The 72,089-nt window shown below is 42.0% G+C and overlaps 1 long non-coding RNA gene across 1 annotated transcript; it reads left to right on the top strand.

The window, feature by feature from the left end:
* The first annotated feature begins 19,257 nt into the window (after positions 1-19,257).
* LOC147354936 (uncharacterized) lies at positions 19,258-66,144 on the top strand. Its single transcript, XR_015144107.1, has 3 exons — positions 19,258-19,459; positions 48,815-48,959; positions 65,849-66,144. It is a non-coding gene; the product is annotated as an uncharacterized LOC147354936 (long non-coding RNA).
* Positions 66,145-72,089: the final 5,945 nt, after the last annotated feature.

Genomic DNA, 72,089 nt, shown 5'->3' with positions numbered 1-72,089 from the left:
AATGTAGGAGAGTTCCCTTTTCTTCATATCCTCATATCCAGCATTTACTGTTTGTAGAATTTTTAATGATGGCCATTCTGTCTGGTGTTAGGTGATATGTCATCATAGTTTTGACTTTCATTTTTCTGATATTCAGTGATGTTGAGCATATTTTCATGTATTTGTTGGCCATGTGTATGTCTTCTTTGGAGAAGTGTCTATTTAGGTCTTCCATCCATTTTTGATTAGGTTGTTTGTTTTTTTGGATATTGAGTTACATGAGCTGTTTGTTATTTTGGAGAATAATGCCTTGTCAGTTGGTTCATTTGCAAATATTGTCTCTCATTTTGAAAGTTTTCTTTTTGTCTGATTTATGGTTTTCTTTGCTGTGTAAAAGCTTTTAAGTTTCATTAGGTCCCATTTGCTTATTTTTGTTTATATTATTATAGCTCTAGGAAGTGGGTCAAAAAAGATCTTTCTGTGTCAAAGAGTGTTCTGCCTAATGTTTTCCTCTAAGAGTTTTACAGTGTCTGGCCTTACATTTAGCTCTTTAATCCATTTTGAGTTTATTTTTGTGCATGGTGTTAGGGAGTGTTCTAATTTCATTCTTTTACATATAGCTGTCCAGTTTTCCTTGCACCCCTCATTGAAGAGAGGGTGTCTTTTCTCCATTGAATATTCTTGCCTCCTTTGTCATAGATTAGCTGACCATGGGTGCATGTGTTTATCTCTGGGCTTTCTACCCTATTCCGTTGACCTATATTTCTGTTTATGTGCCAGTACTGTGCTGTCTTGCTTACTGTAGCTTTGTAGTATAGTCTGAAGCCAAGGAGCCTGATTCCTTCAGCTCCATTTCTCAATATTGCTTTGTGTTTTGGTTTCCATACAAATTGTAAATTATTTTGTTTTAATTCTGTGGAAAATGTCATTGGTAATTTAGTAAGGATTGCATTGAATCTGCAGCTTTAGTCATTTTCACAACATTGATTCTTCCAAATTCAAGAACATGGGATGTCTCCACATCAGTTTGTGTCATCTTTGATTTCTTTCATCAAAGAAATTTGGCTTCTTTTTTCCATTGGGACATGCAGACTCTTCACTGCAGTGTGCATGCTTTCTCTGGTTGCAGTGCACAGGCTTAGTTATGCCACAGCATGTGGGATCTCAGTTCCCTGAACAGCAATTAAACCTATGTCCCCTGCATTGAAAGGTGGATTCCTTACCACTGGACCACCAAGGGAATCTATTAGTATCTTATGGTTTTCTGAGGACAGATATTTTGCCTTCTTAGGTAGGTATATTCCTAAGTATTTTAATCTTTTTGTTGTGTTGATAAACAGGATTGTTTCCTTAATTTCTCTTTCTGATTTTTTGTTTTTGGTATATAGGAATGCGAGGGATTACTGTGTATTAATTTTGTAACCTGTAAATTTACCAAATTCATTGACGGGCTCTAGTAGTTTTCTGGTAGTATCTTTAGGATTTTCTATGTATAGTGTCATGCCATCTGCAAACAGTGACAGTTTTACTTCTTTTCCAATTTGGATTCCTTTTATTTATTTATTTTCTCTGATTGTCATGGCTAGGATTTCCAAAACAGTGTTGAATTATAGTGGTGGGAGTGGACATCCTTGTCTTGTTCCTGATCTTAGAGGAAATGCTTTCAGTTTCCACCATTGAGAATGATATTTGCTGTCAGTTTGTCATTTATCACCTTTGTTATGCTGAGGTATGTTCTGTCTATGCCCGTTTTCTGGAGAGGCTTTTTAAAAAATTGTAAATGGGTTTTGAATTTTAGGGTTGTCATTAAAAATTACCACATAGGTGGATTCAGTTCAATTCAGTTCAGTTCAGTTGCTTAGTCATGTCCGACTCTTTGTGACGCCATGAACTGCAGCACACCAGACCTCCCTGTCCATCACCAACTCCCAGAGTTCACTCAAACTCATGTCCATCGAGTTGGTGAGGCCATCCAGCCATCTCATCCTCTGTCGTCCCCTTCTCCTCCTGCCCCCAATCCCTTCCAGCATCAGGGTCTTTTTCAATGAGTCAACTCTTTGCACCAGGTGGCCAAAGTATTGGAGTTTCAGCCTCAGCATCAGTCCTTCCAAAGAACACCAAGGACTGATCTCCTTTAGAATGGACTGGTTGGATCTCCTTGCAGTCCAAGGGACTCTTAAGAGTTCTCCAAGACCACAGTTCAAAAGCATCAATTCTTCAGTGCTCAGCTTTCTTCACAGTCCAACTCTCACATCCATACATGACCAGTGGAAAAACCATAGCCTTGACTAGATGGACCTTTGTTGGCAAAGTAATGTCTCTGCTTTTGAATATGCTATCTAAGTTGGTCATAACTTTCCTTCCAAGGAGTAAGCATCTTTTAATTTCATGGCTGCAGTCACCATCTGCAGTGATTTTGGAGCCCCCACAAATAAAGTCTGACACTGTTTCCACTGTTTCCCCATCTATTTGCCATGAAGTGATGGGACCAGATACCATGATCTTAGTCTTCTGAATGTCGCGCTTTAAGCCAGCTTTTTCACTCTCCACTTTCACTTTCATCAAGAGGCTTTTTTGTTCCTCTTCACTTTCTGCCATAGGTGGGTTATTGCTGCTAAATCGCTTCAGTTGTGTCCAACTCTGTGCGACCCCATAGATGGCAGCCCACCAGGCTCCCCCGTCCCTGGGATTCTCCAGGCAAGAACACTGGAGTGGGTTGCCATTTCCTTCTCCAATGCATGAAAGTGAAAAGTGAAAGTGAAGTCGCTCAGTCGTGTCCAACTCTTAGCGACCTCATGTACAGCAGCCTACCAGGCTCCTCCGCCCATGGGATTTTCCAGGCAAGAGTACTGGAGTGGGGTGCCATTGCCCTCCGATAGGTGGATTAGAGCACATCAAATTTATTCTTTCACAGTTCTGGAGGCCAGAAATGGAAAGTTGAGGTGTCAGCAGGGTCATGGGACCTCTGAAGTCTCCAGGGAGGAATCCTATGTCTCTTCTAGCTTCTGCAGGCTTCAGTAGTTCTCAGCAGTCTTTAACTTGCTGCTGCATCACTCCAACCTCCGCCTCTGTCGCCGTGTGGCCTGCTCCCACGTATCTCTCTGTCTCCATGTGTCTTCCCTTTTCTTATAAGGACACCAGTAATCTTGGATTCAGGGACCACCCTGCTCCAGTAGGACCTTATCTTAACTAATTATATCCGTGAAGACCCTGTTTCCAAATAAGTTTACATTCTGAGGTTCCAGGTGGACATACATTTTTAAGGGACACTGTTCAACCTAGTACAACCTTGAACTCCAATTTTGTCCCTCTAGCCTTGTGAGAGTTCTAAAAGTGTGGCTGAAGTTCTCATTTTTTTGGCCATCACTTCAGAATAAGCAAGTGCCTTGAGGACAAATGTGGCACCAGAAGTCTGCTTTATCTTCTGTGTTTCCTTTCTTAAGGTTTTTGTTTTCTGTAGTTGTTTTAGTTATGTATTTTTGATAAGGGAAAGTTGATCTGATACAGGTTTGTTTATCATGGCCCAAAATGAATGTATGTTCTAATATTTTGATACAAATGTTTTCCCATGATTTCCATTGCTCTTTATGCCATTTAAAGCATTTGATTTGTTTGGTATTTTCCCACTTATCTTGAAGAACTTTCTTTAGGATTCCTTGCAGTATGAGTTTTCTAGTGATAAATCTCTTAGTTTTTTCTTAAATTGAAAATATCATCATTTTTATTTGTTATTGAAGGATATTTTTGCTGGCTATGGAATTCTGGATTGATTTTTTTTTCCTATCATCACTTTAAAAATGTTATTTTACTCTCTTTTGACTTTCATAGTTTCTAATGAGAAGTCAGTCAACAACTGAATTGTTGTTCTCCTGTATAAAATATATCATTTTCTTTTTCTGCTTTCTAAATTGCTCGTTATACTTGGCTTCTGATTCTGACTCTGGCTCCTGACTTCTGAGTCTGACTCTAATGTTTGGCTATCCTTGATGTTCGTAGAGTAGGCTGAATCTGTAAATTTATGTACTTCATCATATTTGGAAAATGTTTGGTTATCACTTCTTCAAATAGTTCTTGCCTATCTTTTTTCTCTCCTCTTTCTGGGACTCTGATTACAATCATATTCTACCACTTGGCATTCTCTAACAGATCTCTGAGACTCTATTCCTTTTTCTTCATTTTCCCCCTTCATCTCTGTGTCTGAACTAGGTTAGGAATTCAAGAAATACTTGAGAAATGATTTTCACTGCAAATGGGAAATAGAATGTGCACCAGTGAAATGAATAGATATATATGTGTAGTAACAAGGAAAAAGATACATAGCCATATGTGGAGCAGGTGGGTCTTCCCAATGTACCTACTGAATGAATGTCCTGATGTCCCAGAGAGAATATTTATTGTAGTTGACAAAAACAAAAAACATGCAACTAACAGCATGTTAAGCAGTTTCATAAAATATAGTGTGTGAGCCATAGTTCAGTGTTGTGTGAGGGTGTAAATGAAGACTTTTTCCATCATCACAGAAATGAAGGGGAAAATTCTGATTTCCATCTTGTGGAGACACCTAGTGGAACAGCATCTGTTTGTGAGTTCTTTCCACCACCTCCCCTATCTATGTAAATTATGTACTTTTCCATGGGGGAAGATTTCAGACAGTACTTTGTTTATTTGGTGAAAACTACAATGAGGAGTGAGAGACAGGGAGAAATCTGGAGATAATGCATTTTTACAGAGCTCACAGAAAAACCAAAGGGAAGTAAATTAGGAGGTTCCTGTCTTGCTACTCAGAACAGAAAGGTGAAAATAATTTTGAAAGATGACAACATTTCAGTGGAAGTCAATGATTTTGTTATCTCAGGATTTTATATATGTGTAATTGCATAATTAGAAAATATGCAATTGGCATTTCTCTATTTTATGTTTTAAAAGTAATCCTTGTAGCTTTTCTGTTAAAATTTTTTTTATAAATCATGCTTTATTATTATGACTCTGTTAATATGTATTTGGTTAAAGGAAGGAAATCAATGCTTTAAAATATTTGAAGGCAATGCTTAAATAACTGTGATAATATTAACATACATTTACCCACACAAGATTAGCAAGATGCACTTGAATATACAAGAAGATTGACCTGAAGGGGAAAATATTGTTAAAAATGTTTGAACCTTTTTTGGGTAAAAATATTAATTTTGAATTTAGTAGAGTGGCTTTGTTATAGAATATAAACAAAATAAATCTATTCTCTACCTCCAATCCATTAATGCTCAATTTAAATTTAAGAATTTCAAGATAATTGAAATTCAGGAACAGTTTTTCTCAAATCAAGCCAACCATCAAACTCCTTTGAAAAATACATTTTCCTCTTTGTTTTGAGAATAATCATTGATCTTTTGTTGGTTGTTTTACTTGTGGGCAAAGGAAAGCATGTAAGGGGCAGGGAATCCCATAGAATAATGAATTTCACTGACTTTAAAACCTTCAAGTGGGGTCTTAGAGCTCTGGAGATGGTGCTCAGCTATGAAGAGTGGCTCTTATTCCCCTTCCTTGGAGTACTGACTGCTCAAGGGGAACGTGACCGGAAGTGGAGCCAAAAGGAGAGGAATGGCGGGCCTTTGAGATCTTACGGAGAGTGTCTCTGACAAATTTAGTTCTTCCTGCTTCTTGTCATTGGCCTGAAGTAGGGAGAAGTGTGGGGGTGGGTAGTACTAGGGCTGGGGATTTGATGCAGACACAGAGGATGAAGCTCTTGCTTCATGGTAGTTCCTGCTTCTTGGTGGTTCTTGTCCAGTCCCCTGGGTGTGTTGCTAAAACTTCAGGGAAGGAAGGAAGTGTTCAGATGTCAAGGTCTCTTAGCAGTGTAAATCCTTGGCTGACTCAGGGGCAAGCAGCCCTCTTCTCTGTGTTCCAGTTCTCTTGCTTTTATCTGTTTCAACCTCCTTTTAACGTTTCATTTCTTAACTCCCAGTCCTTAGGTCCTTTCTTTCTTGCTCAATCTCTGGAATTTCAGGAAAGAATTGAACATGATGAATTTGCAGTTCTTGATTAGGGGGAGTTGGTAGATCTATTTTAAGACTTACCTCACCGTGGAGTGAAAGTCCTTGTTTGTCAATCCAGGTAGGAAGAATTTGGGATGGGGAAGAAAGGCTCATTTCTTTAGAGGAAGGTTGACCTTAGACCAAGGATGTAGTCTAAAGAGTTTATGTGGGAGTTGTAAATCCCTAAAAAGGAATCTTCTTAGGTGCTGAAATTCCAGCTGAAGTGCTGGATGAGCTGAGTTGGTGATTAACTAGAATCTTCCTGTGCAGAACAGAAAACCTCAGCATAGTATTTCCTGATTACCAGTTTCTCTGGCATACTCTGCTAATACATTAGACACTTCTTGCTCAGAAGCTGTATCAACATTTTGCTTAGGAAATGCAATCTCTTTATGCCATTTCCAAGGAATGCTCTTTGATTGAGGCTGACTCACCATCCCCAAAAGTTCTAACTGGATAATGGGCTATCAATTCTAATTTGATCAGTCTTGGAAATGTTCTTTTGGATCTTTGTACTAGTTTGTTAGTCCTCCTCCAACTGTCTGCTGGAATGGATATCTCAGTTTACTCTCAAATATGGACATTCATTCATTCATGCATGCATTCAATATTTGTTGAGTGCTAACTTGTCACTGTGCTAAAGTCTGAAGGTCTTAAGTAAAACCCAAGAATTTCACATTGCTGATCTTAGGTATCATCTAGACAAAAGCAAAAAAATCATGATATAATACTCCATAATGCATGAAAACGGAGAAGGCAATGGCACCCTACTCCAGTACTCTTGCCTGGAAAATCCCATGGACGGAGGAGCCTGGTGGGCTGAAGTCCATGGGGTCGCTAAGAGTCGGACATGACTGAGCGACTTCATTTTCACTTTTCACTTTTATGCATTGGAGAAGGAAATGGCAACCCACTCCAGTGTTCTTGCCTGGAGAATCCCAGGGACAGAGGAGCCTAGTGGGCTGCCATCTATGGGGCCTCACCGAGTCGGACACGACTGAAGCGACTTAGCAGCAGCAGCAGAATGCATGAAAAATGGCTTCCCTGCTCAAGAGAAGTAAGAAGCCAAGAAAGACCGCATGCCAGTTTCACAAGACTCAGAGGCTTTATAGCCTCCAAGCGCTGTGGAGATTCTGTTATTGTTTAATGCTTACCACTGTTTGTGTTACAGTTAACAAGGTCAGCCTTGCTGGGAAATAAACAAGCAGCCCAGGTGATCTCAGGAGCCAAGTAAAGTGTGTTTTCCTGCCTCTCTCCGCTGACCTCACCCTTGCTTACTAATGGCTAGGATTCTGCTAACAGAAACTGAGATCATTACATGTTTAGGGATGTTTAAAAATTCAAATTACTCCATTCTTTTTATAGCTAAAAAGAATGTTAATAATCAATAGGTTTCCCTTTTTGGAGAAGAGAGAAAAGATGGGTTAGAGTGCACTGGTAATTTGAGTGAAGGGTTTCTACTTATAAAAGAAAAAAAAATTGATGCAGCCATCGTTTTGTTCAAGAGCTATCAGTCTGTTAAGAAGAACTGAAGTAAAACTTAGTACAGCTAAATGCAGATTTTTTACACACTTAAAATCCCCAGAGAGTTGTTCATTAGTGTTGTGAGTTAATCTTTACACTGAACAGCAAGGGAAACCTTCAGAAAATATAAACAACCTGCTTAACACACATACAGTTTTGTATATTGAAAATATGCATCTGCAGTGGAAGTTTTTATTGTGTTTTAATGCTAAGAGTTTGGAGAAGGAAATGGCAACCCACTCCAGTGTTCTTGCCAGGAGAATCCCAGGGACGGGGGAGCCTGGTGGGCTGCCGTCTATGGGGTCGCACAGAGTCGGACACGACTGAAGGACTTAGCAGCAGCAGCAGCAGCAGCAGCAGAGTCAGGCATGACTGAGCGACTTCACTTTCACTTTTCACTTTCATGCATTGGAGAAGGAAATGGCAACCCACTCCACTGTTCTTGCCTGGAGAATCCCAGGGACAGCAGAGCCTGGTCGGCTGCTGTCTATGGGGTCGGACAGAGTCGGACACGACTGAAGTGACTTAGCAGCAATGCTCTTCTATATTACCTTTTTAAGAACAAGTGGAAGATAGTTTTATTTTCCCTCATTGTTTGTGAAACACAAGCTTTCTCCCTATAGCTCACCTATTTCCAAAAACTGTGTGCATACTTTCACGTGCATGCACACACCCCCCCACCACACACACACATAGAGTGAAAAGCAGTAATTAAGAATTTCTGAACATCTTTCTTTAGACTGTTTTCTTTCAAAATAATGAAATGTATTACATGTCCTTTTTAATGAAGAGAAACATTCTAAAAGAGATAATGTCTGTTGGAAATATAATCTAAATAGAAAACTTGTGTAGACATAAGAAGCAAGGGAGAAAATATAGGGACAGGAAGTATGGCAAGATGTTAATGCTAAAAGCAGTTTTAAAAGCATCATGCATGATAGAAAGTGCATAGATGAAATCTTTGGGGAGGAAATAAATAAACCCCCAACTTTAATCTTTTATGAAGACTGACAAGCAGTGTTGATTTGCTCTAGGCATAATTAATCTTGTAATATATTCTCACTGAGTTTTTACGTCTTCAAAGAAGAAAAAGGCCATATGCTCTCACTATCTTACTTTCTTTCAGGAACAGTAATTCTTACTTAAAGAACTAAAATCATTACTCCCATACAAAGGAGTAAGAGCCACTTCTTATTTCTCTTTCACATTAATACCTAAAGGAAGCTTTGTGTTTTTAGCTGATGAAATGTAGTTTTCCAAGTAATCAATTTCAGCCAGTCCTTTTGGTAAGAGAACTCTGGTTTGGTATAGGGAAGAGAAAACCAATTTGTGGATAGGATTGTTTACCTAGCAAGGTAGAGGTTTTGTGAAGATCAATTTATTGAAAAATTATAAGGCACAGAAAGTGCAAGGTGAAGCGACGCTGTCTAAGTCAGTTGTCACAGCTACAGGGAAATCTAGTACTGCACACTCTCGTGAGCTGTGGGGCTAGTGCCGTGCCTGGGTGTCTGAGTTCTGGCTGATGTAACAAGATGTCATAGACTGGGTGGCTTAAGCAACAGGCATTTATTTCTCTCAGTTTTGAAGCTTGGAAGTCTGAGATCAGAGTGCCAGCATGTTTGGGTTCTGGTGAGTGCCCTTTTCCTGGCTATGTTCTCACATGGCCTTCTCTCTCCCACTCTCTGGGTCTCTCTGAGTGTAAGGAGATCTCATGTCTCTTCCTCTTCTTCTAAGAGCAGAGATACCATCATGATGGGCCCACCCACATGACCTCATCTAACCCTAGTGAAAGTGTTGGTCACTCAGTCCTGTCTGACTCTTTGTGACCCCATGGACTGTGTCCCACCAGGGTCCTCTGTCCACGGACCTCTCCAGGCAGGAATACTGGAGTGGATTGCCATTCCCTTCTCCAGGGGATCTTCCCGACCCAGGGATCGAACCCTGGTCTCCTACACTGCAGGTGGATTCTTTACCATCTGAGCCACTGGGGAAGCCCCATCTAACCCTAATTACCTCCCAAAAGCCTCACCTCCAAATACCACCACACTGTGGGGCAGAGCTTCAGCATATGGATTTCCTGGAGATAGTCCATAGATGTGAGTAGTCCCCAGTAATGAGTAAATCAGGCAGCCACTGGTGTAGTGTAATTTCAGAAGGGCCACAAGTTCTGCCCGCTTCCTCAACAACAGAACCACTGCTTTTGACTGAGATACTGGCCCCAGAAAGCTTCTGCTGAAAAGCCTTCCCTACCAAGTTGAGGTAACAGTTTATCAGGTTAACCAACTGTCACCTACAAGAAAGTGAAGCTGCGAGGGAAGAAAACCCAGGACAGACTGGTTGTGAAGACGTGAGGGAGGATGGAAAGTTCTCGACTGGGGTCACTGCGGGCAGGGACACAGTGGAAGGCCGGGTAGTCGGGGAACGGCCCCAGGCACTGTGTTACTGGTGGAGAGCGGAAGGCAGGGCGAGGGCGTAGGGAAAGCCAGGGGCACGCTAGACACACACACGGCCAGTGACATGGTGCGGCTGCAGCTTCCCCTATGGCCTGACCTCAGCTCACTTATCTCCAAGCGAATCCGTTCTCCTCACAATTGCACCTTTGTTTCCTGCCCAGCACACAAACGTCACGACCCGTGTCTGAGAATGTTGGGAATTTTATTAGGTCCATAAAGTTTTAGCTGTGGTCTAGTCCACCAAGGCCAAAATAAATAAATAGATAGAGTGTAAGGGTAACAGTTTTTTTTTTTTTTTTTTAAACCTGGCTTAAAGAAAGAAAAACTACTGAAGCTCTAAAATAACTTTGCCACAGTGGCTTTAGAGGAAATTTTTTTCTTACCAGCCAAGGATTCTGTAAAGCACAGGCTGCAGGAAAAATGCAGCCAACAAATGCTTTGCAGATTTCTTTGAAAATATTTGGTTCTGTGGTGTTAGGTTAAGAGTCTAAAATGATTGACAACTGATTGGCCCCATGCATGAAACTAACTGGGTGAAAAAAGCCAAATGTCTAGGCTTTTAAGAGTTGGGCTTTGTGGGCAATATTAATGATAGAATTAATTACTATTTATAATAGGAAAAACTTCCTAGTGATCTCTTCTCTTCTCTGTTTTCCTCAGGTTCAAGATCTATGTCATTCAAATTCTCCAGCTAGTATCTTTAGTGTGTCATGAAAATAATATTTGTTATTATTACTGTTAGATATAATGTTTTGAGTGCTTCCTATGTATAGGCATAGTTCTCAGAATTTGAAATACATCAACTAATTTAACTCTCACTATATGAAGTAGCTAGTGGATACTGAACTACCTTCTAAAGACAAGAAAACTGAGACATAGAAGGGAAGTAATTCGTCTTAAATTGCATATCTTGTAAGCTGAGAACACGGGATGTATAAAGTATATACCTAGTTCTCAGCTCTCAAGGTCATGGAAAACTTACTGAATTCCTAGCTACTCTCTTGCGCAGTGTGTCTTTCACCATCTTCATTGCTGTCAAGAACATTGGGAGGTACAATAGTGTACTAAGGAAGCAATTAATTAATAGTGGAAAAACCATAATGTTGTATGGAAACATCAAGAGTCAGGACAACAGAATATGATGTTCACATTTGAAATTCATATATATATACTACTGTATAACACTTTTGCAATATATGCGTGTTCGTAAGGGACGTGTCCGCCTCATAAGAGTGCAGCTTTCTGGCTCTCGGGAAGGGGATGGGAGGGGTGAGTCTGGAAGCAGGAATGGGGACCATTGTTGAATCTGAGTGATATGACTGTTATTCTCTGTATTTTCGTATTTACTACCTTCCTACAAATATTAATTTTAAATATTTATAGAAGATACTGATTCCTGAGCGCATGAGGTCTACATTTTAGCTGGGAGTCAGGACATGCAGATGAAGTGAAAGTTGCTCAGTGGTGTCTGACTCTTTGTGATCCCATGGATTATAGAGTCCACGGAATTCTCCGGGCCAGAATACTGGAGTGGGTAGTCTTTCCCTTCATCAGATAAGGAGGAGACTAAAAAGATAAGGTGTGTGTTTCCATGCTACTCTCGCAATTTGTTCCATCCTCTCCTTCCTGTTCTCTGACAACCTAGAGGGGTGGGATGAGGTGGGAGATGGGAGGGAGGCTTAAGAGAGAGGGGATATATATATACACACCTGTGACTGATTCGTGTTGTTGTAGGGCAGAAACTGACACGATGCTGTAAAGCAACTGTCTACAATAAGAAATTTAAAAAAAAGGTATAAATTAGGTAAGCAAGACTGGTGGGGCTTCAGAGGAAAGTTTACTCAAGGTCAAGAGAATTAAGAAAAGCTTCATGGAGGAGGGGATAGGTGAGCTGGACCTTGAAGGGTTAACCTAGTAAGTGCAGGGAAGGGAATTCCAGGCAGGGAGGGAGCTGGGCAGAACCCATGGCTGGGTAGACACCTAAGGGTTATATTTGCAGGACAACAGAAGGGAGAAATGAGACCATGTCAGCAAAGCATGCGGTCTGATCTGGTGCATTAAAGAAACACTTATTTAAGGCAACACCATACCACAAAAGAGGTATTCCCCAGCATTTATGTCTGTGACTATTTAGTTTTCATGACTCCAGTCAGGGCATTTCCTACCTTTACTGGGAATCTTGGAGGATCCATAGGAATTCAAGGAGTCATTTTCTTTATGAAGACCAACTCTCAATTTAATCCACTGCAAAAAGGGCCACTGGATCTTTCTAGAACAGTCTATGTGTTTTCTCCCCAGAGCTAGCCCAGAAGTGGTATGAGAAAGAAAACTTAATAACCATTTATTTATATATTTCACTCATTCATTGAACTCCAAATACATGCTTTCAAAAACTGCCAGGGGAGTGAAGAATTACATCACACCTGGGGCTTGTCACAATGTTGGGGCAGAAGTCTGAGTCGGGAGAGAGTGGGAAAGAGGGACGATTCTAGCTTTGCTGAGAGATCTCGGGAAATGGGAATTCCCAATGGTTCCTTGGATTTTAGGTCAGATTAGTTGCCTGTTTTCTCTGAGTTAACTGAGGAGTTCATTGGAACACGGACTAAAACATTCACCTTGGCCTGTTCACATCATATGATTCCCTGGGGTACTTGCCAGAGCCCCAGAAGAAGTAGACTTGTTCATGGGTGTCTGCCAGGCACCCTCGCTGGAGATGGAGGGAGTGACATGGAGCCCAGCTCCTCCCCGCCCGCCCAGCCCTGCAGCATGCACCCGAGGCTCCCCCTAGTCCCAGTGCTGTGTCCTCCCTGTTGGGGTGTTTCCTTTAAGGGTGAATGTGGAGATGATAGACCGCGAGATGAACGACTCCTGTTGGACCAGCACTGGGTGCTGTCTGTTCCACTGAGAGGAGGGGAAAATGGACGTAGGGTGGATCTCAGGACCTCCCCCAGACACTGCATGGTGAGTGGGCAGCGGTGTCCTCAGGGTCACCCCCAGGGCCTCTGTGGGAAACGCTTCTCTGACGCCCTCCACCCCATCCTGCTCTGTAGGGCTCCGCTTTCCCTGTTTCTTTCCCCTCAAGGCTGTCACTTCAGAAGTAGCGTCCCTTCTCTCACTGGTTGGTCACAGGTGGGCACCCGTGGCAACAGATTACTGTCTCAACTACCTTTGTTATTCAGAAGAGCAAACTGAACACTAATGAATGAAAAAAAATTTTTTAATGGTCAGTTTTCTCTGTGCATGTGTGCTAAGTTGCTACATTCATGTCTGACTCTGTGATCCCATGGATGGTAGCCCGCCAGGCTCCTCTGTCCACAGGATTCTCCAGACAAGGATACTGGAGTGGGTTGGCATGCTCTCCTGCAGGGAATCTTCCTCACCTAGGGACTGAACCTGCGTCTTTACATCTCCTGCCTTGTCAGGCAGGTCATTTACCACTAGCACCACCTGGGAAGCCCCCTTGTCCATGGTGTTCCCCAATTGTGCATATATATATATATATATATATATATTTTTTTTTTTTTTATATAGTTTCTTAGTATTTTGTTGCTCAAGGAGATGTTTGTCTAGGGGCAAGCACTGCAGCAAAGGGGCCCAGGTCCCAGCCTGTCTCACCTCTTTCTTGCAGAGAGAGCTTGGTGATGCATCTCTGAGTCTATCAATATGTGGGTAATAATGCTATCCACCTCATGGGCCTGTTATGAGGATTAAGGGAGCTAAACTAGAGAGTCTTAGAAGAGTGTTTGCTGCTGTTACTATGCTGTGTGTTTGTGTGCTTGCTTTGATTCCAGGATGAGAATCTTGGAGAATGGTTTCTAGAATGTAATGAACTACACTGAGTGCTTCCAGATCTCATTTACCTTCTGTCATTGCAAACCCCCCTTGCTTGGGGTTCCTGGGTTATTTTATGTGTCGCTTTATTAGGTAATTCCAAGGCTCTTGTCATTGTCTTCTTCTGGACATTGCGGGTGTTACAAAGCCTTTGAATTGCCCTGGGCAGACAGTATTTAAAACTTGGCCTGTTTTTCCTATTAGGTTATAAAAATATAAACAGCACAAGAGCCAAGCAGAGCTAAGGGAGGATGTGACTCAGGTTGGGTCCCCAAGGGAAGGTTGACTAAATGTGAAAGGAAGTATGCAAACCACCGAACAAGACTCTGGAAGGCCAGGGCTCTGCAGGGTGTCCTTGGTCTAACAGTGTGGGGCTTGGGGAGAGCAGAAGGCCTGGCTTTTCTCTCTACACTGGCTGGCTTCTAAAGCCCAGTCCCCGCTGGGTTTGCCTCAAGTGCTATAAATTCCGGGAGCAAACACTTTTGCCCTTTGATATAGTCTTGGCTTAATTTCCAGATTGAATTGGGTTATCAAAGAGGTCACTCTAAGAACACAGGAGAAAATTTTTGTCTCCTGGGAAATAGTATCAATATTAGGAAGGACCCAAAGTCTTCATCTCTGAGGAGCTCTCTAAAGAAAAGAGGCAGCAGGAACTCAGAAAAATATGCACAAAAGTATACATAAAAATATGACTTACCATGAACTCCGAGGGTTCTGTGTTATTGCTGAGTGAGTTACTGACGGTGTCACTGGGAGTAGGACAAGGAGAGATGAGTCTGGGAAGAAAAGAGGACAGTAAATAAATTGAAGACATCTTCAAAGGAGGGAAGGAGCTCATGATTGTTAGAAGAATCCCGAGTGTGAGTGTTCTTTGCATGCAGAAGTCAGACCTTTTGCTTTGGTATTCCTAGGACTTTGCATAGCATCTGGCACACAGTAAGCACTGAAAAACGTGCGTGAACTGAGGACAATTAGTCAGCCTGCTGTGCAGGAGGAGAGTTGGAGTGGACAGGGACGAAGGCAGAGAAAGAAGGTATGGCCAAGACCAATAGACAAGAAGTGGTGGTGGGCATGGAGGGGACAGGACCCTGGGGAGGGGAAACCTGGGGGCGGGCAAATCAAGTCTGAGACCTGGTGAGACCTGAGACCTGAGAGATCTCTGTCTCTCAGGCAGGGTCTATAGACATGGTGTCAGAGCCAGGAAGTCCTTTCTAAGAATTTGAAAACGCTGCCTTTCCTTTTTTATCATCCGGATGACCATGCGGTGACCGAACCCTGCCATGCGATTGTAGGTGCTGTGCTTTCCTTGTATTTGTCGTTACGTGTTGACATTATGTAATTACCAAAATGATAGCACTGAACTTTTAAATATGCTGCTAATTATGTTGGCTGTGCTTAGGTCAGCTGCTTCTAATGTCAAAATCACAATAACCTTTCCTCAGCCACTACTGTTGAGTAGAGGGTTGTTTATCCAGGAGTTTAAACACTGGATGTGTCCAAAGAACAAAACTGTTCTAAATGATTTTAAAATAATTGTAAAAAAATTGCTTCGTAGTAATAAAGATTGATTAGCTCTAGGGTATTTGCTCCAAATGAATGGCCTGGGAATTCAGAGGACCAGGTGGCTGGGGCAGCAAAGAGATGTGACTGACCATAAATGGTCTCTCTGTCTCACACTCCCCTCTCTCTCTTTTTCTCTTTTTCCTTTGCTAGTAAAATGGATTTGTGTTGGTTCTGGATTGTGCATGTTTTGGAAGGTAAGCCAAAGTGTTAAATTTAAAGTATTACATTGAAATTTGACAGATATATTTTATGTATTCCATTTCTTAATCTAAATACTGGAAAGAAAAAAAAAACCAGAGATTGCATTCATGAAATACTAGGATAGAGCAAGTATTTTTCCAAACTAGTGAACTTTGAAATGTTGGAAATTCTGAAGCCATGAAAAACCCAGACTGAACATTAATTTATTTTAATCAGTTCCAAAGGAAAAAATCGCTTGTCCGTAGTGAAGTTTTCACTTGAAAGGAGCTTTTATAGAGCAAGCTTTTGGTTTCTTAAATGGTGTCATATAGTGACATGTTGATTTGGGATGCAAGAAAATGGAACGGTGTGGCGGAGTCATATACTGTGTAATGGTGGAGGACTAAGAAGAAAAGAAAAAAGTGAGTTTCATGTGTAAATGCTGTGACTGTGCCAGATGATGTCCCAGTTCACTCTATTTAGGAGATGATTGCAGCTGCTGAAACAGAGAAATGAGGTTGTATACTGACTGTGTGGATCACAATAAACTGTGGAAAATTCTGAAAGAGATGGGAATATCAGACCACCTGACCTGCCTCTTGAGAAACCTATATGCAAGTCAGGAAGCAACAGTTAGAACTGGACATGGAACAACAGACTGGTTCCAAATAGGAAAAGGAGTACGTCAAAGCTATATATTGTCACCCTGCTTATTTAACTTATATGCAGACTATGTCATGAAAACACTGGGCTGGAGGAAGCAGAAGCTGGAATCAAGACTGCTGGGAGAAATATCAATAACCTCAGATATGCAGATGACACCACCCTTATGGCAGAAAGTGAAGAAAAACTAAAGAGCCCCTTGGTGAAAGTGAAAGAGGAGAGTGAAAAAGGTGGCTTAAAGCACAACATTCAGAAAACTAAGATCATGGCATCCGGTCCCACCACTTCATGGCAAATAGATGGGGAAACAGTGGAAACAGTGGCTGACTATTTTTCTGAGCTTCAAAATCACTGCAGATGGTGATTGCAGCCATGAAATTAAAAGACACTTACTCCTTGGAAGGAAAGTTATGACCAACCTAGATAGCGTATTAAAAAGCAGAGACATTATTTTGTCAACAAAGGTCTGTGTAGTCAAGGTTATGGTTTTTCCAGTGGTCATGTATGGACGTGAGAGTTGGACTATAAAGAAAGCTGAGTGCCAAAGAATTGATGCTTTTGAACTGTGGTGCTGGAGAAGACTCTTGAGAGTCCCTTGGACTGCAAGGAGATCCAACCAGTCTATCCTAAAGGAGATCAGTCCTGGGTGTTCATTGGAAGGACTGATGCTGAGGCTGAAAGTCCAATACTTTGGTCACTTGATGTGAAGAGCTGACTCATTTGAAAAGACCCTGGTGCTGGGAAAGATTGAGGGCAGGAGAAGAAGGGGACAACAGAGGATGAGATGGTTAGATGGCATCACTGACTCAATGGACGTAGGTTTGGGTGGACTCCGGAAGTTGGTGATGGACAGGGAGGCATGGCGTGCTGTGGTTCATGGGGTCACAAAGAGTCAGACACGACTGAGCGACTAAACTGAACTGAACTGGAGTCAAATGATGCTCCCCAGGGGCAGGTAGTCCCATAGAGTCACCTGGTGAATCAAGTTTGGGTGTGGCATGTTAATACTTGTTAATACTATATAGTTGCTGATATACTGTTAGGTAATCCTCTGGCGCAGGTATTTTTGGTTTATTGTTCTGTTTTCAGAACCTCTGACAATGCCTGGCACACAATTGTTGTTCGGTCACTATGTCGTGTCCAGCTCTGTGTGATCCTAAGGACTGCAGCATGCCAGGCTTCCCCGTCCTTCACTATTCCCTGGAGTTTGCTAAAAGTCAAGTCCATTAAGTCAGTGATATTATCTAATCAACCCATCCTCTGTCATCCCCTTTTCCTCTTGGCTTCAATCTTTCCTATCACCAGGGTCTTTTCCAATGGGTCAACTGTTTGCCTCAGGTGGCCAAACTGTTGGAACTTCAGCTTCAGCATCAGTCCTTCCAATGAATATTCAGGTTTGATTTCCTTTAGGATTGACTGGTTTAATCTCCTTGCAGTCCAAGGGACTCTCAGGAGTCTTATCCAGCACCACAGTTTGAAAGCACTAGTTCTCTGGTGCTCAGCCTTCTTTATGGTCCAAATCTCACATACATATATGACTACTGGAAAAACCATAGCTTTGACTAGACGGGCCTTTGCTGGCAAAGTAACATCTCAGCTTTTTAATACATTGTCTAGTTTTGTCATAGCTTTTCTTCCAAGGAGCAAGTGTCTTTTAATTTCGTGGTTGCAGTCACCATCTGCAGTGATTTTGGAGCCCCCCCAAAATAAAGTCTGTCACTGTTTCCATTGTTTCCCCATATATTTGCCATGAAGTGATTGGACCAAATGCCATGATCTTAGTTTTTTGAATGTTGAGTTTTAAGCCAGGGTTTCCACTCTCTCTTTCACCTTCATCAACAGGCTCATTAGTTCCTCTTCACTTTCTGCCATAACAGTGGTGTCACCTGCATATCTGAGGTTATTGATAGTTCTCCCAACAATCTTGATTCCAGTTTGTCCTTCATCCAGCAGGGCATTTTGCATGATATATTCTGCATATAAATTAAATAAGCAGGATGGGTGACAACATACAGTCTTGACATACTAGTTTCTCAGTTTGTACCAGTCTGTTGTTCCATGTCCAGTTCTGTTGCTTCTCGACCTGCATTCAGATTTCTTAGGAGGCAGGTCATGTGGTCTGGTATCCCCATCTGTTTAAGAATTTTGACTGTGATCCACATAGTCAAAGGCTTTAGTATACTCAGTGAAGCAGATGAAGATATACTTCTGGAACTCTCTTGCTTTTTCTATGATTCAGCAGTTGTTGGCAATCTGATCTCTGGTTCTTCTGCCTTTTCTAAAACCAGCTTGAACATCTGGAAGTTCACGGTTCACATATTGCTGAAGCCTGGCTTGGAGAATTTTGAGCATTACTTTACTAGCGTGTGAGATGAGTGCAGTTGTGCGGTAGTTTGAACATTCATTGGCATTGCCTTTCTTTGGGATTGGAATGAAAACTGACCTTTTCCAATCCTGTGGCTCCTCTTGAGATTTCCAAATTTGGTATATTGAGTGCAACACTTTAACAGTATCATCTTTTAAGATTTGAAATAGCTCAACTAAAATTCCATCACCTCCACTAGCTTTGTTCATAGTGATACTTCCTAAGGCCCATTTGACTTCACACTCCAGGATGTCTGGCTCTAGGTGAGTGATCACACCATCGTGGTTATCTGGGTCATAAAGATCTTTTTTGTACAGTTCTGTGTATTCTTGCCACCTCTTCTTAGTATTCACTGCTTCTGTTAGGTCCATACCGTTTCTGTCCTTTATTGTGCCCATCTTTGTATATATTTAAATTAGATGAAAAAGAGTTACAGTCTACAATGATGGTTTGGCTGAGCCACGTGGCTTGTGGGAATCTGTGTTCCCCGACCAGGGATTGCACTTGGGCCCTGCAGAGACCTAACCACTAAGCCACCAAGAAACTCCCAGTAGAGTGCCTTTAATTTTTATAGGTTTCTATACCTTGCTGCAGCCTTTCCAGCACTATAGTGGAGTAGGAATAATTGAATTGAGTTACATGTTTGTGTTATGTGTGTGCTATACAGGAGGAGGGAAGCAGAGAGGGAAGCAGAGATAAGAAAAATACAAGAAAAGTTAGAGATGAAACCACGATTATGAACCTTGGGGATTTCCAGGAGATTGATTCTGGCACTGCTTCCTGGGTGAAGAGTGGTCACCTGAACACATGTGCACCCGGAACCTGTGACCGTGACTTTGGGAATAAGGGTCTTTGCCAATATAATCAAGGTAAGGGTCTCAAGGTGAGGTCGTCCCAGATTGGAATGGGCCCTGATGGTGTCCTTATAAGAGTCGGAAAAGGAGAAGTCGTGTGGGGGTGGGGGCATGAGAGGAAGGAGGCAGAGGCTGGCATGATGCCTTCACAACCCGAGTGATGCCAGGAATTGCGGGCTGCCATGCGAAGCTGGGAGGGAGGCATGGAGCCGTTGCCCTCAGAGCTGCCAGGAGCAACCCTGCTGACTCTTTAATTTCTGACTTCTGGCCTCTAGAACTGGGAGAGACTAATATCTGTTGTGTGAAGGCACCCAGTTTGTGGTGATTTGTTACAGCAGCTCTAGGAAGCTAATACCACAGTGGGATATCAAGGTAAATAAAACTCATCTTTAGAACTGAGGAAATACCTAAAAATCTTTTAAACATTCTCTTTTCTTACCTTTTTTTTTTTTTTTAAATAGTCCTTCTAATTGTGTTTCTTCTAAGTGGATTTACAATTGAGAAAATAAGAAGGTCAACAGAAAGAATTTGAAACCCTGGCAGTGTGACGCTCAGTCTCTTACAGTAAGGGCCCCCTTTCTTTGGCCAGTGCCTGGGTCACTGCCGCAGCCCTTGCCTCTCTCAGAGCTGGCACATCTATGCAGTATGTCCACTCCCATCAAGGCCCAGCTTCCACTGCTCCTCTCCACCCAAGAGAGAAAGAGCAAAAACAAGGGGTCCGGTTTGCTGGGGAAGGTCTTCCGAGTGATTGTTGCTGACATCAAAAGCTGAAGCCAAATACAGTACCACGTGTGTCTCCCTGATGAGGGAGAAGCTGTCCTTGGGCTTCGTAACCATCATGTTTCAACGTGTGCGCCTGTAATGGTTCATCTTCTCCATAGAAGGAAGGCTTTTCAACAAAGATGTCCAGAAGTTAAAAGAGGAATAGACTGCTTTTTCTCTTTATAGGTAGTTAAAACCCCAATTTAAAGCCATTTCCAAATATGCACCGAATATATAAAATATCAAATAATCACAGACGAAGTGCCACAGTCTTGAGGTTTTATTCCTGGCAGGAAGATACATAAATTAGATCAGCGCGGGCCTTGGAGTCTTCTCTTGAGAAACCTGTGCATTCCGTTCCTGTCACAATGGCTAGAAGAGGCATTTTATATTCTCCATCCCACACAAAGCCTTGGGTTTAGAAATGCTAGAGTTTTCATCTACTTCAACCAGTGTGGACTCTGAAGGGCGGGGAGGGGATATTATTTTTCATTTCAACCATTCAAAAGAATGAGCTTTCCAGAAGAACTTTTGTTCCTATAATAAACCTAACTAGACCTATTTATTCACTTAAAAAAAAAAAAAAAGGGAGATGGAGAGAACTTGGAAAAGCCAAGAATCTGTCAGCTCCATAATAGTGGTTGACCAAGCTCTGGCTTGAACACTTGTAAGACTGCAGCAGGGCTGGAGGCCTTGGAGAGTGGAGACCGGTCTTAGAAGGAATCAGCTCCAAGGCCGAGAGATCTGCTTGTGTGCTCTGTAGTCAGGGGTGAGCTAGGCCTGAATTTAATTCATCGGTTAGGATATTTTACAAAAAAAGGCTCTCCCCGCAGCATGGGGAAGATGCAGTGATCTCACAAGGAGAATGCCCTTAAGGGAGGGAGTGGGTTGATCAATGTTACAGGCATGTTCCTGAAATCTGAGTGTGAGTTAACTTTCGAAAGTGAGCTAGGTTCCCCCTCTCAAGATTTATTGACATGTAATTGACATAGAATATTGTGTATGTTAAGGTGTACAATATGATGACCTGGCATATATATGTATATATTATGGAATGATTGCCACAATGAAGTCAGTTAACACATCCGTCACCTCATATAGTAGTTAGGGATCTTGTGTGTGTGTGTGTGTATGGGCATGGTGAGAATATTTAAGATTTATTGTCTTAACACTTTCAGATCTCAAGTGTGCATGCTCAGTCACTTCAGCCATGTCCAACTCTTTGCGACCCGATGGACTGTAGCCCACCAGGATCCTCTGTCCATGGGATTCTCCAGGCAGGAATACTGGAGTGGGTTGCCATGCTCTCCTCCAGGGGATCTTCCCCACCCAGGGAACAAACACACATCTCTTACATCTCCTGCATTGATAGGCGGGTTCTTCACCACTGAGCCGCCAGGGAAACCCTTCAGATCTAAACTATAGTATTATTAACTATAGTCCAAGTGCTGTGCATTACATCCTGAGAACTTATTCATCTTCTAACTGGAAGCTGGTACTCTTTGATCAACCTGTCTCCAGTTCCCGGAAACCACTATTCTGTTTCTATGAATTCAGCCTTTTTTAGATTCCACATATAAGTAAGAACATACAGTTTTTCGTCTTTCTCTTATATCACTCAGTGTAATGTCCTTAAGTGGAGAAGGAAATGGCAACTCACTCCAGTATTGTTGCCTGGGAGATCCCATGGACGAGGAGCTTGGTGGGCTATAGTCCTTGGAGTTGCAGGAGTCAGACACAACCTAGCAACTAAACTACCAGCACCACCAATGCCCTTAAGGACCATCCATGTTGTCACAAATGGTAGGATATCCTTTTTTTAATGCTGAATACTATTCTATTGGAAAATTGAAGTAGGTTTAAAATGAATTTGGCTTCCCTTGTGGCTCAGCTGGTAAAGAATTTGCCTGCAATGTGGGAGACCTGGGTTTGATCCTTGGATTGGGAAGATCCCCTGGAAGAGGGAAAGGCTACCCACTCCAGTAGTCTGGCCTGGAGAATTCCATAGACTGTACTGAGCGACTTTCACTTTCACTTTAAAATGGATTGGCGAACTTGACTTTTTTAAATGTTATTTATGTATTTGGCTGTGCTGGGTCTTAGTTGTGGCTTGTGGGACCTTTGATCTTCATTGCCAAGTGCAGGACTGTTAGTTGCAGCGTGTGAACGAACTTCTAGTTGCGGCATGTGGGAACACTGGCCCTTGGTTAAATATCGTGAAGTTTCTGGTACTCACCAAGGGAAAGACAGCTCAGGAATGCACATTGAGATGCTAATGGTTCTACAAAGGATTGCAGACCTTCATTCAAACATGCAGATGAACACCCTCTTTCCTCTGGCCCAGACTGGCATCTGACTTGTCCTGAGGAAAGGATTGCCCTGGCCTGTAACGAGTCTCATAAATTCTCAAGGCTCGTTGCTTTCAATTATAAGAAACATCTTTCTCATTCTGACCCTTCTGTATAAATAGACACTTTCTTCCAAAGCCAAACGGTGGAATGTTAGAGCCTGAGATGCCTGTCATTGCTCTTCACTTCCTGCTTGATTCTACAGAGGAGAGAGTGGAGGCTCAGAGGGGAAGAGCCTGACTTAGGTGGCAAAGCCAGCAGCAGTATCAGGAGGAGCCAGGCCAGTCTCTGGAAAGATCACCAATCACTCTTAACTAAAACAGAGGGGCAGTGTTCCCTTGTGAATCTATTTGCATGTGACTTACATTATTTGTAGGTTCCACTGAATCAGTAAATCCAAGAGACAGCTAACCAGGAATTAGAGCTAGTAGGAACTGATGGGTCGACAGTGCAGTCCCAGGACAGACCAGCTGCTCTTGGCTGACACTCCAGACCTAGCTACATAACTGACGTGGCACTTTGGCTTGTCACCACTGTGAGGAAGTCTTTCCACAGAGTGGCTGGCCGGGAATTGTCACTCTTGTCATCAAAACAGAGCGTAGAGATTTTTGTTAGGTAAACTCAGCCTGTTTATAGTACCCTCCAGCATATATAAAAGTCAGTAGTTGGTTACGAGCTTGTGACAAATACTTAAAGTCAGGAGTAGGCTGTTTATACAGTTGGCATTGAATGCAGATTGCATTTTCACATGTAATGTTCTCTCAAAGCTAAGAACATTTTGATTACTGCATAGTTGATAGGATGACAACCTTTAATTTTTAAAATTATTCCTATCATAAGCTTTTTGTCTCTTGACTGTGATATAGGCTGAGAATTTGTTACATGTTGATACGCTAAAGGAAATATAGCTGAGGTGCAAGGGAAGAAAGGTGTAAGTCAAGAAAACAATTGTGATCTGAATTTTATCTTGTTCAGAGCTTGAGCAAACATTCATAAGGAGGGTAGAGGCTTTTAGATGATAGATGTTATTGAAGGTGGCTTTTAAAAGTTTGACCTTGATTCTTAAATGCTTCTCACCTCTGTTTCCTTAATGTCTCCTTAAATTTCTATAAATCCACGAGCATCCTCTGACTTCTCCCCTCCTTTCTTTCTTTCTTTAGTCCTCCAAAATGTCTTTTCACAGTCTCTAGGTTGGACTTCGGGGCAGGGCTACAGGCTTCCATGGCTCCCAGGCTTGAGGTACTGTAGCATCCCTCCTGCTGCCTGCACGAGCTTTCCCCTTTCCCACGTGGCCCAGGAGACAGGGGGCACATGGTGAAACTGTGGGGATGGGTCCTGAATCCTATCCTGGGCCTACGGGGGGGTTCAATAGATCACCGGGAGGGGCCCTGGCGGGCACCGGTGGGCTGAACGAGCTCGGGGTGGACCGTTATTCTGTGTGCTTCTGGGAAGGTCACTCAGATTCTCTGGCCATGTTTTTCTTCATCTGTAAGTGACATGCTTGGACTATGTAACCTTTAATTCCTTTCTGGTTCCAGTGTTCATGATTATTCAGGAGACTCAGTTTGATTCAAGGCATATCCAATTCCATTTAATAAGACTCATGTTATGATGAGATTCCTCTCTACATTCTCAAAAGAATATAAAAAGAGATATTTGTTTTGGATGACAATAATTGAATGTGACTGCCTTTGGTGTAAATCCAGCATCAGGGGGCTTATTAAGCATTTTGGAGGAGCAGAATGAGCTGAGATCTCAATCTGAATTTTCCTTTTAAATTGGACCTGATTTGTTCTTCTTTCGCTTATATACCCTGAAAGTATCAGATGGCAATGGAGGACAGTCAAAATTCCATGGAAATCAGTTTCTCCATGGCAGGTGGAGTGGCAGGATTCTCCAGTCAGGAGTCTGTCACTATGGTAACTGGCAGAGGCCCCTGCCCCAAATGTCCCCCTGTTCATCCATTGTGAGGAGCTGCAATCAGCCCTGCTCTCTACGGTCTAGTGAGCACATTCACATAGATAAAACTTGTTGCACAGAACAGCCAAATCTATGGTTAAATGCTAGTGACTGGAGAGAAAAGACAAAATGTAAATGAGAGCCCTCATTTATGAAATGTTGAAATTTAAAAGAAATCAATGCCCTCCAGTTACCTGATTTGTATAAACATTCAAACCAAAGCCTGGTGTGGGGACCCACTGGTGAGATGTATCAAACATAATCTGTGAGGATGTATTAAGTATAATGGTTTAAAGTAATCCATTTGCAAAATTTCATATGAGAAAATAAAACAGATTCAAGATTATCCCTTTAATGCTTATTTCTCTGTCACTGATGCTGGTGTTTTCAAAAGTCAAGGAACAAAAGGGTTACATGATGACTAGGATGCAGGGAACCATGTGGGAATGGCCACTCTGGGAATGGCCATGAGACTGGGGCTTGCATATGAACTTAACTGACCCGGCAGGAAAAGGAGTTGAAAATCTGTTGAACTAAAAGACTATAGACTGAGCAATCCGCAGAGACTTGCCAAGGACTAAAATTTATAAATACATAATTATTTTCTCACTGGGATCATTACACACACACACACACACACACACACACACACATTTGTTTCTTATGTAATGGAAATTGAACTTTCATTGCAAAGAAAGTGAGCATGTTCAGATAAATATAAAAGTAAGCCATATTCCCAAGTGCAATAACAGTAATCCACCTCAAAGTGTTCTTGTGATGATCAAGTAAGTAAATATAGAAATAAATCAGTTACAACAGTGCCTGGCCCAGAGCAAGCAAGCACTTACATAAGTGTTAGCTAGCATCATGACCATATACCTTGATATGTAGTCATCTGATTTCCCCTCCCAACTATTCCTCCCTAGTACTTCCTAGCTCCATAAGTGACATTATCATTTTTTTAAAAAGTTATTCAGACCCAAAATTTTACTTTTCTGTTTACCTCATGCTGTGAATTCTGGATCAACCCTGGAAATTCTATCTTTAATATGGATCCAGAATTTAACTACTTCTCACCAACTCCATTAGTACCACACTCATTCAAGCCATGAGCCTCTCCTGCAATGGCCTTTGAACTGGTCTTTCTGCCTCCACTTCTGTGCCCCTGTAGACTGTTACACAGTAGCCAGAGTCCTGCCCCAGCCCAAACCCTCCATTGATTTCCAAAAGACCCTGGCCTTGCTAGCCCACCGACCTTACCTCCCACTCGTTCCCAGTCACGGCTCCTTCTTGCTGAGCCTTGAACGTTCCCACCATTCTTTTCCGCCAGCATCTGAACTTGGTGTCACCTGGAGAGAGTCTTGCAGTCTGTCCCTCTTCCTGTAGATTTCTGTCCAAATGTCATCTCCTCAGAGAACCCTACCATAATGAGGCTATTTAAAATGGTCCCCTCCACCACACTCTAATTATTTACCCTAATTTTAATTTTTGTTCACAGCAATTATCCATCTCTGACATTATATTTAATATTTGTTTCTTTCTCTGTGCTTTTTTACATTGTAAACTGTATAAGAGTGGGAACTTGGCAAGTTTTGTTCATGGCTATCTACTCAGTGCCTGGAACGGTGTCAGGAATGGTAAGAATGCAGAAGTGCTTCCTACATATTTGATGAATAGATGAGTGAATGAACAGTCTCTTTATCCATATGTATGTTATAAACTTTATTACACTGTGTATTGTGTTGTGGCCCGCTTTAATATCCCGTACTGCATCCTGTGCATTTTCTCTGCCAGTAAATAGACCTTGACTACTCCATTCTTATTGGTAGCACAGTAGATCTTTGTGTGGGGTATGGATGTACAATAATTAATTGAAACAACATAGTATTAGTGGACCTTCAGCCTGATTTCAAAATTTTCCTATTATAAAGACCTCTGACATGAACATCTTTCAGATTAGATCAGATCAGTCGCTCAGTCGTGTCCGACTCTTTGCGACCCCATGAATCACAGCACACCAGGCCTCCCTGTCCATCACCAACTCCCGGAGTTCACCCAGACTCACGTCCATCGAGTCAGTGATGCCATCCAGCCATCTCATCCTCTGTCGTCCCCTTCTCCTCTTGCCCCCAATCCCTCCCAGCATCAGGGTCTTTTCCAATGAGTCAACTCTTCGCATGAGGTGGCCAAAGTACTGGAGTTTCAGCTTTAGCATCATTCCTTCCAAAGAAATCCCAGGGCTGATCTCCTTCAGAATGGACTGGTTGGATCTCCTTGCAGTCCAAGGGACTCTCAAGAGTCTTCTCCCACACCACAGTTCAAAAGCATCAATTCTTTAGGAACAGCCTTAACGATAACCACAGGATAAGCTGTTGGAAATGACTATGATGTAAGGTGTGCTCATTTGTACTATGTATTACAGTACATGGCTTTCCTGATAGCTCAGTTGGTAAATAATCTGTCTGCAATGCAGGAGATCCCAGTTCAATTTCTGGGTTGGGAAGATCTGCTGGAGAAAGGATAGGCTACCCACTCCAGTAGTCTTGGGCTTCCCTTGTGGCTCAGTTGGTGAAGAATCTGCCTGCAATGTGGGAGACCTGGGTTTGATCCCTGGGTTGGGACAATCCCCTGGAAAAGGGAAAGGCTACCCACTCCAGTATTCTGACCTGGAGAATTCCATGGACTCTATAGTCCATGGGGTCGCAAAGAGTAGGACACGACTGAGCAACTTTCACTTTCACTTTAAAATGGATTGGTGAACTTGACTTTCTTTTTAAAATTTTATTTATTTATTTATTTGGCCGTGCTGAGTCTTAGTTGTGGCTTGTGGGATCTTTGATCTTCATTGCCAAGTGCAGGACCGTTAGTTGCAGCGCGTGAACGAACTTCTAGTTGCGGCATGTGGGAACACTGGAACTTGGACATGACTGAGTGACTTTCACTTTCATTATAGTACATAGCACCAGACCATCTTTCAGAGTAATTGTGCTGATTTTGATTCCACCATCAGCACTGGGGCAATCTTTATCATAAGCCTTGTGTTTGATATAGAAGGATTCTAGAGATAGAGGAGCCAGGGTTGTAGTTACTGAACTTGAAAAAAAAGTAATCTGGACTCACAGCATTTGAAATGCTTTGGTAGAGTTAAGTATGAGGAATGTGATGGAGACTGTTTTGAGTTGAAGCATAAATACACTTTGGGCTTGTTGAATTGCAGAGCAGGGACAGACCTTTAAGCCAAGTAGCACGATAACAATGCTTCTCCCAGCCATCAGGCAAAACACCGTCCAACAAATCAAGTCGTAAAACCTACATTTCTGCCCTCTCATAGGATGCTTACATCAATGTGCATTTAGGTAAGGAGGGACGAGCGCTCTCCTAGGAGATATTACAGGTTTTCAGGGGTCTCAGGGGCAAAGATGGTTGGACCACATTCTTGAAGACAAGGATAGGCAGTTGGGTCCTGCCTACGTGCTTTTGCATATGATGTTCTGGCCCCACTATGCAACAGTTACCGTTCTGATGTTAAAACGAGAGACGCCTACTAATAGGTTTCTGTGGTGCTCGTTTCCACGTCCTGGGCTGTCAAACTCCAGGACGTCCAGCTTCACTGCTGGCGAATTCTCTCATTCCGTGCCTTCCAAAGGCTGCTGCCCTGGGTGGGGTGCGAAGCAGGAGACATGCATTAGCTCTGGACCCCCTGCCTCCTGGACCTGCAGCGTGGAAACCCCACTCTGCGTGACTCAGTGTGAGGGGCTGAGCTGGGGGCATTGCCATTCCCCCTTGGGTCATCTGATTTTTATCTCCCTGGTTTCACAGTTTGTTAATGACATTTTCAAAAGTTCTGTGGGTTCCAAAATTGTTTCCACAATTTCATTTTTTTTTTTTTCATGAGAGGTTTAAATTTGCTATTTTTTGAGACCAAATGGTTATTGTCCTATAATTTAAAGTGTTTGACATTTCAGTGTGAAAGCCTGGCCCCTCAGTCTGTAAGCTGACTCTTTGGGCCACTTTGATTGGCTCTCTCTTGTTCTGTTGGAGGGCCCACCTGAAGAAGCTGTATCTGCATGATTCTTCACAGGTCAAGTGCATGGCAGGTAGAGGGAGGAGGGATTTGGTGGCTTGTTCTGCTGAAAATTCTCTTGGGCTGATAAACCAGATGAGAACTCTTTAGGGCTTTGCCTGCTTCTTTGAGCAAGTCCTGTGTGCCAGGCATAGGGTGCTTGGTCCTGGGGCTCCCAGCAGGATTAAAACACAATCTCCGTGTGCTCCAGTGGTGCAGAGTAGGCTGTTGTATTGGAGGCTAGCACCATATTGTAGCTCTGCCACTTACTATTTGTAGGACTTGCTAAAGCCCCTTGATCTGCCAAGCCTCAGTTTTCCTATCTGTAAAATGGCTTCAAGTGTATCACAAGTTGGAAAATCCATCCACAGACTGCCTGGGGCTTATGCTAAAACATATAAACAATATCTGTAGTTAAATGCTTCATCCTTTAGGGACTTGTCTCTCACCTAGAAAATCACTACCTTTATTCCTAAAAGTTGTGGTGAGGACCAGTTGCAATGATCTCTGAAAATTGTCCACCAAGGGAAGGAAGAAAGGAACTCTTTATTCCCTTCCTTTCAAAGCCTTTCTATTACTCAGAGGCTTGATCTGGCCCAGAGAGGTCAAGGAGATATTTTGTTGGAATCTGATGCCCACTCCTCCTCCCATTTTATGTTTTAACTTTATATTAATTCTTGACACATTAAATCTGGGGGTTTCCATTAGAATTTTGATTTGCTGTTTCTTTCTTTAAATATATTTGCCAAAAGTAATATACATATATTACTTTTACTACCATAATTTAAAAAAAATAGTAATACAAGACTTAAATAAAGTAGCAGTCCCCTGCCTGGTCATTCCTTCATGCTCCCCAGAGGCATCTGCTTTCATTTCTTGGCATTTTGCTCCATCTTTCTAAATAATAGAACAATACTGCTACTTCACACTATAATGATTGACTTTTCTTATGAAAAAATGGAAGTTGAGCTCTCTTACACACACGTACTCTAAGATTCATACTCTCAGTGCAGTTAAGCCATAATTACTTGTTAAATTAGTACCCAGTGTAAATGCATTTTTAGGATAGTATAAATACTGCTCATAGCTATGATTACATGTTCTTTTTGTACAGCTTTTTGTTTTTCCTGGAGTTCAAATTGTCTTAAAAAAATCTGGTTGGTGTTACGTTCTTACACTAATTAGTTTGCGTATTTCTTCAGAAGAACATGTCTTTAGGAATTGGCACTTTTTTTTTTTCATCTCTTGGAGACATTGTTTCTGGATTAATTAATTTCCTCCTCCAACCCAAAGTTGAGGACTTTCAAAGCCTCCTATATACACTGACTTAGGTATTTCCATTATTGTTATTCAAAGAATTCTTTTCGTGTCTCTTCCTGAGATTATACTCCTCATTTCCTGGGCATCTTGCATTCTTTTTTATCTCTGTTTACTTTCTTGTTTTTATGGAACACATCTTCCAGTTACTTTCTACATAAGGTACATAGGAAGTAAATTTTTTGAGGCCTTGAGTATCAGAAAACTTTTATTGTACAATTACATAAATTATAGTTCAGTGGCCTATAAAATCCTAGATTGAAGATATTTTTAGATTTTGAAATATTACTCCAGAATCTTCTAAATTTCAAGGTGTTTTTAGAAAATCTAATGCTTTGCTGATTCTTGGCCTTTGGTATATGACCTATTTTTTCTCTCTGGGATTTATTAAGCTATTTTTCTTTATTTCCAATATTCAGACATTTCACAGTGGTTTGCCTTGGTATGGTCTGTTTTTTATTTATTGTCCTGAGCACTCAGTGGACCCTTTCAGTTCTGAAATTCATGGCCTTTAGTTCTGGGAAAGTTTCCAATACTATCTGATTTTTTTAACTTCTGTTTACTTGGTGTTCTTTCTGGAACTTCTATTAGTCAGAGATCAGACTTTCTGAATTGATCTTCTTATTCTAAAAATTCTTTTTTCTTCTGTTTCCCCATTTGTTATCATTTTTTGTTCTACTTCTATGAAGACTTCCTCAAATTTACCTTCTTTTTAAAATTTATCTTGCATGTATTCATGAGAGCGCTTTCCTGTTCTCTGAAAGTTTCTCTTTTTTTTAAATAACATCCTATTATTGTTACTGCTATTCAAGTAGGCAATGTTTTCTTTTATCTCTGAAGATTTTACATTAAAGTTTAAGTTTCCTTCTGCCCCAGTCTGGTCTTTGTTTCATCTTTTTCGTTTATTAATTTTGGTCTCTGTATTTAATGCATCTGATGGTCACTGACTAACTATGCTGACATAGAGGGAAGTAAGTTTCAAACTGAGGTGTGACTAGCATATTTGACATCTGAATCAGGTCAATTCATTTTGGGATGGAGCAGAGATAGATGCATTTTTCCATCTAATTTATTTAATGGAAATTCTCCTTAGTTAAACAACTTTGCTTATTATTTTAATGTAAATGTAGATTTGGCATTTTAGAGAACAGAATGTAAAATTTAAATTAATTTTTTGATACGAACAAAATTTCAAAAACATCTTAAAATTCAAACTGTGACATTCCTTACCCTGCCTCTGTATCCCAAAGGGAATATATTTGCTCTACTGTTAGGGGTACATTAATAGATGAGTTTGAGAAGCTGTCATGAGGCAAGGCAATTTGGATAAATGCCTTGGGAATTGGTTCCTCAGTAGAGAAGGAATCCATGATATCCTCCAGCAGGTCAGAAAAATCCATCTTCTTGTTTACCAACCAGAAACAGTCATGCTTTGCAAAACACATGTTTTCCACCAAGCATCACATGAAACCTGGGGTCACAATATGAAATGATCAGAGTAATAAAAGGATGGAAATGGCCTTCCCGCTAAATTCCTATGATCACTGGTTTAAATGAATCCCAAACCCAGTTTGTAGCTACACAGTTAAGAGCTTGCTCAACTGTGGGCACTCTGTAAAAATTTATTTGCTTTTTTTGTCCTATAAGTCTGGACCCTAAGGAAACATTTTTGTTTCATTTTGTTTGCTTCTTTTAATTGATAATAACCAGTGTTGTCAAGGACCCAGGGACACTGGAACTCAAACAACTACTGTTGGAATCTTTATTGGATGTAATTCTTGATTGCAAACAACATAATTCACTCTGACTACTTCACATAAAAAAAAAAAAAGAAAAGAAAAAAAGAGGAATTTACTACAAGATATTAAGTATCTCACAAATTCCCTCTCTAGGACAATGTGAAATGCTTATGAAATGCAAAGGGGAAGAAACAAGGAAACATTTATCAATCTGCTCCTATTCTCCATAGTCAAGGTTTATCCATAGGGCATTAACTACCTTGCACTGGGAGATTGCACATGAATGAAGAAAGAGTGGGCTCCTGTGGGTTCCAAGAAAATCTCTGGGTAGGGGATATCAAGAAGAAAGAATAGGTCTGTGCCAACTTAATTTTAGAGGAAGATTTGGGGACTGGAAGTCGAAAGTAAAGTATGTAGGGAGAAGCTTTGAAGAAGTTGGGAATTTGACTAATATTGAGAAGAAAAATAATAGAGACTTTTAAGAAACACTTGTAATAAATTGGTTCTCTTTGACATCTTTTAAGATATTCACAAAAAGATGGGAATTGCTTTTAATTACTTGTATTTGTTGGGCTGTGTTTACCTGAATGCTGTAACTTGCAAAGACTGAACGACCTGAGGCCCTAGTCTATGAAACAGTTGGTAAAGTACAAAGTTGTCTTCAGTTCATGAGAAACAGGTTCTTCAGTCAGAATACCATGGCCGTGTTCAACTTCAGTGGATTTCTACTGTGAACTTTCTAATGGCTCTCAATCAACTGAATTGCATCACAAGCAGGATAGCTTAAAAAGGTCTCTGGAGATTTGACTACATCATTTGGGTATGAGCTAAAAGCCAATTTAATGAGCCTTTAAGCAACTGGATGCTTGTTCTAGTTTTTCTTTCACTTTCTGACAACTCAGGAAACATCCATGGGACTTTTGAACTCTTTGAGAAAAATCACATACACACTTACATGAACATTTAGCAGAAAAATTTGGAGAATTTAAAACTCACCTAGTGGTGTTTGGAAGCCTAGAGCTAAAGAGCTAAATTTTCTCTTTACCACCAAGAGTATAATTTCACAGAACTTTCTGGGAAGAAACACATGGACTCAGTGATTCAAGGGGCTGGAATCTCCCTTTCTCTTGAGGGGGCTCAAGTGTATGTTCACACATAACAACAAGGGGATCTCCAGGGACTCAGGCTAGTTTGTGGTATCAGGAAGATATACAAGTTCAGAGCAGAAAGTCTGGAATGATCATGAAGAAATCGAAGGTCATACAGGTAATAAGCTAAGCCAAGAAGCATCAGACCAAAGAGGAATGATTGGACAGATCTGAAAGGTCAAAACAGAGAATATCTGAACCTTGATAGTTTGTATGTTTTGAGGATGTAGTATTGATCAGGAGATATGATTCTAAGTTAGAAATTTTGGATTAACACGTTATTTGCCACTTATTAACTATACGACCTTGGACAAATCACTTACCTCTCTATGAGCCTCACACTTTCATTGCATATGAGAACAGCAAGGTTTATTTTTATTGTAAGGATTAATATATGGGAAATGCCTGGTATAGTTCTGAAAAGGTGCTCAAAAATTAAATGATTATTCCCAGGTGGTGCTAGTAGTAAAGAGCCCACCTGCCAATGCAGAAGGCATAAGAGATGCAGGTTTGGTCCCTGGGTTGAGAAGATACCCTGGAGGAGAGCAGGCAACACACTCTTGTACGTTGGAGAATCCCATGGACAGAAGAGCCTAGTGGGCTATAGTCCAGAGGCTCACAAAGAATCAGACATGACTGAAGCAACTTAACACATTTCTAAGACTGAAGTTCTTCCACAGTGAGAAACCTAGTTCCTGCCTCTACTACTCCTACCCTAACTCAATTCTGCTTCAGCGATAGATTAAAGATACTGTCCCTTCCCCTGACCTCCTACCTCCACAATCTTCACATACCTCAGATCCTACTCTGCTAAACTCCAATAAAACATTTAGAGGTCAGTAAAAAAAAAAAAACCTCAACATTCAGAAAACTAAGATCATGGCATCTGGTCCCATCACTTCATGGCAAATAGATGGGGAAACAGTGGAAACAGTGTCAGACTTTATTTTTTGGGGCTCCAAAATCACTGCAGATGGTGACTGCAGCCATGAAATTAAAAGACGCTTGCTCCTTGGAAGGAAAGTTATGACCAACCTAGATAGCATATTCAAAAGCAGAGACATTACTTTGTCAACAAAGGTCCGTCTGGTCAAGGCTATGGTTTTTCCAGTGGTCATGTATGGATGTGAGAGTTGGACTGTGAAGAAAGCTGAGCGCCGAAGAATTTATGCTTTTGAACTGTGGTGTTGGAGAAGACTCTTGAGAGTCCCTTGGACTGCAAGGAGATCCAACCAATCCATCCTAAAGGAGATCAGTCCTGGGTGTTCATTGGAAGGACTGATGCTGAGGCTGAAACTCCAATACTTTGGCCACCTCATGCAAAGAGTTGACTCATTGGAAAAGACTCTGACGCTGGGAGGGATTGGGGGCAGGAGGAGAAGGGGACAACAGAGGATGAGATGGCTGGATGGCATCACTGACTCGATGGAGATGAGTTTGGGTAAACTCTGGGAGTTGGTGATGGACAGGGACGCCTGGTGTGCTGTGATTCATGGGATCATAAAGAGTAGGACACGACTGAGCGACTGAACTAAACTGAACTGAAAGATATCAGTATAGATATGGCTGAGCTTTAATGTCCTTACTGACCTTGAGACTATGAGAGTGACCAGGACAGGGAATAACCTGTTACACCTTATGAGGCACAATTGAAAGGACCATAGGAATTTATCTTGGGGAAGAAACAATAAAATCAAGGAAAGTTTGATAAACTATGAATTATTTGGTTCAATTTGGATCTATTCTAGGGAAATAGTGGTGTCTCCTTGGTGGCCACTTGTGAAGGATCTGAAGGGGAATCTTCAAGCTGAGACAGGGTAAAGAACTTTCATGGCCTCCTGACTCTGAGGGTCAGTGGCTTTAGGATGCACAAACTGCCCTTGTGGTGTGCATGGCATCGGCGAAGAGGCCACATTGTGATGGAGTGGTTCCTGCACTTTCCAGCCTGCAGGTCTGGGCCATGCCATAGATTTGGCTCTTGGCATGTAGGGTTAGCACCTCAGAATCCTTGTTGTGATCATTCTGTCAGAGCTCTCTCCATCCATTTCTTTTCTATTCTTCTCTTTCACCAGCTGGCAATTACACGCCACAGAAAGTGTACACAGAAGGGGCTTGTTTTGGTTACCATGTGGCTGGGTGGGAGGGAGCTCTGGCTGGTGGCTGATTCTCTGGGGTGACTGGGCATGGGTTATGGGAATGGAGGGTGAAGTCCCTCATCAGTTCCCAGAGTGCTGCCTCATTCGCACCCTGGAGCCTGTGAATAGTGTTTAAATCAACGGTCAAAGTGGAGAGAGCAGCTTAGTCCTCATTACTCCCCAGGACTAACTGACCTCTTCTCAAAAGGTGCATTCTTGATTTGGTGAGACTCTTCCTCATCCGGAAAGGCCAGTGAAGCAAAAAGATCTAATGTGAAAGGGTGGGGGTGAGGGGTCAAGGGTGACATTGACGGGAGAGAAAGGTGCAGACCATTCACTAAATCATTTCCACCAGAATAGATGAGAACAAAGGCATCACCGTCCTGAGAGCATTTGTTAAGGACTCAAACAGATCAAGCGCTGTACAGAGTCTGGTGACCTTTTCCTGCCCTGGAGCTGCTCAGTTTTGTCATTTTGATGAATCTCTAAGTTGTGTTCACTGAGTATCTCTGATAGCAAGTAAGTGATTTAACATAAAGGGTCCTTTGAGAGAAATGCATAGAAGTGGAGTCAAGCTCAATGCCACCCCCAAGCATGCCATCTATTTTTAATTGTTCCCCTCATCCAGCTTAGTTATTAAGAAATAAATATGAAAGAAAGAAAGAGAAAGAGAAGAAAAGATAGAAAATGAAATTAAACAGCAAGAAACAACAAAAATGAAGTTTGATTCCTTTTTGAATCTTCTATTGGTGATATAAAGTTCAGGCATTCACGCTACAAGAGCCAAAACATGTATTCAGTGTGTGGGAATCGAACTTTAAAGAAGCCACTTTGAATAGTCAATTTGATGCTTCCCATAGAGAATATAAATATAAAAGTACAGAGCACCAGAAGAACATCTGTTTCCAAAAAAACAATAATATTGCCATCCATTGTCAGCTTGGTACTTTTGCCAGTATGATGGTATTAATACCAAAGTGAATCAGAATAGAATTCACTTAAGAAGCATTGAGTTGGTGATGGACAGGGAGGCCTGGCGTGCTGCAGTCCAAGGGGTTGCAAAGAGTTGGACTGACTGAGTGACTGAACTGAACTGAAGAAGCATTGAGATTCCGTTAGTTTGCGGTCTGATGGAAATTTTACCTACAGGTTGTACAGAAAAACTTGTATCTCTAAACTTACAACGTTGTTTCCAAGTTTTTTTCTTTTGGTCTTTCCTTAGTGAAAACTTCTGTTCTTAAAACTTTTCAAGGGGCAAAATTAGCATTCTGTTGTTGTACTGTCCAATTTGGTAGTCACTAGCCACATGTGGTTTTAAATCTAAACTTTAAAAATTGAAATAAAATTAAAATTTACTTTCTTAGTCACTCCAGTTTCATTTTCAAAAGCTTGGTAGCCACAAAGGACTAATGCCTACCCTAACAATATCACAAATATGGACCTTTTTCATCATAAGAGAAAATCTTGTTGGAAGCACTTGTCTATATTTTTCTCCATAGAAATGTGAATCATCAAAGTGTACTTCCTTAGCATGGAGAAAGCATGCTCTCATCTAAATACCCAAAGTGAAAATTTAGTGGTCATCCCGGCACTTTAATTTCAGTTTCTGAGAGTGGTAACTATTGAATCAGTATTGTTTCTCCCATGCTCCTTAGATATGATGACCAAGGAACCTAAACAAAAAACACTGGTCAGTCACCGACAGATCTGTTTCTGCCATTGTATAAGTGGCATAGTCTTTTTGTCACTCAGAAGAAAAGATCCCCATAACTGTGAGATTTTGTTTTCTTAATTTCTAATGGTTATGCTGAAAATCAACATCCATTTCCCTTCAAATGCAGATTTCTACTGAAGAGACATGACAGTTCTTTCAACTCTAGAACCACAACTAAAAGCCAGATGGAGAAAGAGCAAACAGCTCTTTCCCAGATGTCTGATCACACTGACTCTCCTGGTTTATTGTGAAACTAGCATCACTCTAATGACAAAAACCGGAGAATGACATTACGAGAAAAGTACAGACCAATATCACCCACAAACATAAAAATGGAAATCCTTTAAAAATAATAAATTGAATATAATATATAGAAATGACAATACATCATGACCAAATGGGGTTTCTCTCAGGAATGAAGGTTGGTTTGATGTTTGAAAAGTAATGTAATTCAACAGCCTAGAAAGGAAAAACCATGTGATCATTTTGATTAGATACAGGAAAATTATGTAACAGAATTCAACATTTATTCAGAATAAAAATTCTCAGCAAGCAGGAAATAGAACTTCCTTAACCTGGTAAAGAGTACCTGTGAAAAATCTAAAGATATACATAATATATTATGTGAACATCATATGAATATTTCTCCCTAAGATTGTCAAGGCAAGCATGTCTGCTCTTATTATACCAATTAATCAATGCACTGTAGGTTCTAGTCAGTTCAATAATGTAAGAAAAGGAAATACAAGGAACTTGTATTGTAAAGGAAGCAATGAACTGCCTATTCTCAGATGACATGGTTGTTTACATATAAAAATCTCAATCTAGAAAAATGTTATTAAATCCAATAAATGAATTTCATTAAGTTGCAGGATACAATCCATTACACTAAAATCAATTGCACCTTTACACATTAGTAATAAATAATTAAGTGTTGGAATAACAAACAGCAATTCTTTATTTCAATTTATAATAGTACCCAAACAACAATAACAATAGCAACTTAAATCATAAAATAATACTTTTAGGAATTAATCTAGCAAAATATGTAAAGAAGATCTAAATAAATGGAGACATATACATGGATTAATAGATTGGATGATTCAGTAGTGTTAAGCTGTCAGTTCTTTACACAAAGAAGTTTGTAGCTACAACATCATCCTAATCAAATCAAAATCTTAGCTAGGTTTTTTCTGTTTTTTTGTAGAAATCAAGAAGTTTGTTCTAAAGTGTACATTGAAAACAAAAAGGATCTGAAGCCAAGATGAATTGGAGGATTCAGAATGCTTGAATTACTATAAAGATACAGTAATCAAAACTGTGGTGTTGGCAAAAATTTGGACATACAGTTTAACAGAACACAACAGAGTCTAGAAATACATTGCAAATATGATCAATTGATTTTTAATAAAAAGACAAAGACAATTCAATGACGAAAAGATAGTCTCTAGCAAATGATACTAGGAAAACTGGGTGAACATGCAAAAACAAACAAACAAACAAACAAAAACACACAAAACCTAACATTGATCTATATCTTAGATTTTATAAATATTAACTTCAAATGATTCATAGAACTAATATAAAACACAAAACTATAAAACTTCTAAACAAATGTGTAGAAGAAAATCTTTGTGACTTTGAATTAGGCAAAGGTGTTTTTAGATAGAATACGAAAACAGAAACCATAAAAGGCAATTTTGATACATTGGACTTTATAAAAATTTAAAATTTCTGATCATTAAAAGTCACCAGTATGAAAATGGAAAGAAAAGACTTGTAAACCATGTACCTGAAAGAAGACTGATAACAAGAATCTATGAAAAAAAATTCTCAAATCTCAGAAAGAAAACAATCTAATTTTTAAAAATGGGCCAAAGATTTATTTATTTATTTTTTTAAAATGGGCAAAAGATTTAAACAGACATTTTAATTAAGAAGTGATCTGAAAGGCAAATATGCATATGAAAAGATGCTACATATTACTGTTACATATTACAGTCATGAGTAAAACACAAACTAAAAAACATCATCCCTATCAAAATACTAAAGACATTTTTCACAGAAGCAGAACAAACAACTAAAAATTTTTTTGTATGGAAACACAAATAGCCAAAACAATCTTGAGAAAGAACAACAGAGCTGGAGGAATCATAGTCTTTGACTTCAGATTTTATTGCAAAGCTACAGTAACTAAAACAGTATGGTACTAACACAAAAACAGACAGAGAAATTAATGGAACAGAAATGAGGGCCTAGAAGTAAATCCACATACTTATGGCTAATTAATGTATGACAAAGGAGATAAGAATATATAATGGAGAAAAAGTCTATTTAATGAGTGGTGCTGGGAAAACTGGACAGCTACATGTAAAAAATGAAATTAGAATGTTTTCTCATACCATATGCAAACATTAATTCCAAATGAATTAAAGACCTAAATGTAGGACAAGAAACCATGAAATTCCTAGAATAAAACCTAGGCAGGACATTGTTGGACATAAATCATAGCAATATTTTTTGGATCTGTCTCCTAAAGCAAAGGAAATAAAAGCAAAAATGAACAAATGGGATCTAATAGACTTAAAACTTTTTGCACTGCAAAGGAAACCATTGACAAAATTAAAAGACAACCTATTGAATGGGAGGAAATATTTGCTCATGATATGACTCATAAGAAGTTAATATCTGAAATATATAAACAGCTCATACAACTCAAAATCAAAACACAAAGCAAAACAAACAGCCAGATTAAAAATGGGCAGAACACCCGAGTAGACATTTTTCCACAGAAGACATACAGAAGGAAAACAGACACATGAAAACATATAATATAGGCCCAATAATCAGAGAAAAGCAAATTAAAAGCAAAAAGAGATGTGACATCCCACCTTTCAGAATGGCTATCACTAAAAAGACCATCAATAACAAATGTTAGCAAGGATGTAGAGAAAAGGGAACCTTCATACGGTATTGGTGGGAATATAAATTGGTGCAGTCTCTGTTGAAAGCAGTATGGTGGTTTCTCAAAAGATTAAAAATGAAATTATCATATGATTCAGTAATTCCATTCCTGGGAATATATCTGAAAAAAAAACACTAATTTGAAAAAATTTATACACCCCAATTTTCATAGCAACATTATTTACAATTGCTGAGATATGGAAGCAACTTAAGTATCTATCAAAAGATGAATGAATAAAAAAGAAGTATATACATATACAATAGAATACTATTCAGCCATGAAAAAGAATAAAAATATGCCATTTCCAACAACATGGATGGACTTGGAGGGTGTTATGTTAAGTAAAATAAGTTAAACTGAGAAAGATAAGTGTGACTTTCATGTGTAATTTAAAAAAAACACGAACTAGGGATATAACAAAAAGGAAACAGACTCACAAATAGAATAAACTACTGGTCAGCAGTGAGGAGAAAGAAGGGGAGAGGGGCGAGAAGGAGGTAGCTAGGGGGTTAAAAGGTGTAAACTAGTACATACAAAATAAATCTAAGTTACATGGACAAATTGTACAACACAGGGAATATAGCCAATAGTTTATAATAACTATAAATGGAGCATAATCATTGAAAATTGTGACTCACTATGTTGTACACCTGCAACTTATAAAATAACATCAATCATATCTCAATTAAAAAAGAAAAAAATATTGGTGTATTATTACACACCTATTGGAATGGCTAAAAAAAAAAACAACACCCAAAACAGGAAACAAAAAATAATATTAAGTGCTGACAAGGCAGCAGAGTATGAATATATATGAATGCAAAATGTTATCGTTACTTTGAATAAAGGTTGTTAAATTTCTTACAAAGTTAGGAATTCAATTTTACCCAGAAATAAAAATCCTAGGTATTTTCTCAAGAAAAATGAAAGCATACGTCTTCACATAAACTTGTATGTGAAATGTTTTTATCAGTTTATTCAGTATTGCCAAATCTGGAAGCAACCCGTGTAGAATGTAGAGTATGTGGAATCTAGAAAAACGGGACAGATGAACCTATTTGCCTTTTCAGTACTGTTCATGGAGCTCTCAAGGCAAGAATACTGAAGTGGTTTGCCATTCCCTTCTCCAGTGGGCCACATTTTGTCAGAACTTTCCACCATGACCTGTCCGTCTTGGGTGGCCCTACATGGCATACCTCATAGTTTCATTGAGTTAAACAAGGCTGTGGACCATCTGATCAGATCGGTTAGTTTTCTGTGACTGTGGTTTTCAGTCTGTCTGCCCTCTGATGGAGAAGGATAAGAGGCTTATGGAAGCTTCTTGATGGGAGAGACTGACTGAGGGGGAAACTGGGTCTTGTTCTGATGGGCAGGGCCATGCTCAGTAAATCTTTAATCCAATTTTTTGTCAATGGGTGTGGCTGTGCTCCCTCCCTGTTAGTTGACCTGAGGCCAAACTATGGTGGAGGTAAATGAAAATAATGGAAAACTCCTTCAAAAGGTCCCATCTCACAAGCTAGCAAAGTAATGCTCAAAATTCTCCAAGCCAGGCTTCAACAGTACATGCACTATGAACTTCCAGATGTTCAAGCTGGATTTAGAAAAGGTAGAGGAACCAGAGATCAAATTGCCAGCATCCGTTGGATCATCGAAAAAAGCAAGAGAGTTCCAGAAACACATCTACTTCTGTTTTATGGACTACACCAAAACCTTTGACTGTGTGGATCATAACAAACTGTGGAAAATTCTTAAAGAGATTGGGAATACCAGACCACCTGACTTGCATCCTGAGAAATCTGTATGCAGATCAAGAAGCAGCAGTTAGAACTGGACATGGAACAACAGACTGATTCCAAATTGGGAAAGGAGTATGTCAAGGCTGTATATTGTCACCCTGCTTATTATATGCATCATGAGAAATGCTGGGCTGGATGAAACACAAGCTGGAATCAAGATTGCCCAGAGAAATATCAATAATCTCAGATATGCAGATGACACCACCCTTATGGCAGGAAAAGAAGAACTAAAAAGCCTTTTGATGAAAGTGAAAGAGGAGAGTGAAAAAGTTGGCTTAAAGCTCAACATTCAGAAAACTAAGATCATGGCATCCAGTCCCAACACTTCATGGCAAATAGGGAAACAATGGAAACAGTGACAGACTTTATTTATTATTATTATTGTTATTTTTGGCTTCAAAATCACTGCAGATGGTGATTGCAGTCATGAAATTAAAAGATGCTCCTTGGAAGAAAAGTTATGACCAACCTAGATAGCGTATTAAAAATCAGAGACATTACTTCACCAACAAAGGTACATCTAGTCAAAGCTGTGTTTTTTTCCAGTAGTCATGTATGGATGTGAGAGTTGGACTATAAAGAAAGCTGAGCGCCAAAGAATTGATGCTTTTGTGTGGTGTAGTCTTGGAGAAGACTCTTGAGAGTCCTTTGGACTGCAAGGAGATCCAACCAGTCCATTCTAAAGGAAATCAGTCCTGAATATCTACTGGAAGGACTGATGCTGAAGCTGAAACTCCAATACTTTGGCCACCTGATGCGATGAACTGACTCACTTGAAAAGATCCTAATATTGGGAAAGATTGAAGGTGGGAGTTGGTGATGACAGGGAGGCCTGGTGTGCTGCGATTCATGGGGTTGCAAACAGTTGGACACGACTGAGCGACTGAACCGCACTGACTGATGTATAAAACAGTTGACTAAGGAGAACCTGCTGTACAGCACAGGGAGCCCTACTCAGTGCTCTGTGGTGACCTAAATGGGAAGGAAATTCAAAAAAGAGGGGATATATGTGTACATATAGCTGATTCACTTTGCAGTACAGTAGAAACTAACAACATTACAGAGCAACTACACTCCAATAAAAATTTTTTAAAAATGCAATGTTTTTTGAATCTCAAAAGTATGGTTAAGTGTAAGGAGAAAGACACAAATAGCTACATACTGTATAATTCCATTTCTATGATTTCTGAGAAAGGACAAATGATAGGATTAGAAATTATCAGTGATTGTTAGGACTGAAGGCTCAAGGGTAATGAAATATTTGATATCTTGATTGTACTGGTGGTTACATGACTGTGTACATTAGTCAAAATTCAGAACTGTGCGCCTAAAAGAAATGAAATTTACAGTATATAAGTAGTACTTTACTGTGCAAACAGAGAGAGAAAACTTTGACCTTGTTCTAGATTTTCTCTCACATTTTAAAATGAATGACACCCCAGTCTCTGAAGGTTTGATCTTGCTTTGTCACCAAGAAAAAGTGGATCTGTGACCAAGGAGAATCTGTGGTTGCTAATACATGGCATGGCTTTGCCAGTCTGGATGGCAAGGCTTTGCCTCTGCCTTGGAATCTTGCTGTGGGTGGGATCTGATTTACTGAAATCACCAGATCTCTTGGCAAGTTTGGGGTCCTGTGCACCCATCTGAGAGGGGCCTGGTCTCCACCGGTGGAGGTAACCCTCAGGAGGAGCATCCATGGAAATGCTTAATAAGTGCTATGTCCTGGGCCTTATCTTAATTCTTCCAAGAACACACTGAGACAGCTCCTATGATTTATTTCTGTTTTACATATGAAGAAAGTGAGGTTCAGAGAGGTTGAATAACTTTACCATACAGTTATTAAGTGAGCTGGTGACCTAAACATGGCTTTGTTTGGCTTTAGTTAGGAGGCAACAGGGGCTTCTCAGGTAGTACTAGTGGGAAAGAACCTACTTGCCAATGCAGGAGACATAAGAGATGCGGGTTTGATCCCTGGGTCTGGAAGATCCCCTGGAGGAGGGCATGGCAACCCACTGCAGGATTCTTGCCTGGGGAATCCCTTGGACAGAGGGGCCTGGAGGGCTATAGTGCCCAGCGTCACATGGAGCCGGACACGACTCAGCGCACAGGCACCAGGCATCAGGGGTGCTGCCCTTCCCCCACTTCATACCAAGGTAGCACTTTTTACCACGTGCTGCACCCTTCCCCGTTTTTCTTCTTGAAGTTATTTGTTGACTTGATTTTGCTTGAATCAAGTTGCCGGAAATAGGGGTCAGCAATTCTCTGTTGTATTTTCCTCGAGGAGGGGACTAGGGCTTGGGCACAAGTCCCTGCTGGCTGTTACCTGTGAGTGTGTGTGAGAGTGTGGTTTGCTGCGGCCTTCACCTCCATCTCTGACCAGAAACGGCCCAGTTCCCATGGACTCCAGAAGTGAGTCTGGACCAGATGTCTGTCCTTGAACAAGTGACCTCCAGTGTCCCCTGCCGGAGATGGCAGTAGTTTCACTAGGACAGCTCAGACGGCTGAGCGGTCTCTGCCTTTCTTTTTCTCTAGGGCTTGGGACCAAGGCCAAAATTGTGCATATTGTTGCAGCACACGGATTCCAGACTTGCTCAAACATGTAATATAGGTCCTGGTGAATCCTGCCAGTTAAGGACAGCTAAGAAATACCACCTTAATTATTACATCACTGTTCACCCTTTCTTTCTTGGAAATGAATCTTGGTGTCATCTTGGAATTCATACTTTTTTCTTGACCTCCTCATGTGAAGAAAATCTTCTGTATATAACCAGACAGCCCTCCATATCCATGGATTATCCATCCATGGATTCAACCAATCTGGGATTGAAACTATTTGGAGAAAAATTTCTAGAAAGTTCCAAAAGGTAAAACTTGAATTTGGGCATCTATTTACATAGAATTTACATAGTATTATAAGTAACAACACTAATAATAAATAGGCATTATAAGTAATCTAGAGATGATTTAAAGTATAAGGGAGGATGCACCCAGGTTATATGCAAGCACTAGCCCATTTTATATATGAGACCTGAGCATCTGTGGATTTTGGTATCTGAGAAGTTCCTGGAACCAATCCTCCATGGATACCAAGAGATGAAAATAATCCACTCTGTCAACATGACTTACTTTTCAACACGTATCCCCAACAGAAGAAAGCAGAGTATTTCCAGGGTGGCCAAACCCACTCTTTTTTTTTTTTGCTCTAGTTGCCTCTTTGCAGGGCCCAACCCTGTGGCTCTCAAGTGCATAGAGCAGGCTGCCCCTGCTCTTAGGTCCCCCTGCCCCAGCCCCTCTTCAGACTTCCCAACCCAGTCTTCCTCACTAACTCACTCACACTAGTGTCCCATTCAGCTCAGAAGAAACGAGTTGCCAGTCCAGGTTCGATACACGATACTGGATGCTTGGGGCTAGTGCACTGGGACGACCCAGAGGGATGGTATGGGGAGGGAGGAGGGAGGAGGGTTCAGGATGGGGAACACATGTATACCTGTGGCGGATTCATTTTGATATTTGGCAAAACTAATACAATTATGTAAAGTTTAAAAATAAAATAAAATTAAAAAAAAAAAAAAAGAAGTTCTACAATCTAAATCAGCCTTGCCCAGTGTCTCATTCTGGCAAAGTGACAATAAGTTGTTGTTTAGTCACTCAGTCATGTCCAACTCTTTGCGACCCCATGGACTGCAGCACACCAGGCTTCCCTGTCCTTCACTATCTCCCGGAGTTTGCTCAAACTCGTGTCCATTGAGTCAGTGATGCCATCCAAACATCTCATTCTCTGTTGTCCCCTTCTCCTCCTGTCTTCAATCTTTCCCGGCATCAGCGTCATTTCCAATGAGTCAGTTCTTCGCATCAGGTGGCCAAAGTATTGGACCTTCAGCTTCAGCATGAGTCCCGCCAATGAATATTCAGGATTGATTTCCTTTAGAATTGACTGGTTTGATTTCCTTGAGTCCAGGGGACTCTCAAGAGTCTTATCCAACACCACAGTTCAAAAGCATCTATTCGGTGGTGCTCAGTTTTCTTTATGGTCCAACTCTCACATCCATACATGCCTCCTGAAAAAACCATAGCTTTGATTATATGGACCTTTGTCCGCAAAGTAATGTTGGAAAAATAAGTAGCACTGAGATAAAATAAAATCATCCTGCTAATGATGATGCATTTGGATAATGGCTCCCCCTTCATTGTTTATACATTTCTTCAATAGAATGTATAATACACACTGTATGCTGCCTTCCAGAGCAGAATAATGATGTCATTAAGGTCCTAACAAACAGAAATGGCGTTGGCTAAGGAAAAACCAGGGTTTGGGAGGGCCTCCCATTTTGGGCAGCTGGTGGGCAGCAACCATTCTGGAAAGCTTACTCAGAAAAAAGCCCAGTTTTGCCAAGTTTTGATGCAAGTGTGTCTAGAGATGTAAACACCGCAATGAAACAATGCAGGAATTAAATACAGCACTTAGGTAAGACATTTGACTTTCTGTTCAGTTCCCAGAACCAAACAGCTGCTCTGCTCTTTGCTCTGTTTTCATGCCTTCCTGCAGTGCGGATGCTTCCACTCAGAACCGTGACCTTACATCCCTCTCCACTGAGCCACGAGCGCTGTCCTCCCATGCTGTACACGAGCAGGACTGCTTCCTCCTTCCACCTGGTAGTACTTTCCTTCAAAGGCAGAGCCGATCTCATTCGTTATTGAAATAAGTTGATGGGATGCAGTGGTTTCAGTCCTAGATTCTGGTGCCAGAGTGCCAGGTTCTATCTCGTTCCCCACCTCCTAGTTGTATCACCCACCCTCCTGCATAAAATGAGGATTGTGACATGGCCTACCACCCGCGAGGAGTGTAGAATATTTCATGAGTTATTTCAGGAAAAGGGCTCAGAGATGTTTCTGGAGAGGGTGTGATGCACCACATGTTGGCTTTATGATCACTGCCAGCACACAGCAGGGGTGGGTACTGTGCATCCAGAGATGAGCTCCTCCTAGTGCATCTGCTAGAGCACAACTCAAAGCTACCCTGAAGATGCCTTCTTTCTTCTCTGCACTGCTATAAACCCTGCTATACTTGGGAAAATGTATCAATCTTCAAAGCCCTTCTGTATAGATATGAAGATGTTTCATAATAAGACAAATGCAGCTTTTTATGAACAATAAAATATGGGAAATACCCAGCTTAATTTAAATCAAAGTGAAATCTCCCTCATCTTCTCACATTCTAATGTAGGGGGTCAGATTTCTGTGAGCCATGTTTGGGGGAGGCCAGCCCAGCCCATACATGGCTCTCAGAGAGGCTGCCCAGATCTTTACCCCTGCCTGGGCAGGATGGGTGTGGAGAAGTCTCAGCATGAGTCGTAAATGATCTGGTGTGCGTGTCTGAGGTGTGGAGAGCAGAAAGGTGAGGGCTCTTTTGGCCAAGTTGCTCTGGATTCTGTCAACATGACTTTTATCCTCATCGTGGTCTCTTCCAACACTGCTCAAGATATGAGAGCAAAATGCAATCAAATCCAGGTCCCCTGCAGCCCTTCCCATAGATGGTTTTGTTTTTCAACTTAACAAGCTGTACTTAACAAGCTAAGAATTCCCCAGCCCATCCAGAACTGAAATCTCTAGTACTTGAGATTAAAAATCTTGCTCTAAAATAAACAAATTTAAATTTATCTTTTACTCTTCTTTCTGACCCATCTCCTCCTCTTCTCTTCCTGTCCCCACCACTTTTCATTTTCAGGGAAAAAAAGAAAAGAGATTTTTTGATCTTGTTTACAATTTTTAAGCTTGTTTAATCAAAGGATAAGATAGCTTTGAAAGTCCTGCTTTGGTGCTTTCATTTTGAGAAATGAAGTTTGGCACCATTTCATCCTCATTCAATGTACTTTTAAGGTCCAGATATCCACCACCAAAGGCTTCCCTGATGGCTCAGCAGTAAAGACTCTGCCTGCAATGTAAGTGATGCAGGAGATGCAGGCTTGATCCCTGGGTCGGGAAGATTCCCTGAAGGGGGAACTGGCAATGCACTCCAGTATTCTTGTCTGGAAAAATCCCACAGACAGAGGAGTGCAGAGGACTACAGTCCAAAGTGTCACAAAGAGTCAGACACAACTGAACAACTGAGCGTGCGTGCATCCACCACCAAAGGGCATCACATGTATGCACAAACAGACCCATCAGTGCTGCAAAATAGGTACCATGGACAATGGGGCACTGACCCATTTCCCCAAATGGAAAGAAAAAAAGCAAAAGTGTTAGTCATTCAGTCATGGCTGACTCTCTGGGACCCCATGGGCTGTAGCCCACCAGGCTTCTTTGTCTATGGAATTCTCCAGGCAAGAATACTGGATTGGGTAGCCATTCCTTTCTCCAGGGGATCTTTCTGACCCAGGCATTGAAACCAATCTCCTACATTGCAGATCTGAGCCACCCGAGAAGCTCATATGGAAAGAAAGAGAAAAACCCAAGCAAAGAACCCCAAATAGCTCCACTTTCCTTTCGAGCAGTCTTGCGCAGGGCCACTTAGCCAGGGCAGGACTAATTGGTGCCAGGTGCCTTGTAGACATGCCAGGCTGATAGGTGTCCCTCTCTCTCTGTGGGAGGACGAGTTCATAACACATCCTTGCCTGGTGCATATTTGAATTTCATTTCTGGAGCTGTACCTAAAGACGGCAGCCTTTGTCTGTGGGGGAAAAAAAAATCACACTGGAAAGTGGGAAAAGAGCCTGGGTGATCAGTGCCTTACTCAACTGAAAAATACTAAGAAGTCACCTGGATTTGGAGCTGATACTAAATACAGGAAGTAGTAAGTATCACTAAGTACATGATAGCTATCTTTTGGTGGTTTTCAAACTGGTCATTGTAAGACTCTATTTTCCAGATTTACTCTACTTTGACCCTTCCTATATGAAAGAGTGGTTGGTCTGGTTACACTGGGAGTGGGGGGTCCAGAGTGCTGTGGGTGTGGCATCTTCCTCGGCTGCTCCCACACAGCACCCCTCCTTCCTGCATCTTTGAGCCACAAGCTCCTCAAAATGCAGAACATCCTGAGAAACAATGAACACATACTGCCTCTGATTTTACAAGAGGACACTTAAGCTTGAGGATGAACCAAGGTGCCAGGGTCGTGGTGCTGGCGCTGCTGAGACCATCAGCAACCAGCCACCGTATGGACAGCACATGCTCATTCTCCTCGACAGAAAGTAAACATTTAAACTACTTTGACCAAGAATGTAAAGCCATGGATTAAGAGAACCCACTTAGCGCCAGCAGAGCCCTTCAGGGCTTTCTCTTTTTCCTGTAGATTCAGTATTTTGGATTCTGCAAACAAAAATATTCTGGAACAGGAGATTTGGTTTGATTGACATGCCTGTACTGGTAACAGGAGAACTTGGAGAGCTGAGTTCCTTCCCATGCTCCCCTCCATGCATCTCTTCCAGGCCTTCAACTAGCTTCTGAGAGAGAGCCGTGGGTCAGCAGTAGGAGGAACAGGACTGGCTCCAGTCACACAGAGAGCCCTGGAGCCTGCCTCCCACAGCCGGGGAGAGACAGACAAGCCAGCAGAGCCTGTGTGTGCATGTATGTGTAAGTAGCATGATTTTTCCTTCTACTAAAAAACAATACAGTTCATAAGGAACACTCATAAAATGCAATAAGCATAAAAAAAGAAAGGTCACCACAGAGAAACTTTAAGGATCTGCCCTCCATTTCACCAAAATAGGATCACACAGCTTATAACCCCCTTTTATTTTTTGTGATAAATATCTATACATATTATATAATTTCTAATGGTTTTGAAATATCCCCTTATGTTGTAAGTCATTCAGCTAAATTTCCACTTTCAAACTTTTTTGCTTTTATAAAGAAAACTTCTATTACTATTTTTATTCATAAATCTTTACATATTTCCCTGGAATGAATTCCTAGAGGTGGAATTGATGGTTACATAAGGTGAACACTTTAAACAGTATTATCAAACTGCTTTTCAAAAGTTCTCAAATTTTCCCTGAGAACTGCACAGTTCCCTACACCTTTCATCACGTTGGCTGATCCAGGTCAGAAAAGGTGTTAAGGATCCACGGACCAAGCAGAAATACGGGAAGGACTGAGCTAAGGACCGCGTCTTCAGGGAATGGCATGTTGCATTCAAATTGTACTTTTGTTTTACTAAGAGAATTTCTACAGATGTGCTGGGTGTCAGTTTTCAAAAATTAACATAGGAAAGCAAAAAAAGCAAAGAACAAAAAACGAAGAGTGCTTGTTGGCTTCCTTGTATCTCCAGAAGGAACATCAGGCGGAGGATCGACAGGGCTGCAACCTGATTTGACCCTGTGTCACTGAATCATCACGTCACCACACCTCTGCGTGGGGCGTGTTGATGTCTCAGCGCCTCCTGGAGCTCCGTGCTCACCACCTCAGTGCAGGAGGTGCAGGAGGGGGCAGGGGCACAGACCGCCTCTTCACTTCTTCCCAGCAGGAGGGATGGCGCAGAGAAGTGGCGGGCAGCCGAGGCTGGCCTGTCTGCCCCCTCTCTGGCCTCCAGTAGTCTCTTTTTTGTGGTCTGAGCCCTGGTTGATTGGCAGCAAGGTGAGGGTGGCAGATTTCCTGTGTCTCTGACTCTCCCTCCACAGTGGTCACCCATCAAGGAAGTGAACCAAAAAAAAAGAATAAAAAAGCTGCGTGGCACCATCTTTTCTGGCCCTGCCTTCCATGGCGCTTTTGTTCCCTCTCTCCTGGTCTTCTCTCCACCTCTCCCTTCAGCCCCTGTGAGGATGAGGTAAGGCAAGGAATCTGTGGGTGGTAGAGGAGGCACTGAATGGGGTGTGTAACCGATGTCCCCTGTGTCTGCTCTAGACTCACGGAGAGCTGACCCACGAGCTCAACAGACTGCCCTGGACTCTGTTCAGGGAAGATGCACTTGGGGTTGGGGCTTCCAGAATGTCCCTCAGTCTCTTTATACCTGGATTTTCTCTCTGCCCTTCAGCTGCCCTCAGCCTTCCCTTCCCTCCTCTGCAGACAGGATATTACCCATGAAGTCCCCCCTTCTCTTGCCAGGACCCTAGCTCCTTTGCCTCACTGTGTTCAGGCTCTCCAGCCAGGACTTGCTCACACCTGTTCTTTCCATGCTTATAACTGGACTGCTGACAGCTGGAGAAAGCCACGCGGCCCTGTAGATAGATGGGCACCACTCCATACAAGTCACCTTGAACCGCAGCTGGGCACTTAGTGCCTCCAGAGGCCTTCTGTTTGCTACTGTTTTCCACTCTCTACAGAAGGATTCCCAAAACTTCTCCCTGTCCTCCAACAGTTGCTACTTACTGAAACACCCAACTGGCCCAAGGCACACACACATGCTTGTTTATCAAGTGGCAACTGATCCTCCTTCCATTTCTGAAAGAATTAAGAACAATTATCGAATAGGAAATCCATTATTTTGAAGAGCTGACCCAAAATGGGGTGAGAGAAGGAATGTGACAAAGAGGAGGATGTAGGAAGGAGCCTTCCTCTGGGGGAGGAAGACAAGTGTCAACCCCCTAAACTTGGCAGGCTTCCTTTTATTTTTTTTTCGGGCTTCCTTTTGAAGCCTTCGTCCATCAGGTCTCACCCATCGTGGTCAGGGCTCCCGAGGAGACGGTGCAGATGGCGTCCTTGCCCACGGCCAGGCAGTGACAAGATTCTGGAGAGCAAACCCACAGGGTGTGTCTCTGTTATTCCCCAGGTGCTCCTTTAGATTCAAGATGACTGTGGTCAGACAGCTTTCCACTGAGATTTGATTAATAATTTTTTTCCTGGGCTGTGTTCCCTGGGACACATTGAGGTTCACGCTCAGTGGCTAACTTTTTTCAGGTTTTTCATTTCTATCCACTTCTCTCAACTTTGGACGTAGCACACAGCCACAGAAATGTGCACAGAGAATCCAACACACAAGAAATTTGCATTTGACTCCTTGAACAGAAAGTCTGTGTATATCCAGGGACTGGGGAGCAGAGGCCTCTTTCCACTCCTCAGCAGATGACCAGTCGCATGAGTTGGGCTCTGTCGTGTGTAGGTGGAAGGCCACCTTAACTTTCCAGAAAGGGGCAGCAGAGCAGGCTAGCGGGCATGCACTGCGAGGTTGAGAGGACCACATGCATTCACTTAGAGCAAGGTGGGGCCCTGCCAATCTGCTCGGACATGCTGCCAGCTGGCAGCAGGACTGAGTCCTCCCCCAGGAGAGCCGAGAGCGCGGAAGGCCGGCCTGGGGCCTGGCCTGGTGAGTGAGCGGTAGCTTTCAATGTATGGAGTGTCTAGTGAACACTGGCCAGGACACCGCGGCTCCTCACAATTCCCTTCCCAGTTTTCTGCCAGGGACTTTAATTTTTTGTAAGGGAAAGCTTTGCATTTGTTTTTGGTATCTTTAGTGTGTGTGTGTGTTTGCTCTTGGTGCTAAGCCTCTGTGATTATCTATAGGAACTGGCAGAAGCACTCTCTCCTTTTCTCACTTTGAGTGTCTGACCTTGTGACCTTGTGTTCTTGTGAAACCTCTGCTATGTAATCTCATCAGTCTCCTTCCTGTACATTTCCCCTGATTTCCCTTGGACTCTCCCATGGGCATTTTTATGTCAGTGGACTGGAATGTTTCTTTCGGCCCTGGGAAAAGCTCCTCTGGTCTTAGTGAATTCAGAAGTGGAGGAATTCATAAGATTTAGGGAGTGTGCCTCAAATTGCCTCCTAGTATAACTTCCCACAAGGACTGGAGAAAGGTTAGAACATTCCCCTGCAGTGACTGGGGATGGAAAGGGGCAGGTTCCCCTTTCCTGCTGAAGTCACGAGGAGCCAGCCGGGACCACAAGCACACAGGCTACAGCCAAGGGCCAAGCAGAAGCTGCAATGCTAAGGGCTACACACTGGCGCCTTCGAGCAAGATCCGACAGAAGGAAACTGAGCCTGGGGAAGGCAGCCATTTTCTTAAAACTGCACGTTGTAGTAGACGGCAGAGAGGGGGTAACAGTCTCCACACACGGTGGAGAGAGAGTAACAGTCTCTACACACAGCAGAGAGGGGGTAACAGTCTCTACACACGGCAGAGAGGCGGGTAACAGTCTCTACAAACGGCGGAGAGGGGGTAACAGTCTCTACACACGGCAGAGAGAGTAACAGTCTCTACACACGGCAGAGAGGGGGTAACAGTTAGTCTTGTTTTATTTTGAGCTGAGTGGTACTGTAAGGTTGTATCAGGTTACAAGGAAGGTAAATGCCTCTTGGGAACCTTGCAACATCCAGGCCTAGCCAGTCTTTAAGGCTGATTTTATCCAAAGCAGACGAATTCTTGATCTGATTTGAGGTGGTGTCAGGAAGCTCCAGTATTACACGCGTGAAGTTCAGTCATTATAGCCATTCTTTCATTTGATGGGTTGTCCCCAGTTACAGTTAAAATATCTTTGTGTGTATAATTCTTTGAGCATTTATTTACTCCTAAGTGTAAATTAATTTATTGAATATTATTAAACATAGAAGCTAATTGAGGGCTGATTCCTTCCCTTTATGTATTTATTCTATCAACATGCATTTAATCTTGTCTGAGGACAAGATACTGTGTGAGTTAAAACAGAAGGAAGACCTGTGAGCTTAAAACGCTACCATAAGATACCAAATAGTAAGCCATAAGAATAACACAAATAGAAAAAAAAAATCGATTGAGAGTAGGAACTAAGGACAAACAGCTGGGGAATTCAGAGTGCATGCTGAGAGGCAATAGGAAGGTTAAGCATTTGTGAAAGATGGTGAAGATCTCAAGTGGAGCTGATGACGATGCTGGGGGTGCCAAGTGAAGAGACAAGCGAGGAAGGCATTCCTGGGGAGGGAAAGCTATAAGCAAAGGTGCTGGGGGTGGGAAATTGCCACATTTGTTTAGAGATTTCAAGTCATTCAGTTTGACTTAAAGGAAAGGTGCATGTGAAAGGATAATAGGAGATAAAGATTTAAAAAAGGCATTTTGAGGCCTAGGTTCAGAGGATCTTGAGTGCCAGGCCAAGGAGCAAGGTATCTCATCTGATAGACAATGAAGAAGACCTTGTGAAAGTTTGTGGACAGGAGTGCCAGGATTCAAACTGTGCATAAGACTATCTAGGGGGTCAGGGGGGTGGTAATTATGGATGGGAGCTTCCTGGGGGATATTTCTTGAGGTCATGAAGGCTTGAACTAGGATGATAGTGGTAGGAGCTGGAAGACCATCTTACCCATGAGATGGTCTCTTGGCTATAGAGGAGCTGTGGTCCACCAGGGGGCAGAGGTGTTGAGCATGGGTACGCGGGAGAATGTGGAAGAGAAAGAGCCAGCCCAGGAGACAGAGCCGGCTGAGGTGGAAATCTAAGGTGTGCCCACTAGACACTGGGACTGGGGGCAGCACTGGCCTCCAGGCCCAGCGGGTTCTCATGGGTGGGGAGAGCAGTGAGTGAGCATGACAGGGTGGCAGGATCAGGGGAGGAGCGTGGCCAGCATTTGACTTCATTCACGAACGTTTTTACTCTGATGGGCCCTGTTCTGGGTGCTAGGATTCAGGATGACCAGGGACAAGTCACTGCTTTCCTGGAGCTTTTCTTTTGTAACAGGACATCTAATTAGGTCACATTCTTAGGCAGAGCGCTAAATCACAGCTTTCCTTCACTAGTTATCATTCTCGGTGTGGGACAATTTAGCATCTGTTGCGCCTCAAACTAAAGACAGGACTTCCAGCTCCTCAAGGAGTTCTCAACTCTTCCCAGTCAATACCCCTGGCACCTGCCTACAGCTTCCTGTAAGGCCACCCACCTACAGCTACCTGCCCCCATCAGAAGTCACTACTTTTCTGACTTCCATCATCACACATTTATTCTGCTTTGTTCTTGAACTAAAAAAGGTAATTGCACATTTTAGGGAGCTTCTTTTGCTCAATATTGTGTTGTTGAATAGAATAATAACTTTGTTTTCTTATTCTTTTTTAAAATTTCGGGGTATTCCATTGCACACATAACCCACATTCTATTTATCCATTCTACTACTGACAGACATGGGTTGTTTTCAGATCTTGGCTGTTAAGAACAGATCTGCCAAGAGCCTTTGCACCCATGATATTTGATGAACAAATGCACTCCTCTCTGATGTGTTACCTAGGAGTGAAGTTGCTGGATATTCATTAACTGTGTATTAAGTACCTATTTTATATCCGGCTCTGTGCTGGGTGTTTGATAATTATTAAATGTGAGCAGAAACATGGTCCCTGTTCTCATTAATAGTCATAGCAAACGTGTGACTCTGAAAAAAAGGAAGATGTAACATACACTTTCACCTTTTTTCAGCATGTAGAGGGCTGCCCACTTCCTGGAGACAAGTGATTAATGCCCCACTGCTGGGGCTGGACTAGAGGTGGGTTTCCAGTGGGGCTTGAGTGGAGGGAAGTGAGTTCAGCTTGGCTGCCTGAGGGCCCTGTCCGCCCAGTCCCCAGGTACATTCCTTGGCCTGGGGGGCATTTCTGGCCTTGATATCTGGCTCTGGAGGTGGCTGGGATAATTGAGAGCTTATGCCCCACTCCCCAAAGACTGGTTTTAGCACATATCTAACCTGCATTTTAATATTATTCCTTCTGACTGGAAGCATTTGGAAATGGTCCTTGCCCTGCTTTTAAAAGGTGGTGTTATTTTATGAACATTTAGACATTGATTAATAAAATTCCGAACCCATTAACTAATGGGGGAAATGCCAAACTTTTTTTGTGTATATCCAAGAAAGTAAATGTAATAAAAACTATCCCAAAAGGTAAGTTAAATTATATATAGCCTTTAGGTTTTTTTTTTTTTTTTTTTCCTCCTGATGGCCTCACCAGATGTTTTAAAATACAGGACACAGGCCTTTCCCCCCTTGTTTTCTCCAGGGAAAGAGGAAAGAAAACTTGGCTCAGCTCTACTTAACTTGGGGGAGGAAAAAAAAAAGCTGTAACAGGTATGCTGGAAATCCCCAAGCTGAAGGCAAATATGAAGGCAAGGGAACAAAACTTGATTTTTTACCTAGTTTTTCTTACTCGCCTCCACCCAGCCTTCTCAGATCACCGTTAGGAATTCTGCTTTGATTCCTGGAGCAAGAAGCTGGGTTTGTCAGGCCCCCTGGCGATGGGGAGGCAGGTTAGGAGTGGGGGTAGAGGCGGGGCGCGCTGAATGGCGTCCATCTTGGCTGATGCACCTCTCGTCTCCCATCTCACCGGGCGAGGCCGCGGCTTGAGGAGCAGGGATGGCGGGTGCACAGTTAAGTGTCGTGCCAGCAGCTCTCCACAAACTGCCTTCTGAGGCTCTGGGATTCTGTTGTAAACCCAGATTTTGATTTTTGCACCTTCCCTTAACCCCCATCGAAGTTCCCCTGAATCTGAAAGGCAATAAAAACGGCTAAACAGTTGAGAGACGGGATCTGTCAAATCCTTCAGGTCACATCCTCTGTTTCTGCCATGATTAGCCATGGAAATAAACGTTTCGAACCTGGCTGCAGCTCCTCCCGCTTGGGCTCAGAGCTGGCTTCCGCAGAGCCCGGCTTCTTCTGCAGAGCCGGGCCTCTCCTCTGCTTCCAGCACTTTCCGTGGAGTCTCGAAGGCTTGTTTAGAAGGAAAAGCAGAAGTGGGGGGTCCTCTGAGGCTCTACCTAAGCCTTAAAATTCTCCTTGAGAACAGCGTTCCCGGTGTTACCTTGGCGCACTGACTGCAGCGGGACGCCAGGAAGCCCTTGGAGGTGCCTCCGGTGCCGGCCGCAGACCGACTCCTCCCGTTGCGACGCCTCCGCGGCCGCAGAGTGGAAAGGGAGGCTCTGCGGAGTACCACCTGGCCCAGAGTGTAGGCAGGCCAGAGCCTTCACAGTCGGTGGTGTGGGAACAGTCTCTTCACAGGAAGTGCAGACAGGCCAACTTTTATTCATCATCTTTAACTTCCCTTTGGGCAGAGTTTTCTATTCTGACTGCCCAGCAGAATCACTTGGAAACTTTAAAAAATTTATAAAAACACACAAATAGCAAAAGCAAGTAATGAACCTCAAAGGCAGAGGGTAGGATGATGGAGTTTAGTTCAGTTAGCAGCGTATCTGTGACACTGCCATGTTTTAGTAGAGAAGGCCAGTGTCCTAAAATACCTTAGAAATGCAGCCCCCTGGGACTAGAACACAACCAGGGTTCTAACAGGAAGTCCTGGGGGACAGACAGGGGGAGGAGATGCAGTCAAGGGGAAGAGACTGGGGAGAGACAGGGCAGTGAAGAAGGAAGAAAAAAAATCTAGACAGTAGTTGACCCTCTGCCAACTCTGTGACCTTGGGAGAACCCTCTAACCTCAGAGGGCTTGGGAAGAGTGAAGAGACAGTCATAGCATATGGCTTAAGAAGGTGAGCTCTGAAGCCTCACTCTGGATTCATCTCAACTCTACTGTTTATCAGCTGTATGACCTTGGGCAAGTGATGTAATCTTTATGAACTTCAGCTTCCTCATCCATAAAATCAGGATTATGGAGTAGTCCTGAGCTTTAGACAGAATAATGTATGTAAACTTCTTGGAAAAGTACTTGACACACATTAAGTGTTCAATGTATTTGCTATTGTTATTGTCTGTCTCCAGGGTCAGTTAGTGGAAGCCACGCAGGCAGCATTTTTATCTTGTGCATCATCAATTTATTTACTATAGATAATGACTCTTCATAGGGCTACTCATCTGCTACCTTACTTATTTTAAGGCTATTATGGGTATATGTGTTAGGAGGAAAGGAAATGGATCAGATAGTGACAAACAATCATTGTTTCCTTCACAAATAATGTACTGTGGAGGTTAGAGTTTAATGCTTAGTATATATTTTGAAGATTGTTATTCTAGAACTTCCAGATGTACAAGCTGGGTTTAGAAAAGGCAGAGGAACCAGAGCTCAAATTGCCAACATCCATTGGATCATAGAAAAAAGCAAGACAGTCCCAGGAAAACATCTACTTCTCCTTCACTGACTATGCTAAAGCCTTTGTGTGGATCACAACAAACTGTGGAAAATTCTTCAAGAGATGGGAATACCAGACCACCTTACCTGCTTCCTGCAAAACCTGTATGCAGGTCAAGAAGCAACAGTTAGAACTGGTCATGGAACAAAGAACTGGTTCAAAATTGGGAAAGGAGTACGTCAAGGCTGTGTATTGTCACACTGCTAATTTAACTTATATGAAGAGCACATCATGCAAAATGCTTGGCTGGATGAAGCTCAAGCTTGGATTAAGATTGCCAGAAGAAATATCAATAACCTCAGATATGCAGATGACACCACCCTATGGCAGAAAATGAAGCGGAACTAAAGAGCTTCTTGATGAAGGTGAAAGAGAGAGTGAAAGAGCTGGCTTAAAGCTCAACATTCAAAAAACTAAGAACATGACATCTGGCCCCATCACTTCATGGCAAATAAATGGGGAAAAAAATGGAAACAGTGACAGATTTTATTTTCCTTGGTTCCAAAATTGCTGTGGATGGTGACTGCAGCCGTGAAATTAAAAGATGCTTGCTCCTTGGCAGAAAAACTATGACAAACCTACTGCTGCTGCTGCTGCTGCTGCTGCTCAGTCGCTTCAGTCATGTCCGACTTTGTCCGACCCCATAGAGAGCAGCCTGCCAAGCTTCCCAGTCCCTGGGATTCTCCAGGCAAGAACACGGGAGTGGGTTGCCATTTCCTTCTCCAGTGCATGAAAGTGAAAAGTGAAAGTGAAGTCGCTCAGTCGTGTCCGACTCTTCGCGACCCCATGGACTGCAGCCCACCAGGCTCCTCCGTCCATGGGATTTTCCAGGCAAGAGTACTAGACAGTGCATTAAAAAGCAAAGATGTCACTTTGCTGACAAAGGTAGTCTTGTCAAAGCTATACTTTTTCCAATAGTCATGTACAGTGAGAGAGTTGGACCATAAAGAAGTCTGAGCGCCAAACAATTGATGCTTTTAAACTGTGGCTCTGACAAAGACTCTTGAGAATCACCTGGACAACAAGGAGAACAAACCAGTCAATCCTAAAGGAAATCAGTCCTGAATATTTACTGAAAGGACTGATGTTGAAGCTGAAGCTCCAGTGGTCTGGCCACCTGAGGTGAAGAATTGACTCATTGGAAAAGACCCTGATGCTGTTAAAGATTGAGTATGGAAGGAGAACGAGGTAACAGAGGATGAGATGGTTGGATACATCATCGACTTAATGAATATGAATATGAATGACTAAATAACAACAAAATTCTCCTCTCCATCTTCTAGTTTTTATTCTAAACTTTTGTCTTAGGACAAAGTAGGTTTTGCTGCATTCACTTCAGTTCAGTTCAGTCGCTCAGTCATGTCTGACTCTTTGCAACCCCGTGAATCGCAGCACACCAGGCCTCCCTGTCCATCGCTAACTCCCAGAGTTCACACAAACTCATGTCCATAGAGTCGATGATATCATCCAGACATCTCATCCTCTGTCATCCCCTTCTCCTCCTGCCCCCAATCCCTCCCAGCATCAGAGTCTTTTCCAATGAGTCAACTCTTTGCATGAGGTGGCCAAAGTATTGGAGTTTCAGCCTCAGCATCAGTCCTTCCAATGAACACCCAGGACTGGTCTCTTTTAGGATGGACTGGTTGGATATCCTTGCAGTCCAAGGGACTCTCAAGAGTCTTCTCCAACACCACAGTTCAGAAGCATCAATTCTTCAGCATTCAGTTTTCTTCACAGTCCAACTCTCACATCCATACATGACCACAGGAAAAACAATAGCCTTGACTAGATGGACCTTTGTTGGCAAAGTAATATCTCTGCTTTTGAATATGCTATCTAGGTTGGTCATAACTTTCCTTCCAGGAGTAAGCATCTTTTAATTTCATGGCTGCAGTCACCATCTGCAGTGATTTTGGAGCCCCCAAAAATAAAGTCTGACACTGTTTCCACTGTTTCCCCATCTATTTCCCATGAAGTGACGGGACTGGATGCCATGATCTTCGTTTTCTGAATGTTGAACTTTAAGCCAACTTTTTGACTCTCCTCTTTCACTTTCATCAAGAGGCTTTTTAGTTCTTCTTCACTTTCTGCCATAAGGGTGGTGTCATCTGCATATCTGAGGTTATTGATATTTCTCCTGGCAATCTTGATTCCGGCTTGTGCTTCTTCCAGCCCAGCGTTTCTCATTATGTACTCTGCATGTAAGTTAAATAAGCAGGGTGACAATATACAGCCTTGACGTCTTCCTTTTCCTATTTGGAACCAGTGTGTTGTTCCATGTCCAGTTCTAACTGTTGCTTCCTGACCTGCATACAGGTTTCTCAAGAGGCATTAAAGACCCAGAAATCTCATTGGCTTTACCCAACCCAAGTTCCTTTTTCACACACATGCTATGTCCTCTGTGTGTTGGCAGAGGGTGTGCCGCGTCTGTCCATCTCTAGAAACCCAGGACAGAGGCTCCATCTTGCTGTGCTTTCCAGGTCTTCGAAGAGAAGCTTCTACAGAAGTAACACAGAAGTAACACTAGGGCATTTCTCTGAAGCTGAGTTGCTTTATTAAGTTCTGAGTCTTCCCTTTCCAGATATGATTTTCCTTATAATTTTATAGTCACACTTTTCTTGATTCTGCTTTTGGAGAAAGCATTATAAAAATAATAAGCTAATGGTGATTTTTATCACTATCAAACCAGACCTCCTTCTTACTCTCACAAGAGATGTTTGCCCCAGTGAGAAGAGACTGTGTTTTTAAAAATATATTTTAATGTTTCTCCCTTTTCATTTATTTTCTGCTTATTGTTTCCCCAAATTCCTGGTTTTCCAAAATCCTCAAGAGAAGAAAAATGTCTGAAACAGTCATACTCCTTTACCAGCACCTGCTACAAGAACTTGAGTACAGTTGGCATCTGCTCATCTCATATGCTCAACCCAGATGTCTGATGTGTGGTAGTCAAGGCAAGTGAGATGCTTCCAGGGGCCTCACCCTCTCCTTTGTCCATAGTCAGAATGTCTGTGGAATTGATCTCTGCAACTGAAGAAATAGATGTCAGTAAAGTAGATGGGCCATTCATTGAACAAACACTTACTGAGCACCTAGCCTATGCTGGACACTGGGCTAGCTCTTCTCAGTCAGCACAGTGATTCAGCTGGATTCAGATCTTGGCAAGGGAAGAAAGCAAGTATGGGTTTCCCCAGAGAGCACATTGATGCAGTGTGACCCTGTGACCTTTCCTCTTGTTTCCTATTGCAGACTTCTCTCCTAGTGGGATAGGAAAGTCCCACCATGCTCACTGTTGTTGTCCTTTCCTCCGTTACTGCCTTTCCTCCATCAAGGCTGAGGTGCCAATTCAAATCCTACCATCCTTGGAAACCAGCTGAAGACTTACATCTTTCCTCAGCTCTGAAGGCTTTCAGTGCTCACCCCTTCTCCTTATCTACAAAAGCCCATTGAACATGCCTCTCTGCTACCTGTTAGGGCAACCACCTATGACTTAACCATTTTGACTTAACCATTTTGGGGAGGCAGTCTATTCTCTTTATATCAAGTGTCTTTAAGAAAATGGTCTTGTTTCCTCTCAAGTTAATGGATTCAAAGTAGCTAGCCCATTGGAGGTACCTGTGGTTAGGTCCTACACAACATCTTTCAGTAAGAGATGCATGATAAGTAAATACTGAATAAAAGTAAACGTGACCTTGCTCTCTCTCCCCCCCCCCCCCCGCCCCCGCCAGGAAGATGGAAAGAGAAGTTGTGACTACCTTTTTTCCTATGGCTTTGCCTTCTAGCCTTCTAACCTTGGGCACATGATAATTTTTTTTTTGTGTGCGTGTGGCTTAAAGCAATAGAAATTTATTCTCTACACTTCCTGAGGCCAGAAGTCCCAAATCAAGATCTCAGCAAAGTTGGTTCCTTTTGGATGCTCTAAGGGAGAGTCTGTTCCATGCCTCTCTCCTAGCTTCTGCTGGCAAGACCTGATGTTGCTTGGGTTATGGGTGCGTCACTTCATCTTTACCTTCATCTTCACATGGTGATTTCCCTTCCACTTGTTTCTATGTGTCCGCTTCTCTTCTTGTAAGAGCACCATTCTTCAGATTCAGGGCCCACCTTAATCTAGTATGACCTCATCTTAACATAACTAATCACATCTGCAAAGACTGTGTTTCCAAATAAAGTCACGTTCTGGGATTCTGGGTGAACATAAGTTTTGGAGACACACTATTCAACTCACTGCACTAACTAAAGGCCACAAATATTTTCTTCTATGTTTTCTTCTACAAGTTTAATAACTTTTGGTGTCACATTTAGTTCTGTGATGCATATTGGTTTAATTTTTGTATTTGATGATAGTTATAGGAAATGTTTATTTTTGGTCTTATGGAGTCCAATTACTCAAAAACTATTTGTTGAAAAGATTGTCTTCTACATTGAATTGTCTTTGCATCTTTGTTGAAAATTGATTGATCGTATATGTATGAGTCTATTGCCAGATTCTGTTGACTTTTTGGTCAGTATCACACTGTCTTGATTCCTATAGTTTTATAGTAAGTCTTCACATCAGGTATAGTGAATACTCTAGCAAAATTCTTCAGAATTATTTTAGACATTGTAGTTACATTGCTTTTCTACATACTTTTGATAATCATATTTATTGGGTCATCATATTTATTGAAATAGGTTGAAGACAGAGTGGTCTCAGTATAAGTTGAGATAATCTGCTGTGAAAAACAACACACAAAGGTGCCAGTAGCTTCAGAAGGATGTGACATGAGAGTGTATATTTCTTTTTTTTTCGTCTTTTAAAAAATAAATTTATTTATTTTAATTGGAGGCTAATTACTTTACAATATTGTAGTGGTTTTGCCATACATTGCCATGAATCAGCCATGGGTGTACATGTGTCCCCCATCCTGAACCCCAATCCCACCTCCATCCCCATCCCTTAGGGTCATCCCAGTGCATTGGCCCTGAGCACCCTGTCTCATGCATCAAACCTGGACTGGCGATCTATTTCACATATGGTAATCTACATATTTCAATGCTATTCTCTCAAATCATTCCACCCTCGCCTTCTCCCACCAAGTCCAAAAATCTGTTCTTTACATCTGTGTCTCTTTTGCTGTCTTGCGTATAGGGTCACCGTTACCTTCTTTCTAAATTCCATATATATGCGTTAATATACTGTATTGGTGTTTTTCTTTCTGACTTACTTTGCTCTGTATAATAGGCTCCAGTTTCATCCACCTCATTAGAACTGATTCAAATGCATTCTTTTTAATAGGTGAGTAATATTCCATTGTGTATATGTACCACAGCTTTCTTATCCATTCGTCTGCTGATGGACATCTAGGTTGCTTCCATGTCCTGGCTATTGTAAACAGTGCTGCGATGAATATTGGGGTACACCTGTCTCTTTCAATTCTGGTTTCCTCAGTGTGTATGCCCAGCAGTGGGATTGCTGGGTCATATGGCAGTTCTATTTCCAGTTTTTTAAGGAATCTCCACACTGTTCTCCATAGTGGCTGTACTAGTTTGCATTCCCACCAACAGTGTAAGAGGGTTCCCTTTTCTCCACATCCTCTCCAGCATTTATTGCTTGTAGACTTTTGGATTGCAGCCATTCTGATTGGCGTGAGGTGGTACCTCTTTGTGGTTTTGATTTTCATTTCTCTGATGATAATGAGTGATGTTGAGCATCTTTTCATGTGTTTGTTAGCCATCTGTATGTCTTCTTTGGAGAAATGTCTGTTTAAGTTCTTTGGCCCATTTTTTGATTGGGTCGTTTATTTTTCTGGAATTGAGTTGCATGAGCTGCTTGTATATTTTTGAGATTAATTCTTTGTCAGTTGCTTCATTTGCTATTATTTTCTCCCATTCTGAAGGCTGTCTTTTCACCTTGCTTATAGTTTCCTTCATTGTGCAAAAGCTTTTAAGTTTAATCACGTCCCGTTTGTTTATTTTTGCTTTTATTTCCATTACTCTGGGAGGTGGGTCATAGAGCATTGGATCCTGCTATGATTTATGTCTGGAGAAATATCAATAACCTCAGATATGCAGATGACACCACCCTTATGGCAGAAAGTGAAGAGAAACTAAAAAGCCTCTTGATGAAAGTGAAAGAGGAGAGTGAAAAAGTTGGCTTAAAGCTCAACATTCAGAAAACTAAGATCATGGCATCTGGTCCCATCACTTGGCAAATAGATGGGGAGACAGTGGAAACAGTGTCAGACTTTATTTTTTTGGGCTCCAAAGTCACTGCAGATGGTGACTGCAGCCATGAAATTAAAAGACACTTACTCCTTGGAAGGAAAGTTATGACCAACCTAGATAGCATATTCAAAAGCAGAGACATTACTTTGCCAACAAAGGTCCGTCTAGTCAAGGCTATGGTTTTTCCAGTGGTCATGTATGGATGTGAGAGTTGGACTGTGAAAAAAACTAAGTGCCGAAGAATTGATGCTTTTGATCTGTGGTGTTGGAGAAGACTCTTGAGAGTTCCTTGGACTGCAAGGAGATCCAACCAGTCCATTCTGAAGGAGATCAGCCCTGGGATTTCTTTGGAAGGAATGATGCTAAAGCTGAAACTCCAGTACTTTGGCCACCTCATGCGAAGAGTTGACTCATTGGAAAAGACTCTGATGCTGGGAGGGATTGGGGGCAGGAGGAGAAGGGGAAGACAGAGGATGAGATGGCTGGATGGCATCACTGACTGGATGGACGTGAGTCTGAGTGAACTCTGGGAGTTGGTGATGGACAGGGAGGCCTGGCATGCTGCGATTCATGGGGTCGCAAAGAGTCGGACATGACTGAGCGATTGAACTGAACTGAACTGAACCATTCAGTGGTATGTTTTGAGCCTTTTGACCAAATAGAATAAATTAGTGTCTTATTTTATTAATGGTATAAGTTGAGAAGGGTAAGCTTATGTAAAGTAAGAGATAAGCAGCACAGGGAAAAGACTGAATGAAAATGACACTTGCCAAAAGAAGTTGCTGAATTTTCTGCCACTCTTCCCCTTGGCCAAGTTTCCCCCATACCGGGATCTACCTGCAGGCAGGTTTCAATATCCTCACAAGAAAACCTATCATGTTTTCAGTCCTCCCCCTTTCTGTAGTTCTTAGGGGCAGTGGACAAAATGGCTGTTCCTCATTCATTACTTGAAGCGTTGCAAGCTCTTACCTCCTGCTCAGCCCTTTCTTTAAATTTCCTGCCAAAGTTATTTTAAGCACCCCACCCTTAGTTTATTCTATTCTGGGGAAACTTCAGTGACTCTACAAGGAAGCCTGAAGGTTTTACCTCCTATTCCAAAGGCCACCACTGTGCTCGTCTTCCCACGCATCCCCCTGTGCTCCCAGTCAGAGTTTTTTCCAGCCACACCTCATCTCATGGCCTTCCACCCACTCTTTCCCTATTCCCACACTTCCAGAAACCTCCAGTTTCTTTCCGAGGCCTTTCCCAAATGCTTGGGTCTCTCTCCAGGAAAGCCATCCTCACAGTGGCTCGTTTTGCCACTCATTAATCTTTACCTAATAAGAATGGTAATAATAATAGTAACAATAATAGCAATAGCTAACATGCCTAACACTTTTTAGGTGCCTGTCACAGTCCAAAGCATTTTACATAAACCAACTGATTTAATTCTGGCCAAAATCCTTTGGGGGCTTCCCTGGTGGCTTAGATGGTAAAGAATCTGCCTGCAATGTGGGGGACCTGGGTTTGATCCCTGATCCCCTGGAGGAGAGCATGGCAACACACTCCAGTATTCTGGCCTGGAGAATCCCCATGGACAGAGGAGCCTGGTGGGCTGCAGTCCATGGGTTGCAAAGAGTCAGACATGACTGAGTGACTGAGCACACAAAACCCTATGAAGTGGTGTGTAGTTAATTTTATGTGTTGATTTAGCCAGTCAGGGTGTCCAGGTATGTGGTCAGACATCATTTCGAAGGTTTTTGTGGGGGTATTTTTGGATGAGATTAACATTTAAATTGGTAAACTTTGAGTAAAACAGACTGCCTTCTGTAGTGTGGATGGGCCTCATCTAATCAGTTGAAGGCCTGACTAGTACAAAAGTCTGACCTCCCTCAAGCAAGAGGAAACTCTGCCTTCAGATGATCTTCAGCTGTCTCCTGCAATGTCTCCTCTCCATTGAGTCCCCAGCCTGCTGGCCACCTTTCAGACTGTGGACTTGCCAGTCTCCCTAATTGTATGAGCCAACTCCTCAATACCTCTTTCTAAATAGAAATAGGATATGTATACATCTTATTAGTTCTACTAAACCCTGACTAATTCCAGTAAGTATTTTTATGATTTTCCTGTTCTGCAGATGTGATAACTGGGACACAGAATTTAGGTAACTTGCTGAAGGTTATCAGTACAGTAAGTGGTGCAGTTGAGAGTCTGTCCAACCCCCGGGTCTGTGTTTTTTTTTGCCATGAGATTAAATATATGTCATCTGTGCTGCATTCTGAACTGTTTGTTCATCAATAAGTCTTGTGTATCTTTTATTTGTTTTTTCAGTTATCAGCTTTGAGAAGACAGACTCTAGTGAATGTACTTTGAGGAGTCCTAGGCTAGACCTGTGAAAGGAAGGCGTTTGGGGAAGTTTCTGAAATGTGGATGGAGCTCGTTGTAAAGGCAGTCAATGATCTGCATTGTCTACTCCTTGACCATCTTCCTTTCTACTGAGGTTCATCTTAAGACAGCTGAGTATGGTCTGTCGTATAACATGTTAGGCAGTATTTTATGAATTACACTTTGTGTTCATAAAAAATTACACTTTGAGTTCAGAATAAAAGATATGCCACATTTTAGAAGAGTTGGATCTTTAAAAGTTTCAATGTATATGCTCACCTTCTGTATACCGCAGAGCACAGCACAAATAAAAGTTCAGATCCCCCTTGCTATTCTGAGGCAAACAGATGCATCCCAGGCAGAGAGATGTGCCCCTGAGTCTGAGGAGACCCAGAGCCGCTCAAGCAGCATCTCTCTCTATGCCCCGCCTGCAGCTTCATCTCCTTGGGGTGAAAGTGTGGGGGCTGCTGTCCTAACCTGACATTCGTGCTTGCTTTCCCTCAGGCATTGTCTTAATGGCCCTGATGTAAGCATCTTGTTGCTGAAAAATCAGTGAAAGTTCCACAGCTCCACTGGCATCTTTGTTCTTGGAGCCGTCTTCATTTTCCATTGGCATCATGTGGTTATTTCCCCAGGCATTTTGTTTTATTTTCTGAAGTACTAAGCCAGACCAGCAGGGTAGACCAGCAGTAGAACTCTGTCTATCTGTCTGTCTCCCATTCACACACATACACACACACACAACACCACACACACAAAACACACAACACACACAACACACAACACACACATGGGCATGCACAGTCTTCTTTAGGCAGGTCACCACAGCACCAGGCACTATTTTCAACCTTTCAGGCACCAGAGTGTTTAAAGTTTTAATAGGCTTGGAGGTGACCCTGAAGCCCACCACCATTTATATTCATCTGTAATTTATGGCTGCCTCTTATTTAGTTGGTTGAGCAAATTGTACCTAAGAGTATTCTTTGAGACTTGGCAGCCTGGTGTACAGTTTCACGATTCAGCAGTGTTTTTGCCAAATATTTGGCTTTTCTCCCCTCTTTCTTTTGGAGGACATTCTCAAATACTTCATTTGGAGCTTTGGTCTGGAACACACTTTATCAGACACTTTTTGTGTGCCAAGAGACCCCTTATCCATTCTGTTGAAGCTGACTTTCCACATGCTAACACGTTTATTTCTAAATTGCTTTTAAAGTCACATTAAAGCCACATTTCCAAATAACATAAGGTGACGTGTGGTGCCTTTGGGCCCCTTGGTGCCTGCGGCCTGTTGCTTCCCCCCACGCCCTCCGCCCTTCTCTGGATTTCAGTTGGGGGGAAATTCTTCTCTAAGTGGAGAGGTGAGGGTGATGGTGCCTAACCAAACCATAAAATTAATGTTTATTGCAGAAATAAAAGGGCTTACTTTGTTATGAGGTATGTGAGGACATGTTTTGGCCTCATTTCACGTGCTCGGTCTAACCATGCCCAAAAGATTAAATCAAGGCTATTATGGGTATAATTTATTTCTCTTTCTAGGCTGTCATCATGTGTGTCCATGTGGGATATTGCGTTTTCCCACTTTGGGAGTAAGGTCCGCATCTGGCAAACACAGATGGAAGGCCATCTATGAAAAGTCCCTGCAGCAATTTGTTTCCAGTTTCACCGAATTTGATTTTCTAGCCGAGTCCAGGACTACTTACTCCCTTTTCTATTCACTAAGCATATGGAGACCTTCACCCTGCAGAACTCAGCTCCCAGTTGTGCTCCCTCCAAACAAGTATTATGATTAATACTCGGTAATCATGTAACCTGCTAGAAAAATGTGATCTGAAGACAAAATGTGCAATAGAATTAGTCCTCTACTCACCCCATTAATCTTCCTTTAAGATCTAAAGAGGGATTAGCAGTTAAATCTTTTAACATTCTTTTTTATAAGTGGAGAATAATTTAACCATCTTAACCCTTTGTGATAAGGGAATGGGAATTTAGGTTTAAACATGAAATATAACCTTCCCATCACATTTCCTTCAGGATTCTTGTCTTCCCCATCCTGTTACACGTGTGGGCCCACTGAGAAATGTCTGTGGTCACACTGCAGTCCACTCTGAACTCTCTCCTGCCCGTCCCCCCATGTTCTGTGTTGCTGCCTCTTGCTCTTGTCTCCTGGTTCAGAGATGCCTAATATGAATACAGTTTGTGCCTACTGGTGGCTGAGGCATGGGACCTGTGTATAAGATCCTTGATTCTTTTTGAATCTGAGTACTTTCTCTCTTCAGCATCGCTCTTCCAAACTAAGAGCAGATAAAGTGTCATAAGACTATGCCAAATGACATTCAAAGACACTTGAATAAGAAATAAATGGAAATAAGCACATTTTCCCTCTACTCAGAGGCCTCAGTGCCTACACGCACAGAAAGACTTCTGCCAAATGCTTCTCCATGGCCTTATAGGACACAGGGTTTCAGAACCAGTTTCCTTCCATGAACCTCAGGACAAGGGTGTGCAAAGGGGAGGCTGACTCTGTGATATTTATTTATTTATTTTTGTGTGGCGAGAACTAATGCAAACAGGTTATTGTTTTGCTAAAAGTGCTCATAGGCCTCTTATTTTGCTAGAAAGTAAGGTAGTGCTCAAAGATTAATGGAGACATATCAAAACCACAGAGGAGCCAGCTTGAAAGGGCTCCTACTGATCGATCTGGGTTAATTTAAGCATAATAATGAATATGATAGTAATGGATTATAACACATTGAATAAAAATCTACGAGTTCATACTGACACAAGTAGAAAAATAAATAGGAGGAATACATGCTAACTAACAATCATGGAATCAAAAATAATAAAAAAGAATAAAATAGAATGCCATGTAATAAATATAGAAGGAATGATGAACTTAGAAAATCAACCACTGATGCTAAAGATAGTGGGTGAAAGTTTGATAAGGAACAGGATGCCTTCATAATCTAAGAGTCTGTGGTGCTGTGCTTAGTTGCTCAATCGAGTCTGACTGTTTGTGACCCCATGGACTGTAGCTGGCCAGGCTCCTCTGGCCCTGGAATTTCTTAGCCAAGAATACTGGAGTGGTTTGCCATTTCTTCCTCCAGGGGATCTTCCCAACCCAGGGATAGAATCTGCATCTCTTACATCTCCTGCTTTGGCAGGAGCCATCAGGGAAGCCCAAGAATACTGGAGTGGGTAGCCTATCCCTTCTCCAGGGGAACTTCCCAACCTGGGAATCAAACCAGGGTCTCCTGCATTGCAGGTGGATTCTTTACCAGCTGAGTTCCCTGGGAATCTTAGAAAGCCTCCTCACAAATTACTTGTTAATTACATAGAAAAAAAAGTTACTTCACAGTGGAGAAATCCTGTGAACACCACCTTATCCAAGTGGTAGAGGTCAACACCAGCACCAACGAAATTCACTGAGAGCAGAGCCTCCTCTTCTGAGCCCTGAGGAGGGCGCAGCCTGGCCCTTTGATGTTTCTACCAAAAATGCATGATCTGAATCTGATTGTGAGGAAAATAAATGGTCTGTGATCTTCAAAGTGAATAGGCCAACAAAAACAAAGCCTGAGTAAGTGTTCTCCTCTGAAGAAGACTGAGAAATGTGACCCCCAAATGCAGAGTGTGTGCCTGGCGTGAATCTTGTGAAGTTCATTTGGGGACCTTTGACAAATGCTGAAAATGGCCTGTGTAGATAAGAGAATTGCACCAAAATTAACTGCACTGTGGTTTTGTAAGAGACTGTCTTTGTTTGTAAGAAATATACTCTGACGCATTCAGGGGTAAAGACATATAATGTCTTCATGTTACTCCCAAATGTTTCAAAAAATAATACGCATGTGTATGTATACATACATATACATATGTGTGTGCACATAGAAAAAATACACACACGTGCACACATATATTCACATGTTTATCTTTATCAATTATCTATTTCTTACCTCTGAATATATTTGTCTTCTATCTATCTATCATCTACTGGTCTATCTGGAGAAAGAGAAAGATAAATGGAATAAAATAAACAATTGATGATTCAGGGTAAAGGGTATATGGGGTGTACCTTGTACTGTTTTTATAAGCTAAATTTTAAATTATTTTAAAATGAAAAGCTAAAATACTTATAAAAACAAATGTGATTAAATTTGATGTCAACAAACAGCATGGGAAATCCACTACGACACTACACTTGCTTTCTATCCGACCCTGCTGGCTACTCTCTTAACTTTGGGAATCATAGCCAAGGCAAGGAATCTCTTCTCCTATCTGTGGTTGTTACACTGAGATCACAAACTCACCTTTCACAAAAGATGCAGAGTGACTTACAATAAGAGAATGTTAGGTATCTTTGCAGTTAATAATTATGGTAGTGTTTTCTCTTCAGTGGGCCTTAGGCGCTCAGCAGGAACTATATCATCCTGTCTAATCCTTGCTGCCACTCAATTTGATGAGGATTCAAATCCTCTTTGTTGTTGCTGCTGCTAAGTCACTTCAGTCATGTCCAACTCTGTGTGACCCCATAGACGGCAGCCCACCAGGCTCTTCTGTCCCTGGGATTCTCCAGGCAAGAACACTGGAGTGGGTTGTCATTTCCTTCTCCAATGCATGAAAGTGAAAAGTGAAAGTAAAGTCGCCTAGTCGTGCCCGACTCTTAGCGACCGCATGGACTGCAGCCTACCAGGCTCCTCCATCCATGAGATTTTCCAGGCAAGAGTACTGGAGTGGGTTGCCATTGCCTTCTCCACTTTGTCTGTTCCTCCGCACTTATTGATATAAATGGACATGGCAGCCCACTAGAAACAATTCATGGAGAAGCCCATTGGTGAGCCCCTGCACAGTGAATTGTGTCCATTAAGTGGTGGGTAAGCTTATTCTCCACAGGTTTTCTGCAGCAGTATTAGTTCCAATTTAACCATCATACCATGGGTGAACATTTATTTTATTTTGGCAATAGTTTAATGTATTTAAACACACAAACAAGCATTTTCTTTCTTTCTGTCTTATATGCAAACATTCCACTGCAAAGTCTTCAACAAAACTTGATAACATTCCCAGAAATATATTCTAAAATAAAAATGTAATCTTCAAATCAATACACAAGCACTATGAATGAAAGAAAGTGAAAGTGTTAGTTGCTCAGTCATGTCTGACTCTGTGACTTCATGGACTGCAGCCGCCAGGCTCCTCTGTCCATGGAATTCTCCATGCAAGAATACTGGAGTGGGTTCCATGCCCTTCTTCTGGGGATCTTCCTGACCCAGGGATTGAACCCAGGTCTCCTGCATTGCAGGCAGATTCTTTACTATCTGAGCCACCAGGGAAGCCCTGCACAAGCACTCTGTGTGTGTGTGCTTAGTCGCTCCGTCATGTCTGACTCTTTGCAACAGCATGGACTGCAGCCCAGCAGGCTCCTCTGTCCATGGGATCCTCCAGGCAAGAATACTGGAGTGGGTTGCCATGCCCTCCTCCAGGGGACCTTCCTGACCCAGGGGTCGAACCAGGGTTTCCTGCATTGCAGGGGGATTCTTTACCAGCTGAGCTACCAGGAAAGCCTGTACAGGCACTACAGACATTAAAAATAGAAAACTCAGAGATTAAGTAACTGAAATGGAAGAAAAAAGGGAAATCAACATGTATTGATTTCCTTCTACAACCTGGGTGGCTTATAACACCAGAAATGTATTCTCTCATAGTTCTGGAGGCTAGAAGTCCAAAACCAAGATGTGATCACAGTCATACTCTCTTAGAAAGCTCTAGGTTCCATTCTTGCCTCTTTTAGCTTCTAATGGTTGCTGGCATTCCTTGGATCATAGATGCATTACTCCAATGTCTACTTCCATTTTTACATGGGCTCCTCTCCTGTGAGTCCGTGTGTCTGAATTTCTCTCTCCTTATTATAAAACCAATAATTGAATTAGGGCTCACCTTTATCCCATATGTCCTTGTCTTAATGATATTGCATCTGCAAAGATCCTATTTCAAATGGGGTTCTACTCACAGATACCAAGGGTTAAGACTTCAACATACTTTTGGGGAATACAATTCAACCTATGACACAATCCAATATTTTAATAGAGGAAAAATATGACCCAAGTTACATTAAGAGGAAATGGGATCTAAGTCCCTGAGAGCAATGGCTGTGTCTGCTACTTGCTCTATTCACACTTGGGCATCTGTTGTTCAG

Source organism: Bos grunniens, chromosome 17 (assembly GCF_055505025.1).
Source record: "Bos grunniens cultivar Pamir isolate PY7600 chromosome 17, Bosgru_T2T1.0, whole genome shotgun sequence".
NCBI classification, from domain to species: Eukaryota; Metazoa; Chordata; class Mammalia; order Artiodactyla; family Bovidae; genus Bos; species Bos grunniens.
This window is presented reverse-complemented; position numbering and strand designations above follow the sequence as displayed.